The sequence below is a fragment of the Pseudopipra pipra genome, chromosome 16 (assembly GCF_036250125.1).
Source record: "Pseudopipra pipra isolate bDixPip1 chromosome 16, bDixPip1.hap1, whole genome shotgun sequence".
Lineage (NCBI taxonomy): Eukaryota > Metazoa > Chordata > Aves > Passeriformes > Pipridae > Pseudopipra > Pseudopipra pipra.
In genome coordinates this window covers 5,153,903-5,214,850 of record NC_087564.1, presented here as the reverse complement: position 1 = coordinate 5,214,850, position 60,948 = coordinate 5,153,903, and the positions used below count along the sequence as shown (strand labels likewise).

The window sequence follows — 60,948 nt, the reverse complement described above, 5'->3', positions numbered from 1 at the left end:
GTCAATGAACAGACAATCTCATGATAGTTATCCGCTATAAAACTTTGAGATCCAGTTTAAGTCCTGATCTTCTAATGAATGAAAAGTCCCTACCACGCACACAAAGTTACATCCATTTTTTCCTAGAATGTTTCCTGAATGTTCCAAACTGCTAGAGGCAGCCTCCTAAAGCTACTGTTAAAAAGTAGGTAATTAACACCACCTTTTTTTTCAGGATAATTTCCACCGTAACTTCATCTCCAGTACACACATCTGCAAGTCTAGGTGAGAAATGCAGAACCACTCATTCAACCTAAACTGTTACTCTGAAATACAATATTGTTAAACCAGAAAGGAACAGGGTGTTTAACAAACTGTAAAAATGTTTTGACTCAAAGTGTTGTACAGCAGATGGAGCTACAAGTATAGCCCAAGAATAGCCACCTACACTTGAGAACACTCAGTAATGATAAATATAAAGGATGTATCCCAAAAAGTATATTCAACAACTTTCCTTTCTACTGCAAAACGACACACAGACATTCACAACAAAGCAACTCTCAAAGTTTCACATCAACAGAGACTGAAAAGAAATAAAGGTAATTAGTTAATTCGGTAATTTTTACTTTGACTGTACTCACAGGGACTGTCCATCATCATCTAATAACCTTTCATCTCATTAAAGAACACAAAAAATACGTCTTCATACACACAAACAGGTTATGAAATAATTGACCTAAACCAAATGAACTAAACCAAACATAAAGCAGACTTTCAAGAAGTCAACCACATGCTTCTAATGAATGTTTGCACACTCCCACCAGTCCCAGGCTGGAACAGCTCCAGCTGGAACACTCTCCTAATGCTGAGGAATCCAGTGGGCACAAGGATTTCCGTGACACTGGACATATGGAAAGTGATATAAACATAACAGTACACATAAAATTTATTAAAGTACAAACAGATTTTTGGTTTCATTAATAACACAGGAGAGATTTCATCAAGTACAGATTTTTGGTTTAAATAATGACACGGGAGAGATTGAATCAACATGCTGTACTTTAATCCAAAAGCTAAGAAACTGAAGGCCCCATTTGTGTGGGCAAGACATTCTTGTTCACCTTCCTCCCCCCAGCCTCACATGTATATGCTGAGGGTAGAATTCCAAACATTTAAGGAGCTGTAGCACATCATTTCACATGGTACCTTCTCACCCTCAACCTGGCTAGACAGAATAGCTTGAAAATTCCTGCAGGACAACACAGATGCAAGACCTCTGTGGAAAATTTTCAGAGGCTCAAACAAAATGCATCTTGTCTCTTCTCAGTTCAGACTGTGGCCCTAAACTAGACTGATTTAGATAGGACCAACTGGAAATTAAGGAAGAAGTTTCATAAACAAATTGCTTCAAAAAATTCATCAAAACAAAATAAATCTTGCCCAGAACACTGTTTCACAAATGTCCATAAATACAAATAATGTGGGACTGGGATGAGACTGAGAACAGTGTCCATGTTCTGAAAACTAAAAAGGAAAATGCATGACATCTGCAAATCAGCCACATGGAAAAGGTTCAGTACTTCTTTGTCAGACTCTAAAACTGAAGTCATCAATCCCAAAGAGCAAGTCACTGTGTCACTGCCATTGTCTGGCATCCAGCACATACTGTGAAGATCCACATGAAACAGATTTGTAAAACAAACACCAAAGAAGCCACGTCCAAGTGCCCAAGTCCAAGAAAACAAGTGCCAAACCCCAAACTTGCTGAAGTAAAGCAACTCTGCAATACTTTCTGAGAACACAATTCCATCAGGAAGATATTTTTCTTGTGGTGAAAAATCTTTTTTTTAATAAAACATCGAAATCGCCTTTATAATTAGATAAAGATCTTCTCTTTCCTCATGTGCCTGTCACGTTAGGTGTTCAGCCATGACCTTCCACAATTCCTGTAGGAGCAGAAAAAATACATACAGGTATTTTCTCAGATCAGTAGGTTGCAATTATGAAAGTTCAACGTTCCCACTATAAGACAAGTTTTAAGACATATCCTACATTCCCATCCACAGACAGTATCCATCTATGGATGAATACTAAATCCATCTATGTAATCCCCTAGAATGACTACCAAATTATCTTTGAAACAGAGCAGTATCATTGATTTCTTCATTCTTATAGCATGATTTAAAAAAGTAATTTGTATTTAGTGTAAGATAATTTGTGTTAAAATAATTTCGTCGGTCTGCATGACCTTCTGCAGTATTTTGATTGATAATCTCGCTCTTTTTCTTAGCCTGTATTGACAAATGCTTTCAATAATGCTGGTAAAATACAGCTGAACAAATACCCAATTTACTGAGGAATCAAGGTGTCAGAAATGCAGGTTTTATACAAACACACAACCCCTTCTCAATCTGTTGGACAGTGAGGACAAAACCAGATCACTTTATTTCTTTAGAATAAATTAATATGCACTTTATCTGCTATACAAAAGACTATTAAGCAGAGTATAACATACCCTTCACTAGGACATCCTGAATTGTGACAATATACTTTATGATAAATAAAAACATAAGCATTTTAAAAATACATGTATTTCGAAGACCAGGAGCCTTCCTCAAATAGCCAGGGAATGAGTTTACACTTTTAGGTATAAGCCAGGTTACTTTTATATGCTTGTAAAACTTTTAAACAAGTTTTGCATGAATGTTTTATGCCTGAAGATATCAGCATTAAGCAAAATAAATCAATGTCATGAAGTAATTGTGGCCCCTGTAATCTTACTACATGCACACACAGCTATAGTATGTTGACTACATTATTTCTTGGTACCCGATTTGCCATCCTTGTACAAGATTGCAAGTTCCCTGAAAAGATCTGTTAGATTGGACTATTCTAGAAGCCAGCAAGCTGTTAGCCAGCCTGCATAATATTCCTAAGAGCAGATAATTTGAAAAAAAAATGGAGAAAAAGAACCATAAGTGCTTGTGAGCTAATTGGATAACCAGAAATAGTATATTTGACATGTTTCTGAGTAACAGAAGCTAACAGCTAATCGACTTCTTCAGAGGTATCAGAAAATTATTTCCTGAACCCTGAACTGGGAAAGGAGTTACTAAAACTATGAAATGAAAGCTCTTCTACAAGCAAATAAAGGAGATATTGGTCCAATTTTCTAGTCAATCACAAAAATTTTATTTTACAAAGTAAAAGCTCCTCATCCTTTGAGGGACTGAGTGCAGTCTCAGCCACTCTACTGCTGCTGATAGAAAATCAACTCTACCCCAGCCAAAACCAGGACTTGTGTCAACCTAGTTCAGATTGTGTAAGCACAAAGGAGAACCATTTTAAACCAACAAAAAGCTAAGTGGAAATAAAAGAAAAGTAATGTTTATTCTCCTGTTCTTACTTCACGTCAAGTCAACAGCTGAATACTAATTTGAGATGATTAGCCTGACACATTACATTTATTTTCATGAATGTCACTTACCAACTGCTCAATTCGTTCATAAACAAGAAACTGGCAGAAATCAGCCTTAATGGGCTCCACAGTATATTTAATTTTTCTATCTTGAAGGTTCTCCAAATCATTCAGATTATTTCTAAAGTGACTGTAGGCTTCACATGTAACGTCCATATGTCTTAAAGTGAAGTTCAGCCTGGCAAGAGAATATTTAATTTAAAACATCTCTCCCATACGGTCATCTTAAATGGGTGTGTAACTTTGCTCAGATAAGTGGGTCTTCCCAGCATAATTAACTCCCTTCAACAGCCAAAAAATGTACACCCCCCCAATTCCTGAAAAGCTGACAAGACTTATGTTAGCATCAATACACAATAACTCTTGCATGAATCCTTCCATGGATTTTAAGGCACTTTGCCAAACAGAATCATTGTCTTGGCTTCCTGGACAAACACTTGGCACCACATCATAGGACTAGCTATTGCTACATATCTCCAGAGATTTAAGCAAAGCCTATCTGTATATTAGTTTATGAATGGACTCCAACAAATGAAAGCATTCAATGATTCCTTCAAAGAAAGCAAGGGAAATCGTTCTAGAGGCACTAAAGCTGGGAAATATATATCCTTATTCCAAGCCCCTTCATTCCACTCCATGATCTCAAAAATATATAACAAATGTTGTCAGGTATTATAGAACACATCAACCTAGCCACCTATTTATCTTTATTTGCACAGAGATTATCCCATACAAGACAAAGGCAGGACAACAAAAGTCATACTCTTGTAAAACTCAGATTCTGAACTGATAAAAATTAAGCATGCATAAAAATAAGTGCTTGTCCTGAGCCTATACTGGCATCAACAGTGAAAATTAGAAGCCAACCTTCAACTAAAACAGATGTTTCTTCCAAATAAAGAAAGCATGCAACGTTTTTAGTGCTTTTTATTTTAAGTTCTTGGTAATACTTACCTCTTTTCTAATGCCAAGTAAACTGTGCAAGAATTTCTCAAGCTGTGTGTGATTCTATGCAACGTTCTGAACAAGGCATCTGTCAGGTCGTCATCATAGAACACTACAAGAAAAAAGATTAACAGCATAAAATATGTATATTGAAGTGTATTGTTTACTTAAGCTTCAGGTATGAAACAAAAACAGGCCTTAGTCTGACTATTCTAATCAAGCAAGTCACTATTTAACTAAGTGCTGAAGTATGTTTTTATTGGCAATAACTGACCCTGTAATAGTCACTGCTGCTCTTTATGTCAAGCTTTCTTTAAGTGTTCTCTTGTATGAGTGGGAATCACTTTCAGACAACTTACAAAACTTTAACAAGATTTTTCTCAGCCTGTAAATAATCTTACTGCAGAGCTAAAGAACACAAGATATCCCAGCACATAGGACCTCATTTCTTACAAAACAACCAAACCAAAGGCATAGACTCTATGGGGAAGTGCAGCATCTGAAACTGTTTTTCACATTACGGAAAATCTTGGTCTAACCACCTATTTATCATTATTTGCACAGAATTTATCTGACACTACATAATGGTAAGACAACACAGGACTTCTGAAAGTCAAATTCACTTGCCTGTGATTATGTTGAGTAATTTATTTAGTCACGAATAATTACCACACCAAAGGAAAGTAGTTTGCAACATCTGTTCTGCCATTGTTAATACAGAAAGTAAATACAATTTTATAGGAAAGAAAAATACAGGCAGGAACACTTAAGGTAGAGCTTTGACAAATTAGGTAAGGATCTGACCTATTAGATTTTAAAAGCAAATTAGGTATGTTTAAATCATTACTCATAAGGCCCAAGTGTTTGATTGAAAAGGTCACTGTTTATATTTTCCTACCATCAGCTGCCATTATCACAGAACAGTGATCATGCAAATCAGCAATCTCTTCTTCAGACCAGCTGTAAGGAACTTCAGGATCTGTAAGAAAGAATATGGCTTTGGTGCACGTGATTAAATGTCTCAGATGCTTGAGAAAAGAAACTTCTTAACTCCTGTGGGCATCTGCTACTTCAGAGCACAGCACTGAAAGAAAACCAAACCCTCCCTCTGGTCATTCTCTGAAGTTCCCTGCAGTGCTCTGCTTTCCCTGTGGATTCCAACCCTCCCAAGGCTGACTGGCAAGCACAGAATTTCCACTTCAGAATTTACAATCAATTACTACCCTGTAGCAAGGTCACAGATTTAACTACGTTGAAGTAAGTACACCTTTAAACAAAAACCCAAATGTATCTTTGGATAAGTTTTGACTAAGTTTACTACTTCATCATGCTTTTTAAAGTTTAGACTTTGTTAAAAAGAAACTTTATTTGAAAGTCTATAAAACATAAAGCCTTTTCAACTTGCAGTATCAGATACTTCCATTAACCAGAATTTTTTTTTTTTTTGAGGTCCAAGAGAGGCTTTTGAATGTGTAAAGGATGTTTCTACTTGCTTGAATAGTTGCTCTATTTTTTTAGATGCATTACATCAAATTCAGCTTGGTGTGTACTTTCAACTAGGTGTACTTTCAACTATTTTTCCAGAGGCCTGTGTGCTGGAGGACTCACTTTATAAACGCTGGAATGAGCTTTTCTTGATGGCTCTGAAGAGAAAAAAACCCACAAAAACAGAACACCCAGCCCTATCTGAAAGGACCCATTGTAACCACCTACCAGTGCAGAATTCATCTTTCAGCCAGTCCAGTTCTTTCACTTTAACTTCCCCTCCTGTGGGTGAAGAAAGACCACATCAGTCACAAATGGCCTTTGAGAGAGTACCTGAGCAAAAGTAAACAGTCAAAACCTGTACTGAAACAAATGATGAAGATCTGTTACGAGGACATATGAAACAAGTGAAGTTGAACTTCAAATCATCTACTTTAAATCAGAACCCAACCATTAAATCAAAACCAGTCACCCACTCTCGAGAGAACAGAATGCAAGATCAGAAAGGCAACCTCTGTTCTCTTTGACACGTCTCACCCACAAAATACTTCTTCCCAGAGTTCTGCCTCTGCCATTTACACCCTGTTTATGTGGCCCCTGGCACCTGCACTTCTGTGATGCTCCCAAGGACCTCAGAGCAACTCACACTGTGACTGTGCAGGAACCACAGCTGGTCTAAAATGATGCCCAGAGAAAGGGTAAGTATTTTGCTCTTCTCAAAAGGAAGCTGTCCCACTATGGGCCACACAGAGGTATCTTGCATCTTTCTTTATGTCACTTTAAACCACACAAAAAACAAAAACACACCTGCACATGTGGATGTGCTGGGTAGGCAGTGACTGTGCTGTTTAATCCCAAAGCAGTTCACATATAGGCAATTGCACAACCACTGACTATACAGCACTTACCTCCTGGCTCTATGAGGTGTTTGTTTAATGCAACATTTTGCTCACACATGGCCAGAAGATCTTCACCAACATCTGGAAAACAGTGATAATGCAATTAAAAATAAGAATATTCGGTATGGGGTGTGTATGCCCTTGACCTCTCAGACTAATACTTGAAGTTTCTCTCAAGCTGATGAGATTAAGGACAATTCAGAGCAACTCTATCCACTGAGGATTGCTTCCCTTGTATCCTTCCCTTCCTTCTGTATTTCAGTACTAAGCTCTGAGGCACCCTTGAAGAAAGAAGTTAGTGTGTCCAGATTAAAATAGGTAGGAGAGGGATCTATCTTGAGTTCACAGCAACATATCTTGCTTTTAAACCCTTGTGCTTAAAAGCAGTGCTGCTTTCTCAAACCTTGAGAAAGTTCCTGTTATTTTTTAGTAAATAACACAACTTGACACACATTAATAAAATTATTGACTAAAACTGTACATATGAGTATGAAAGCACTGCTTCATGAAGTTCTATGAAAATATTTAACTGAAAATAACTGCCTTACCTGTGCAATAAACTCTCTTGGCAACTGTTCCCATGATAATACTTGTAATTCCAGTGCCACCTCCAAGCTCAAGCACTGAGCAACATCTGAATGTGTCCCGTTTAAACAGGATGTAATCAGCAAGAAGAAAGGCTGCACGCCAGACCTGGGGAGAAGAGCAGCAGTTAAAACTCAGTAAATTCTGAAGCACCACCCATGAACAGCAAGATAGTCCAAGGCAGAACACATACTTGTTTACCAACATCTTCTAAGGGGGTTGCCATAGTATGTTCTGTGGAAATGAAAGCAGAGCAGAAATAATTATCTCAAAACGTTGTTCGAATCAAGTTCCATAGTGGCAAGTTTGAAACTCAAGTCATGCTTCTCTTTCAAATATAGAACTCAACACCCTTCACTCTACATAATAATGGCAGATAATGCCAAACCCCAAATCTACCCAAGGAGTACTGAGTTTCCCATGGTATGCATACAACTGCCCAAATCACTTCTAGAGGAATAAAACTAAATGTAAAAATATTTGCAGTATCATAGTATTATGATTACTATCTTTTTTCACTGAACAACTACTATTCCATTTCTAAGGAAAACCTATTTTTGTTTTACACAAACATATTTACCCCATTTCTCCTTGACTATTATTTACCTATTTTAACAACATCACTGCAGGTGCATTCTCGCTCTTCATCTTCAAAAGCATCTTCTCTCCCTTTCATCAGAATTACAGGGCACACTATATCCCTCAAAAGATCCTCTGCTTCTAAATCAGAGGCCCTTCGAGGCCTTCTGACCACTTCCAAGTCTCCATCATCATCCAGCAGAGCTTCTACTCCTTCACTATTTAATTCTCTTTCCTTTTTCAGGTTACTCCTGTCCTTGTCACACAGTTCATCTCCACCTCTGTACTGGTGTTCTCTTCCTGTTTTAACTTCTTCCATGTGTTTCTCAGATGCCAAATCTTCTGTGTTCCAAAGGAGTTTGAAATATGACAGGAATACTGTAAGAACACAGTGGGGCAGGGAGGGAAAGTTAACACCAGATAAGACAGAATCTATGCACAATTTCCACACAAATGAAATTCTGGTATGTGTTTCACATATTAAAAATCTAGGTGTTAAAAAACTACACACATTACTTGAAATACAGTTCTATTTGCAACGAAGAACTATTTCTGTTATTAAGTTCTGTCAGTAGAAATAAATGAGGCACTTCCACAGTCTACTGGCTGACTCAGCATCTCTGCAGTCACCAAAGACATTTTAATCTGATTTAGTAACACTTATTTTAACAACTGGCAGAAGAGATGGTTTCTTACGTCCTCCAAAAGTTCTTCTGTTCAGACAAGTTCAAATCAAGTTGAAAGCAGAATTAATAGAAGTTAGAATTTGGGTTTTTCTGGTTAAGATCCCTGCCTTGTAAGAAACAAGAGTGTTCTAGTAAAAAGCAAGCAGATTTTTTTTTTAACTGTTTTAAAAGTCTTTAGGAATTCAAGCAACTTGAAGCCTTGAAACTGGCTCAGTATGAGAGAGCAGAAGTAAGTGCACAGGAGACACTTGAGAAAGCCAGAACACGCTGACACCTTAATAACTGCTTTAAAAGTCTTCAAGCTGATGACTTAAGCCATTGTTCTCAAAGACCAAATAATCAAAAAATATTTTGCAACAATCACCCAGTGACATCATTGTCTATTAAAATTTTAAGTTATCAGAACATGGACCTTGCGATTTTAATTAAAGGAATCTGTACTGTCTGAATACCACACACAAGGAAGAACAAACATTCCATAGTCCTTCCATCTATGTTCATTCACAACAAAAGGGAAGAAATAAAGTGCTTGCCACCACTGCTTTTGACAATTTCCCAATTTGTGAAGTTCTGTTCCAGTTTCTTTAGGAAGCACGCAAGACATTCAGGGTTGGTCTGCTGTAATCTGACCAAAGTTTCTCTCTAGGGAAGACCATTTTCTCTAGATATAATAAAATCTTCATTGCCTGTCCCAGCACGAGAGATTTTTAAACTCATCTACTGTTTGCATGATGGCCAGATTAAAGTGTTTTGGGTATTTAGCAACTTAGAGGACGCAGTCAATGAAGGAAATGCTTTTGTTCTCCATGCCCATTCTGATCCCCTGCACGTTCTATGGCATTCAAAAATTTTAAGGGAAAACTGACACAAAGGAGAAGAGCCTAAACCCCATAAACTTCCCTAAAATACAGCAGAATGGCAGTGGCAGATTGTCCTTGCATTTGTTAGAGTAAAAGCTGTCACACCACAACCCAATTCTTGTCTCCATAACAAGAGGAATTTCCCAGACCAAGCTCATTCAGAGTAGGTAGAAGATGCTGTCATTTCATTCTGTTGAAAGGTTCTTTGCATCGAACAAAATCGCAGCAAACAAATGTCAAACAGCATGAAGACACACCACAGCATTGATTGCCTGGTTTTGACCTGATCAGGGTTAAAATTATTATTCACTTCTTTGTCAGGCTTTTGACAGGCCTACTTTTATCACTTTTAACCCTGTCATGTGCCAGAACAGCTGCAAAAGTTACTCTTTTTATGTCACAACTTGGTTTGAAGAAACAATTAACACTTCTGTCACAGCAGGACTTTTCCACAGAACATTTTACCAGGAGCTTTAAGGTCACTTTCCTTGACAACTTTATAGCAACCTACAAGCTGGCAATCAGCCAGGGGCATTTGCCAACTCATTCCACTACAGCCTTGACTCTTCAATTTCTGTGTCAGTCAAAGCCATTGCTATTCTGAGTTTTCCTGTTGACAATTTTTAAAAACAAACAAACAAAAAAACCCCCCAAACAAAGCTGTTAGGCTCCCCTGCAATAGACAGTAAATGATCAATAAATCGTCACATAAAGATTTTATTAAAATTAATAAATTAATTACTGATAATTTTTACTTTACACTTAAATTACCCCAGGGATAACCCCACGTTTATATATAAGAAACATCCCAACTTTTTATCATGATTCCCAAAGTGCTATATTGACATTATAGCTCAATGGACAAATAAATAAATAAAATTAAATCTGCAAGCAAGTTAATTCCGTTACTACTTCTCAGAAAGTATTTGTTAAGATAGGCTGTCTACAAATTCTACATTGTTTTCATTTCTGGAGTTAATTTCAGGAGGAGAATCCAGCCAGCCCTCTTCTTAAGGACTCAGTAGGAGGTGATTTGGCTTATAACTGCTTAAAATACGTAATTATTAATATCAACCACTCAAAGTAGGATTGAGCCATTACAAAGACATGAGTACAGTTAAAATACAGCTCCACCAGTCTAAGCATAACCCTACCTGGCTGTCCAACTGCATTCAGTCGTACCATGAGGTGTCTTTTGTTTGGGCAGTGCAGGTGAACATCAGACAGCACAGTGTCACTCCTGAACGTGGGGTTATCCATCTCCTTCTCTGGTACATCTACCATGATGTGCTGCTGAGAGGAACAACAACACAGCCCATACAGTCCCCTGTGTAGTGCTGTCCCAGAGGGATTGGACACTCTTCTGTTAACAGGCATCCAGGAACAGCTTTACTCAGCCAGGTAACCTCACAGCATTCCTGAGGAGACCCCAGGTGAGAGGTGACCGTGCCAGCTCCATGCTCCAGTAAGACAGCAAGTTGCTCATCAGGATATTCAAGCTAAAACAAAACACAGGCAGCTTTTAGCGATCTCCTGACACCGTTTGAACGTTGCTCCAGCAGTTTTTCAGAAGATAAAAATCAGATTACACTGCCCAACAAAGCTGCAATGCTCCAGTGCTCCCTTTACTGTGCTCCAAAGAATCATCAATACATAACTCTCAGTAGTGCAGTGGCAGACACTGCATATTTTAGGAAGAACTGCTAACTTGTGCTAAAAACAACTTCCCCCCGAAAAAAGCAAATGTTACCATGAGTGCTAAATCAAGGTATTCAAAGGAAATAAGGCCTTATGTGCACAACTTCACTGGTTTAAGGGATCTATCTTAAAGGTGTTCATAGAAATCTCTGAATTTTCTTAGAAACAGGCAGTATTATCAAATGTTGTATCACAGGTTAGTCTCCCAAACTTCCCAAAAGGAGTATGTGCTCTTCCTGGAGAAAATTCAGTTCCCTTTAGAAACCCCCACTAACTGGGCAGTTAATGTCTTCCATCTTTGACACTCTTTATTCTTCCATAGAAAAAAATCCAACACCTGAAACCATCCTCGCTACCTCACATCCAAGGCTCAGCTGTCTCTATCCCACACCATGAACAAGGGAATTACCTCTTATGAATGGAAAAATACAGAGGACATTGATTTCCCTATGTTCTACAAAACCTGGCATTTTGTGAAAGGGAACGTGAACTGTAGATCTGAAAGTGAAATTTGTGTCTTTAAAAACGTTAAAAAAAAGTTTTTTAAGTTTCTAAAAAAACTTAGAAAAAGCTTAGATCACACATGCAAATCATCAAGCACTACATGAATTATTCAGTCAGCAAAGACACTTGGGTCTCACCAGCTATGAGCACCCCTAACACTCCTCAAAAACCGCTGATGCCATTTCCTATGTTGGCATTAATGCCTTGGAAGATTATGCTAAATTTTCTGTTATCTGATTGTTCTTGAACAAGATCACAGAATGGGTCAGGTTGGAAGGGACCAGAGTGGGTCATCTGGTCCAACCTCCCTGCTCCAGCAGCGTCATCCCAGAGCACACGGCACAGGTTTGCATCCAGACGATTCTGAAGTATCCACAGGGAGGGAGACTGCACGCCCTCTCTGGGTGATCCGTTTCAGTGCTCGGTCACTGCACAGGAAAGAACTTCTTCCTTATGTTCAGGGGGAATTTCCTGGGCATCAGCTCCTGCCCGATGCCTGTTGTCCTATTGCTCGGCACCACCGAGCAGAGCCTGGTCCATCCTCTGACACCTCCCTTCACATTAGATACCTCATATTAGATACCTGGTCCATCCTCTGACACCCACCCTTTAGACACTGACAAACATTCATAAGGTCGCCTCTCAGGCACCCCTTCTCCAGGCTGAAGAGGCCCCGCTCCTAAGAGAGATGCTCCTGACCCTTGACCAACTTCGCTCTCTGCTGGACACACATACACACGCTTAAAACGCTCCGAGCTTTACAGGCAGCCCCTGTACCTGCAGTTATGCAGTTCTATCAACCTCTCCAAGACCTGCTCCCCCTCCCGAGCCGCCCTTTGCCCGCGGGACTGGGCGCAGGAGCTGCCGCGGGGCTCAGACCGCAGCGCTCCCGCCGCCGGGGACGCGCCGGGCGCGGGGCTCCCGCTCCTCCGGACCGGGACCGGGCGCTACGGGGGGACAGGTCCTGCCTGTCCCGTGTCCCTCCCAGGCAGATCCCGCCTGCCCCGGCCCCACCAGCACCTCCCTCGGTCGCTGCCGGGGCAGCGGCTCCGTCCGCCCCTTCCGCTGACGCCGCTGCCCGGCGGCCCCCGCGGGCCCGGGCGGTGCCTCCCGCGATGGGGGAGTTCTTAATCTGAGAGTCACCGGCTAAACCCGGGTGAAAAAAAAAATCAGCGCCAGCTGCCTTGCGCTAAAGGTTCCGCAGGAGTGGTTTCCGGGGTTTAAAACCCACGTTTCTTATCGCGTTCTTTTATTAATTGGTTTCAGCATCTCTCGCCGTGTTGCGTTTTCCGTGTGCGATTCCGTGCAAAAACATTCCAAACGGCTTGAAAGCGAAAATGGAAAAACACTGCGGAGGCAAATAGGCGTTTCTTCCTTAGTCCAGATAATGCCAGAATTCTACTATCGCCGTAAGATTAGCTGGAGCAACAGCAGTATGTGCTCACTTGTTTTGGGGTAGTTGCTTAATTCTGCAGTTTTTAATTAGTCACGAACCAGGTGAAAGGAACAGAAGACTGAGTTAGGTGTTGAGCAGAAGCACCATAACCAGAGTGCTTTGGAATGATTTAATAACAGAAATTTGTCTAACTCGCGGAGTTAGTATCTACATTTTGGACCTTTGCTACAGATGATGCTTGTATTTTTCTTGAATAGATGCTTGTGGGGAAGAAAGACTTAAAGAGTCAGTGTTCAAAAAACCCCATGGAATGTAATGCATATTCTGTGTCTGTTTCTGGGTATCTGCTTCTCATGATCTGCATCCTTCAACAAAGGCTAAGAATTATTAAAAGAATGAAGTAATCTTTCCCTGTTTTTACAGCCAAGAGTGTTGAGTGGCAATGGAATGGAAAACGCAGCAAGCCATTCAGTTCTCTGCTTGGAGTTTCTGTAGGGAATTCTGTTGGATGAACATCTGTCAAAAAATGCTTTGGAGATTTGTTCTCCTTTTATCTGGCTCCTGTGAAAGAGCAGAACATTATTTTACTTCCCATGGTGATACACTGCCACATAAATTATTACTGCAGTCTCTCTCTGCTGGCATGTTCCCACTGCTGTAAAGTGCTAACAATCTGCAGGAAAAGCAGTTTTTATTTGTTGGAAAATCCTGCCAGTTTGCAGCAGGAGACACTTACTGGCACACGGACTTAAGTATTGCTAGAGGAGCTAAAGGGTGAATGTTTCACTGCACTACACGGGAGCTTTTGAACACAAAGGTACATTATGTGAGAAATGGAGCTGCCATAATTTCTTTTCTACATAATGCTGCTACGTAGTTTCACAATATGCATAATTATTAGGCAAAGCAGGAACATCTTGTGGCTGCGGAAGGCCATAAAGGAGCCAGTCCGGCTGCTTTACCATTGTAATGTGGGTGATAATGATAGTTGTTTAGGGAGATGCAATTTCTGTACTACACACAAGGGGGCTTTGGCAGCAAATTCCCGACATCTACCTCTTTTTTTTTTTTAAGGATGCACCTCAGCTACATTTCCTATCTTCCCCACAGCCATGTGAGCTGTCAATTTGCTTAAAGAAAGAAACTCAAGAGTATCCCTTAGTCACATCATACCACATATTAGGGGAGTTAAATTACTCCTTTCCTCATGGTTTTCCCGCAGTCCTCTCATGGCCCAAAGGGTATTGTTAGACAGTTCTTTACAGAATGTCTTCTTGAATACCAGCACTGCTGCAAGAGGCTCAGAAAAGAAAACTATACAGACAATCCTGAAAAATATATATCACAGGGAAAAATCTAATTCCTTAATATTAGATAAGAGAACAGAGCTGATTCTAAGCAGACAGGAATAACAGATGAATTAATACACCACCACATCCTTGCTCTTGTACTGTGCAGTAGGGCATCCCTGAAAGCTCATGCTATCTTTCCAGCATGTAGTGTACTGTCTCTTTGCTTGTCTTCTTTTCTAGTAGACATTATATGTCTAAAAAAAACCCCAAAACAAACAAACAAAAACAAACCCAAAAAAGCAAACAAACAAACAAAACCCCCAAAACCCAAACAAACAAACAAAAAAGTAAACCAAAAAAGAAATTGAAGGCACTCAGGAAGAAAAAATATATCAGTCCTCATAATTTTAATCCTACTGTACTGGGGCTGTTGAAAGGAGATATGCTGAAATAGTTTTCACTTCATCTTGTTAACTGGTGTACTGGTATACAAAGTATGTGAGACAAGTTGCTTAAACCATCAAGCAGCACAGAAAAATGTCAGGTAACACAGTGAATAAAATGACTGTTGGTCTACATGATAAATCAGTGAAGAATCTTCCTAAATAACTGCTTGAGGTTGAAAAGTGCATGAGGGGAATAACTGAAAAGTTATTAAAAAGGACAACTGCAGCTGTCAGCTTTTTTGTTTCCACATTTCCTGAATATCCATTTCTCCTTCCCAGGGGAAGTTAAGAATCATACTGCCTTGCCAACAAGAAAACTGAATTAAAAAGCAGTAACATTAATTTCACAGAGCTAAAATCCACATTGATTTCTTTTTTGTTAACTATTTTGTGGTTGTTTATCAGCTACTTTCATAGCCTTTGACTATAACATTTATCTCCAGGGGCTTATTCAGAACAATAATTTGCATGTCTTTGACATCACCCAGTTATGAGTTCCCATGTCCAACACAAACTGATTTGTACACAAATTTTTCTAAGAAAGGCATGTATGTAACATATCAGGTGAATGTCTACCCAAGTGACTGTGGTTGCCAACACCAGAAATGAGTTTGCCTATGAGGATGTTGTGAGAGACAACATCAAAAGCCTTGCTAAAGTTAAGATAGACAATACCCACTGCAAATATAGTTGGAAAAAAGAGACAAGCTTGGGATCCTCGTTAGGACTCGTGCCCCAAGGCCTCTTCATTTTGTCTTACTGCACTACTTAGTCTAACTAAACATTTTCACTTTGCTTGATTAACTTTGTATCACCCAAACATCACAATTACAAGGAGGCAACGTCTGCTTAGTTAGTAGAACTACACAGGCACTTTCATCTGTTACAAATGCAACTTGGAGATGTGAGAAAGAGATGGCAAAAGCTCAGAATAATGCTGTATATCTGCTTAACAATGTATTCTTGAATGGAAAGACTATTATATTCCCAGCAGTATACACCTTTCAGTACTTTTGCAGAGCAAAATGTGGTCTGTAGTGGTGATGATTACAGTGTTTAAACAAACACTCTCTCTCAAGAAATATTTTGCTTTTAACTGATCCTACTGCTGAAGCCCTACTGGTTCCTGATAGCTTGTTGCCATGAATGGGTAATGATGTCACACATTCTGCCCAGTGTCCATGCCAGAAAATAAATGAGAATGACTTTTTTAATTTTTGGGAGCTACTTAGCAATTCTCTGGAAGGTCTGAAGTGAATTACAAGGAAGAAAACCCGATGCCCCATTGACCCTACCTGTATTATATCTTTATGCCAGTAAAGTGGCACAGTAAAACTCCAGAGCAAAGGGTCTGCAGATTTAAAATCAAGGTTCTGTTACTTCAATTTACCTTGTTATCCAACATTTCAGTGGGATAGGTGAAGTGTGGCTTAGGGGCTCACACATGAACACACCTGTGCCCTTGGAAACTACATAACTATAGTTTCTGGAAGAGGGTGTACTGCTTGTGTCCTTCCCTCCATCGGTGACTTTCTGACAGGAAAATGATCCCAAGCAGGGTACAGACATCCCCGCATCAGGTAGCAATTTCCATGCTGCTGCCTTCTCTCACACTGCCTTTCAAATTAGGTTAGATCTGTCCTTTTGAGCTCGGCATCTGGAAGGGAAAGAGCAAGAGGAAATCTCTTGTAAGTACATCGGAAAGGCTGCAGGAACACCAGCGCTGTCACTGCTCCTTCCTCCCCTCCAGGACCGCGGCGTTTGGAATAAGGGAGCGCTCAGGATCTCCATCCCCGTGTGTTCTCGCAGGTATCCCTTCCTGGGGAGGCAGAGCCCACCTGCTCAGCGCCGCCACTGATGCGCAGGCGGGTCGGGACAGGTACCCGGGGTCGGGGGCAGGGGGGACCCCTCTGTGCCGGGCGGGGTCCCCGCTCCGCCCGCGGGGCGCGCAGGGAGCGGGGCGGGGCTCGGGGCGCGCAACCTGCGCGGCCGTCGGGTCCGGCCGAGGCGGGGCGGCGGCGGCGACATCAGCATGAGGATGAACTTGGGCGCCCTCACCCTCTTCGTGGCCCTGGTGGGACTTTCCAGCTTCGTCTTCCTCGTGGTGGCCATCGCGACGGACTTCTGGTACATCATCGATGCCTCCAAGCTGGACGCGTCCCGGAACGGCTCGGACGCGCTCAGCTCGCACTCGGGGCTCTGGCGGACCTGCCGCGGTGAGTGGGGCGGGCGGAGCGGCCATCCAGCTGTGGATCCAGCTGTGGGGATCCAGCTGCGGGGATCCAGCTGCGGAGATCCAGCTGTGGATCCAGCTGCGGGGATCCAGCTCTGGATCCAGCTGCGGGGATCCAGCTCTGAGGGTCCAGTTGCGGGGATCCCGCTGTGAGGTTCCAGCTGCGGGGTCCGGATGTCCGGAGGGTCCTTGCCCCTACAAGGCATCCGTGGGCAGTGCCTTGTCGATACCCTCCTGTGTTACCTGCCGAGGGAGACATGGGGAGAGCGAATTTTCTGCTGCTGTAACCTGATTATGCATTAACTTTTAATCCGAGCTAATTTAATAAACGTTAACCATTTAGGAGGAAGGAGATGTCTTTTCATTTGGCTCGGGGAATTAAGGGGTGAAAGTTCTGTGTTAAAGCCATTAAAATAATAAATAATAATGTAAAGAACATAAACATAAAGAACTTAAATATAAACACTATACTTTATGTATACAAACAATACAATTATTGTTATTATTATTATGTATTATTAAATTAACATAGCAATATAAACATTGTTAGTTTGAAATGCGCAACATTCATGAAAATTTTTAACATTAAAATTTAAATTAGGTTATCTATAAATAAGTAAACTTAATCACATACTAGCTAAAGGTGACTAAAGACTCACCAAGTTCACCAGGTAGTTGTACTGTGTTTGGTTTTGCTTAGTGTTTCATAGTTCTAGATTTTAATGAAAGATCTATAAGTGCTATATGGATAGTATAGAATTTTCCCCATTGAGTTAATTTGTTACTTTTGGTTTTGATTCCACCATTAAAAGCAAGGAGTAAGTAATGTTCACCACAGTCAAGAAAGGATGTTGCTCCTAGTGGAGTGGGGAGAAGCAGCAGGTTTCAGGAATTCTCCCTGAGCTGTATCCCAAGCCCACTGCAACGAGCAGATGTTTCCCTGCTGACTCCAGCAGTCAGGCCCCATGGGAGCAGCCAATGCTGGGTACTGGAAATCCCCTCCTTTCCTTCCCTACCTAGGAATAACTGTTTTAAAAGCAGTTAATATTATATGAATTATACTTACATGCAAAAAAAAAAAAACATAGCAAAAAGATGTGATAGTGTAATTTTTCCCTCTTTGTTTTTCCCCTTCTCTGTTAGTGAGGAGTGAGTGTTACCCTTTGATAAACCCCTTCTGGCACAAGAATGCAAACATCACCGAGTCACACAGACAGCTTTTGTGTGAGTAGCATTTATATTATTTTTATATTTATATCCACCCTTCCCTCCCTCCTTTGCCACTTACAAGGACTCATTTCTGATTCAGAGGGGGAACTCTCTGAGATAGTGTTTTGTCTCTGCTTCTGTACAACATCTGTCACTGCCTGTGGTCTTTGAGTAGGTTTACTTTTGAAATAACCATCTATTTCATGTCAAGTTCAGCTAATTTCTTCCACAGGAGCAAGACCTTTCTGACTGGAATGGCACAGGAAGGTACACGATTGTTAAAAAATAAAAGGCAAAAATGGTCAAAAATCGCCTCAGAGGAGTCTGATCACTGAAAATGCTTAAACACACATATAAATGAATCTTTTAGGCAGTTACTTTTCTACCCTTTCAGTGGGATTCCTTGCACTGATAAAAGACTTAAGTTAGTGAGAACTTAAGAAAATTAATCCCTGATTAAAAGCAGTGTTCGAAGTCCTTGAAGAACAGTGTGTTCAAAACCACTAAGCTCCTAACTCTATTTACTTCCTTTTTTTTCCCTGATACATTAGTCAACGCCAGGATGTTCTCAGAAAGTCCAAACTGAACATTTTCAAATACTTACAGGCACCTCCCAAAAGATGATTTAGCTTCTTTGCATCATATTCTGCACAATCCTCTGCTCACCCATGCTCGTATATGGGCTTGATTTTTATAACCTTTTAATTTACTTACCTCTCCTCTCTGACTCTGGCTCTTCCCACCTTGCATGCAGGATATGTGCATTAGTCCTGTGTCTTAAAATGGGACTCTTTCCCTCAAAACCAGCCATTTCCTGAACAATCCTCCAGAGAGGCTTAGAGTGTCTTCAATCTCTTGGAGCAGCATCCCCATGATGAGCTAAGAGTGCAGCACATGTGGAAAGGAGGCCTGGGAGGTGCTGGTGGTGGTGGGGCTGTGTCCCAGCTGTAACTGGGAAGCTGAAGTAGGAATAAGATCCCAGTGGGCTTCTGAAAGAGCCATATAACATATCGACAGGTTCAAGACTAACAGCCCAGGTTGTCTCTCGGAACTTTCAAATAGAAAAGTGCCATTTCTTAAATTTTCCTTGCTCAAGACAGAGGGCCTTGCCTGCTTGATGTTGCTGAAAACTCTGAGGATCAGTGAAAATGATTGTCTGCTTGATCACTTAAACCTTTGAGGGGTCACTGTTAATTGAACCCAACCAGACTGATCACATTTTAGGTGTGGGCAGCTCAACTGTTACGTTGGGGATGGTCCAAAATCTCAGGATAAAGTTGTGTGCATATTTGCAAAAGGCACATCTGTTATTTCCCCCAGGTGAGGAGATTTTAGGTTGCAGCTCTTCAATGAAATAACAAAACAAAATCAGAGATGATACAGAGCTCTTTTGGTTATAAAAATGATGTTGGCTTGGAAACAAAGGTAGTCATGAAGTGTAAGAAAATAGTGGATATGAGTAAAAATTGGATTAATAACTATGTTTACAGGCTCTTCAGAGCTTAACAGAATTTTTTCTCTCACTTTCATATCAAGTACTATTTTTAGGTTCCTGGACAAAGACTTCAGGTCTGCAAAGACACTTGCAGATTTTACGATAAACAAGGCATAGTCTGCCTAAAAATGATGAGATAAGACATCAAAGATACTTTTATTGAAATAACCTGCTAGGCTTGATTAGAATGACCTACAGAGTGAACTTTTTGATTTTTTTGGCTGTTCAGCTTCAGTGCAGTTTCAGTGAGGTGAGGCTACAGGTCTGCAGCAACAGCAGCTGAACACAGGAACTGCCATGCCAGTCCTTCTTCCTTCAAGGAAATACAGATATTTCTGAGTGACATCTAAGTTCATTAAGTACTGAGATAGCACCTTCTGCTCTTTATTAAATATTTTCTGACTGTGGTCACTGAATCATATTTAGGCAAACCATTTTCATCTACGACACACTTTAACTAGAATTTTAGGGGAAAATTCCGAGGGCATGGATTGCAGTGTATTTACAGTAGTTTCTTCATCTGTTGCTGTATGGGGCAAACAAGCTAATTGCACAGCTTTAATTGGTTACTTCAAAAAAATCATATTTTTCTCATGTGTGCCTATGCAGGTGTCTGTGAGGAACGTTCACATGGGATTAATCTCATTCCATCTAGCTGTACACACATATTTCTAACTGATTATTCCTTAATGGACTGTCTCCTGTTGTAGGTACTTAACACATCGGTCACATCCCTCATTCTTCAGAGTTTGAATGCACTTCTTGGTGTGTCTTAACTAGACACAAGTGCCAAAAAGATGGGAGAAAGTCTGTATGTGAGTGCAAAGAGCTGGGTCGAAGTGGAAACAAAAGTCCTGGTCACTGCCAGAAGACAAACCCTTCATTAGAAAACGAAAAGCCTCCACATTCCCTTCCTCCACACTTCCAATCTCTCTCCTATTCACCCACAGCATATTCCTTTTAGGTTTATTGTGTACTTCAAATAGAGCTCCTGGTAAATTAAAATGATTCGGTGCACAAGTTAAGATCCTGTGCCAGCAGCAATATTACTCAGGCAATCAACACAGGTGCTGTTAAGCCTGGCAGTATGACGTGCTTGCACATCACAGGAGTACTCTTGGCTGATTCCTCTCATGGATTAGACACAAACATGCCTCCTCCTCTGCATCAGCCTTCCACTTCTTTTCTTACCACTCCCTCCAGCTGAACATACAGTGGATACCATCTCTCTCCCTCAAGCCCACAATGTATAAAATATTTTCCTACTACAGATTACATTATGACATGGCTATATATTTGGTTAAAACATCATCCACTGACTAAACAAAAATACCACTATAGACTTCCTGCCACTAGTTTTCCTGAAATTTCTGCATTTTAAAAATGCTTTTTTACTGGAGATGTACACTTTCCTCTGTCCTATACAGGATTAAAATTGTCACTTTTCACAATTTAGACAGTTATTAGGGTCTCTTGGTGACCAGTAGAATTAAAGATAGTCCTCTGAAAATCACCCTTAGGACTGAAATCTGTCATCAGACCCCCCACAGATATTTTGCCTTGCTGTGTGTTCTCCTGTGCAAGCTATGGAAGACAAGCAGGAAGAGCAACTTTTTTTCATGGTGAGCTGAATCCATCTCTCACTAAATGATAAAATAAGGGTGTCACTCTCACTTCAAAGGAAGCTGCATCAGGAGCTCTGAGCAGCTTTGCCATTTTCCAGTAGGAGAAACAGCATCCCCAATCACATCGAAGCGTTGAGGATCACATACAGAGAGAGGGAAGCTGGTGTGTAGCAGAAATGGCAGTATTTAATCACCTGAAAGATTTTCCCCAAGAGTTTCAGCTTTGTAAAAGAAGTTCTTGAAAGAAAAACCAAACCAAAACAAACAGAGCCAAAACTACAAAAAAAATACCACTACCAAAAAAAACCCAAACAGAAAAAACCCCAGCAAGTTACATGGGGCAAAGGTTGCTCTTAGGTATTTTTGTAATATAAATATTTTCCATTTACCACAGTCTGTATTGTTAATAATTAGTGAATACCAGTATGGATTTAGGTAAAGGCAGCACCAGTGTAATCCCTGCAAAATGAACAGTGTTGTAAATATTTTTAATCAAAACCAGACAATTTCTCTTGAGTCTTAGCTTTGCACCTGAGCTGGTGTGGGGTCCCACCTGCACTGCAGAGCTGGGGCTGGTGTTATGAAAAATAATGTGAGAGGAACTGCTGTTCTTTCTTACTGTCTGCATGACACACAAACCATCTGCATTAGGTACCTACAGGTACCTACAAGCCTCTCACAATCCTGATTTTTTTGTTATTGACATGAACATCATGGGCAGTGATTGATTTCCTTTTACAGGTCCATTTTTAGTGCTCTCCTGTATTCTTGAGCCATCTAGAGATGAGCAGTTAATGGATGTGGTTTCCACTTACATGTGGCTGGAAGAAAATCTTTTTCCTGATGTAAAATCAAGACTGGAGTGTGCAGCTGCCCAGTGCAACTGCTTAAAGTATTCTCCTTAGAGTATTTTTATTTTTTCTTTTTTTAAACTTCAGTGTGACTGGAACATGAGGCTGCAGACAAGTTAGTCCTTCCTGCAGGGAAACAATCTTTGCAGCAGAGGCAGTTACTGATGCCTCAGTTGTTTTAATGTAACAGCTGCCTTGGTTTCTTCCTCAACAAAATTAGTTTAATAGTACAGATAAACTTGTCTGGATTTCCTTACAACATGTGGGCCCTGTAACAGTCACTAACCAGCTGCTTTCACACTTTGCCCTGCTCTTCGTGGTCCTGCTTCAGTTTTACTGAGCTTATTTTATTTTTACAGTTTGTAATGTTATAAAGAATCCCCTATTATTTGGCTGCCATGACATTTTCCCTTGGGGATTTACAGTTCTTCACAATTTTTCTCGTGGTTTGAAGTTATCAGAAGGAAAACAGAGCTGGAATATCTAGCAAGAGCTGGTTCAGAGGCCAAGTGAAATAAGACCCAAATGATGTACACAGAAATTCTAATTTAATTGATCTGGTAGGTGTGTACATAAAGGGATCTGCTTTGTTTCTGAGCAACAGTGCACTGTTCCTTCAGAGAGGTCCCAGTGAACATCTGCTGGGTGCTTACAGTAGATATTACAGTAAATATATACAGAAATCTGAGATAACTCCAGCATCACTGCAGCTGGGACCAAATGAGTGACAACCTGTGATGAATGTTCTCGTTTTCAAAGTCATTGGTACCGTGGCAATAGAGTGTGAGCCACAGTGCACCGCTCACATCCATCATTCTACCCATTCCTGCTTGAGACTGTCCCCTGTTCCCTGTCCAGCATCATTTTATTTCTACTGTCTGCAATTCGTCTTCCAGTTGAGCTCAGAGACTTTCTGAGAAGAGCACCAAGCCAAAACATGTAACACAGAGACCAGAGCCTGGCTAATTGTCCTGGAGTTCCCTGACCCTGTGAGCAATCCTCCACCAGCATCTTTTCTCTGGTGATCTGGAGGGAAACCAGGCCTTTGTGTCCCTGGGGTCCGAGCCCAGAAGTCTCACATTTAGCCACTGACAGCAGTTCTTTTCAGTTGCTCGTTGTTTTTCCAAGTAGTTTCCTTCCTTTCTTCCCTACAAGCAGGTAGGTCTTTCTCCATACACTGATTCTTCCTGGCTTTGCCAAGTCTTTCCAGAGCAGCCCCACTGGTTTTAGCAGCTGCCAAGCGTTCGGTTTCAGCTCGAGCCTTTTGTCTTTCTAACTGGCTATTTAGTAACTGCTGGGTAAGATAAACAGGGCCTTAATTAAGCTCTTCTGAGCCGCTGCCATTTGGAGTATTTCTGATGAGGTGACTATTACAGTTTTCTAGAGACTATTTGCTATTATAAGCTGTGCAAACAAATCCGAAGTTGCTTTGAAGCAATTAAGCTCCAGCACGTTAACAGGAGATGATTAACAAAACTGCTCGGCTTGCAGTTGGTTACTTCTGACACCGCTCAATTTTTCTAGTTCGTTCCACAGATTTCTCTTTACAAACAACTCGACAACAACTGTGTTGGGTGGTAATTCAGAAGTGCCTGCCAAATCCTGAGATCTGGACACACACTGCAGATGTCATTCTTACAGATATTTGGTCCCATCTCTGCTAAAACAGCTTTGGCTAGCTAATGTAAAACTTCATTAGCTCAGATCAGGCAATTCAGTTCTTTTCTCTTCTGCAAAAACCAGGAGTGTTTTTTAAATGTTTGTGAGTTTGTTTCAGTATTTCCAAGACTAAACTGTTGGACCTTTTGTGACAGGGAACTCTAGCATTGAGCAATAGAGCAATTCTGTTTTACAAGAAAGTGCACATACCTCTTCTTGTGCAAAATGTTTAGGCTGGTGGTTTTTTTTTTCAATAGTAGATTAATTTCATCAATATGAAGAGTTATATGTACAATATATAATGCATCAATGTGTATTTCAACAGAAATTGAAAAAAATACTAAAATGACTGCAAAATTAATGTTTTAACTTCTTTCACAGATGATTATTGAGGACAGAAACACAGTAAAGATATTTTAAGTCATGTTCTTCTATAAACTAATTCTGTTCCTCTAATCAAGGAATATAATGGCATAATATCATATGCCAGATGGCATGAATTCAGATTCCTGAGTGGTTTCCATGGCAGCATTTTAGAATAAGTTTCCCAGGCAGTTGCAGATTTCACAGGACAAATGAGTATTAGATATTGAACTTGAACACTGGAGATGATAAAGTACTGTTTAACCAAATACAATCCATTAAATATTTGATTTTAAAAAAGCTGCAGGTGATTAATGGGAAATGTAGCTGTGTATAGGAAAAGTGAGGCTCTGTCACAGTGGGATTTGTGGGTTTCAGCTGAGATATCACTAAATCCTGTATTTTCACTCAAGAGGGCATAAAAATCAGAGTTATTCTGATGCTGCATGCAACTGCCACAGATCATTAATGTAATCTGTGACACTCCCCAGGATGTTCTGGTATGGATTTGCTTTCCCTTTCCTTCACAAGGTTCCATTCAGAGCCTGATCTACCTCACCCACTGTCCTGGCTCAGGTTGCAGTAGCTGAAATCACACCATGATAAGGAAAGTCAAAGAAATGGCAACTGTAGGTGCTACTGTCCTGAGGTGTAGCTTGTTAGCAGTCAGTGAGGGACACCTGGAAAATCACAAGGCATAGAGCCAGTGATGAGCTTATTTCTGTTTTTTCCCTCCCAGCAAAGCCAGGTCTGGGGACAGAGTTGTACCATTCTTACATTCACAATTTTAAAATGTTAATTATATCTGATTTTATCAGATTTGAGCATTGAGGCCTTTTCACCTTTTACGTGCAAGACCAAATCTAAGGGAGCACACGGATGTCAGAGTGGTGGGGAACCAAAATCAGGCCCAATAACCCTCAGCAAGCACAAATGTGGCTGAAGACCAGCCTGTTTCTGCTGCTTCTCTGGAATCTGAGAGCTGAATTGGGTTCCAAATCTCTGTTCTGTCACATCATGTTGCATAACATCCCCAACAACCACTTCTACCTATATAAAACTGCTGAACTGAGTTCCAGGGCTATTTCTTGTCTTGGTATTCAGCTAAGAATTGCAGACAGTTCTGACATACTGGTTTCTACCCAGTAAGCTGAAGATTGATTTGGCTGTTAGCATCTGAGAATTGCTATAGGTTTGTGTTTCTTAGGCAGCAACAGCAGCCGTGGCTACTTTTGCTGAAGGAAAACACAGGGAGTGTCCTCAGCTTTAGAATCAAAGAGAGAAAGTGCTCTCTTCAATGCAGAATGCTGAATTTGTCATTTCTGAGCATCAGCTGGTCCTGATGTGGGCATATGTGGGATTGAATATGAAAATATAATACCAGCATAAATAAACAGAAACAGAAGAACAGTAGGGTCACCTCCCAAAACTTTGTCATTTTCCCTTGTGATCATGTTCTGTGCTACACAAAACAATTATATCTTGAAACCACATTCTCCACAAGAAAAGACATTAACAGTGTCTGCCTTGATCCCATGCAGACCCTTCCTAACCTTCCAAGCTTCTAGAACTGAACAGAGATACACAGTTGTGTCTTATCTTTATAATGCTGTTGAAGGGGATAAGCTGGATCCTTAGCCAGTGACAGAGGGAGTGCTTCCAATTCAGTGGGCAGTTACAGTCACTTAAAAAAAATTGATCATTTGATCACACAAAACCTGTGATCTCTTAACTGATTCCTTTTCCTTGGGAACCAGCTAATGGTGTATTGTGATTCCTCTGTGAAATTAAATGAGTCACTGAAGCCTAGACCTCTTCAGAATATGGATTTTAAGGGATTTTTTTTGTCTCAGCACTTTGGTATTAAATAAATTGATGCTGGAATTACTTTTTCTTGGTTATTATTCTAGAAAAGGTTGGGTTGAAGGTTGTGGATAGATTACATGAGAAGGAACAATGACACAAAGATGGTTCATGATGAAAAAAACAGTGTGATATGAAAAAATACATAGCAACCCTCTGTTTACACAGCTATTAAAATGTTATAGGGATCAAGAAAGACTAATGTAAAACATTTAGCATGGGAGGAAGTGAGCAGGATAGGTTAATGTACTTAGTGAAGCTGCTGTAGAAAACAATGACAGACAGAATCAGAGCTGGATGGGAAAATTTACCTCTAGTTGATGGTCAGCTGCAACAAAGGAAAAGGTCACCAATTTGCTAGATCTGTTCAGCAGAGGACATGTGACAGAAGAGAAAGAATTTAATCAAAAGCATGGCTGGATCTCACCACCCAGACAACAATGCCACTCACTGTGATCTGTGTGATAACCAGGGCTACTTCTGATTTAGGTTGTCAGTGCCTACCTGTTATCCAGCTTGGCTTAATAGCTCAGTCAGTTTAACTGCTTAAATATATCTATGCAGACATATCCTTTATATTTCTGGTCTCTGTTTGAAACACAGGCTGTGATCCTGTGAGGGCTTGCTCTGTATGTGACCTTTTCCTCCATATCATATATTTGTCCTGCCAACTTAAACTGAAAACCCAAGAGGTTTTCCAATTTCTTGTTGATTCAGCACAGAATAAAGCTTTGATTCTGCTCAGGGGCTCTGCACTTAATAATTATTAGTACATCCATTGATACCATAATCAAATATTGAAATATTAACGTTCTTTATTTTTTTTCAGACATGCATGGAACATTTGTCATCCTGATGCCCCTCAGCCTGATACTGATGATTTTTGGAGGAATGACTGGGTTCATCAGTATCCTTGCCAGGGCCTACCTACTGCTTCTGATGACGGGACTGCTTTTTCTTTTTGGAGGTACAATATCAAACTCCCAACCTAACCAATTTAAATAATAAGGGATTATATCTCAGAAACATCACTTTGTTTTTCCAGAGAATAAGAGCTAAGCAGGAGTTTCATTTCAGAATAATGCTGGTGTTCATCCTGATGGGATTCTGGAACAGAGCAACTTGGAGTCAGGAAAGGCAAATAATCACACACAGCCAAACATCCTTGTGCAGTGAGTCACACTTTGAACACAGAGTGTTTGCTGTGCCCATTAACACAAAAGATTTAATACCTTCTAAGCACAGGGCACAAATTCTTTACAGACAGGGTAATGGGGTAATTGACTTTGGAACTAGTAAAGGATAGGGTTTGATAACCTTACACAGATCTTACACCCTTTAAGAAAACTGACAATTTTTTAAAGGCTTTTGTATTGGGTTCCTGAAAAGAGTCTTGCTGGGCAAGTCTGCTCCAAGGATGTCTTTGACTCAGTTATTTGGAAGTGATGAGTAGTCATGACTCCACAACACTTGGTGGGAGGTGGCAGCAAAGACCAACACATTTACATTAAACACTCAAAATTTACAATACTCAAAATTAGAAAGCAGCCTAAATTCAGGTCAGTGACCTGACATGCAAGAATCTGTGTCTCTGTGGGCTTTCTGGCATAGAGGTGGACATCTGCACATGGTGCTCAGCAGTGAGGAATCAGGATGCACTATAATACAGTACTGAAAACACAGATGTGTGTGCATTAGATATCTGTGAAATATATGACTGGATTTCTATTGTGGCAGGCTTGATGTTAGACATTTTGATTCAATATTTAACAGTGGGAACACATTATACTCAATGGACAGAAAATCAACCTCAAATAGACATCAAAGATAAACTGGGAATCTGGCCTGGGTGGGATAGGAAGGAGTGGGAAAGAAGCCCTAAGCCATATCTGATTGCTTGTTTTTGATTTAACCAGCTGAGTATGTCTCTCTCTCTCAGCTCTGGTCACACTTACTGGGATCAGTGTCTATATTGCATATTCAGCTGCTGCCTTTGAAGAAGCTGTCTGCCTCCTGAGGAGCAAGGACCTCCTGGTGGAAATCGATATCAGGTTTGGCTGGTCCCTGGCCCTGGTCTGGATCTCCTTTGTGGCAGAAGTGCTCACTGGGGCCGTGTTCCTCCTGGCAGCAAGAGTTGTGGGTCTGAAACGGCAGCGTGAGCAGACATTATGAACAACAGGTATCCTTGCAACAACAGAACCCTGGAGAGCCCGACAGTCTGGATTGCTCGGTCCAGCTGCTCACTGGGGGTATATAAAAGTGGAAGGCTGAGTGCCTTGTCCACTGCTGTAAACCTTTTCCCTCACAGTTGGCTATAAAACACAATGATTCTGATAAATCAGTAAAACATTGCAAGTGCTGTCAATAAGGACACCCTTGTGACTTTAGAAGAAAGTACATTGCAGTGCTAGTGCTTTCAGACTAATTTCAGCTGGCAGCTCGTGAGACATCTCCATTCACTGCTTGGAACAAGGCTGATTTCTTGCTTTCTTTTATCTTTTTTGCTGTCTAAGCAAAGTGCCTCAGAGTACCTTGCAGGTCAGCTTTTGGGTTCTCCTCTGAGGATCCTAAGAAGGACATGGACCTGCTGCAGTGAGTCCAGAGGAGGCCACAAAGATGCTCCAAGGGCTGGAGCCCCTCTGGTATGGAGGCAGACTGAGAGAGCTGGGGGTGTTCAGCCTGGAGCAGAGAAGGCTCTGGGGAGACCTTAGAGCCCCTTCCAGTACCTAAAGTGGGATACAAGAGGAAAGGGACTTTGGAGAAGAGCCTGGTGGTTGGAACTAGATGATGTTTGAACTCCTTTCCAACCCAAACTGTTTCATAATTCTGTAATCCAGCAGATGGTAGTGACTGTGATGGTAAAGTCCTTGCAGTGGTGAGTGTACTGCAAGAGAAAGATACAGCTGCTTTCCCAGATGTTTTAACTAACTACTGTAGCCAGCCCCAATCTACTTCAGATGCTCAGGCTACATACTTATCTTTTTCAGCCTGTCACTAGCTGCTTTTTCAATTCTGTAATGCCGAGGATGTATCTGATGCATTCCCCAGTTTTTATTTTGCATTTTTGATGATGCTTCCTTTTCATGAAGTTTGTGCACATGCTTTGTGCTAGAATATGTTTGTCTTGTGCTGGAAGCTGCTGAATAAAGTGAACACACAGGATACACGAATTTCATCCTTGGTGCCAAAGCAACCTAGTTTTTCCTCTGGGTAGTAGCACTTAAAAGAATTGAAGTTACTCAAGAAATTTCCCCCTGACTGCTGTGGCTTTGAATAAAGACATGAATGTGTTAACAGCTTCCCTCCTTTTCTGTGAGATCATGTATTTCTAGAGGGCCTCAGCACACTGCAGTTCAGGACTGTGACTCAGGAGCTGTGTCAGGCACACTCTGTCGTTGGGCAAGTCCCTTGTACATCCTCCAGTGGTGCAAAGGGCATTCACCTACCTCTGTTATATATCAGGACAACTTTACCAGTGTGTCCCACGTTAAGGATTGCACATTCACTCTCTCTGAGCTCAGCTTTTAGTCCCACAGTACCAATTCCTTCATGAAAAATAGTGGCAGGGAGCTTCTGGGAGCTTCCAGTCTTTGAAGACAGAAGGAAACATTATTATTACCATGCTGTGAATGGAGAGCTGAGCCAGAAGATCTGTCCAAGGTCACATGAAACCAGAGTTTCTGAATCCCAGCCTAAGACCTGAGTTGGCAGTTGCTTGTTATCAGACTGAAGTAAGACTAGAAATCCTGAACGGACTAAGAAGTAGAAATTCTGTGGTTAGCCAGTCCAATTTTGTAATTCTCACTTGTTCTGACATTGGTTTTCAGGTATTTTCCATGTTGCCTTATGTTAGGACCATGTAATTGAGTGATTTTACAAGTTAAAGCATACCAAATCAGCTCTAGAAAAAGAGTAAGAAAAACAAATCCTTTGTAGTAAAAATTCGATGTGCTTAAGTGAATTATGTAAAATGTGATTCTGTGTTTTGTTGCTGGTGAAGCTATTTATAATACAATTTGTATGATGTTACTCAGACATTACTGTAAGTGTAACAGTAAAATATAATCTGAGTTATTTTTTGAATATTTATTACAGATGTTATTTTAAAGTGGTTTTGAATGTTGTAAAATTAAATAAAATGACGTCTCAGAGCTGGGAGTTATTTACCAAGACATGGAAGAACTAGGTTTTATATTGTTCCCTAACTTTTTCTGCAGATCTACTGTTTTTATGATGCTTTTGAAGTGCCTGTGTCACATGTGGTAGGTATTTAAAAGGTACTGGCAGAGCTACAATATAAAATACTCAAGTGATCAAATCTAATTAGAAAGCCAATGAATCTGTTATTGAATTAGAGCAATTGTCATTTCCATGGCTCTCCTAAATTTCTCATTCTGGCTTCCTGCAATATCTGGCACAATGGTAATAAAGAGTATCTTCTGCTCCTGAATGTTTGCATAACCCCAGAATTTCTCTGAAATTCCTTCTGAATACAAAGAACAAAAGACTGTTTGGAACAGACAAATTAGCACTGAGCATGTTGAAAAATTATGCTAGGAAGAGAAAACATCCTAGAATGGATTTTTATGTATTTTGAGACAAATGACCTTATAAGCTTCTTCCTCTTACTGAAACTAATGTTTATTTAATACCCAGTTCTTTGCTGTGTTTTCCCCAAAATACATTACTGAGATGAGGACACTGAGTGTTCCCATTACTTTGTGGTGAATTGCAAACTCATTGGTAATTGGTCACATTTCAAGTGAAGAAAAACAGATGTACTGAGCAGAGCAGTACTGTTTGAGGGGTAAAGGCACAGAGCTACTGGCCAGTACCCATCAGTAATTTAAAGGCTTCCTCAGGAGGTGACAGACAAGGATAGGAGAGGTCAGAGGAATCCATGAGCATGAAAAAGGTGCAGATATACAAAACATTTAGAGGACATGCTGGTGAATATTATGTGGACATGAAGCCACAAGTCTGAAACTGTGCTGTTCCCCACCTTGGCTTGTGCAGAGCAGCTTGGATGTCTCTGTATACTCACCTCTGGTGACCAAGGAGACATCACTGGCAATTAAAGAAGCTCCATGAATTTGTTGACCACTGATCCAAAGCCAGTAGACCTGTGTGGTGGGTTGACCCTGGTTGGATGTCAAGTCAGTCTGTCACCTCTCTCCCTCAACATGGGGAGAAAAAATCTACCAAAAGGCACAAGATAAGGGCAGGGAGAGGTCACTCACCAATTGCTGTCACAGGCAAAACAGACTCAACTTGGGGAAATGAGTTTAATTTATAACCAGTTAGAGTAGGAGACTCAGAAATAAAACCGAGTCTTGAAAACACCTTACCCTCACCCCTCCCTTCTTCCCAGGCTTAACTTTACTCCTGAATTCTCTGCCTCCTGCCCTCTGAATGGCACAGGGGGACAGGGAAAGGAGGTTATTTCTGAAACATCTTCCTCCTCATGGAGTGGACTCCTCATACCCTTCCCCTGCTCCAGCGTGGGGTCCCTCCCACAGGAGCCAGTCCTCCATGAACTTCTGCAATACGAGTTGGGCTGCAGGTTCTACCCCAGAATTTTAGCTATCCCTGGTTACGGCTACAGGTATTTAATTACTGGATTGCGTTCTAGTTAAGTTACAAAAATTAGATTATTTTGCTTTTACTAAAACGTTATAGTGCTGTTTTACTGCAACAGCCCTCTCTTCTGTTTTGCACATCAGCTTTAACCCTAACTAGATCCTCAAACTTTTCCCTCCCTTTTTGCCAGGGCTTTCGGCAGCTGTCACCGTCACATCCGATCTTTTGATGCGTATTCACAGGAGCAGTACCTGCTGCTGGGTCACATCTCACTTGGGCGTTTGTGCTGGTAGCGATCTCAGTGTGAGCGCTCTCACTGGGGAGATGTTCGGCTTTGTGAGGGTTCGCACAGAAACCGTGGTCTGTACTGACACCTCATGGCTGCGCTGAGCACTTGGCTGTACTTGGGGAGAAACCATTTCTGTGCTCACAGCACGTACAGGACAACCGGGTGATCACGCCCAGCCACCCTGGCTTTAGGAAAGGCCGTTGAACTCGATTATCTTAAAGGTCTTTTCCAGCTTAAACCATTCTATACTATTTTTGTATGGTTTGAAGAGCAGAGGAGACTGTCATGCTCACTGTGCTCCAGCTCCTCTATTTTATAGCCCAGAGATTCTCATTTAGAAACTGCTGATTCCCAGTCTGTAACACCTCCCAGCTGCTGGGCATCTGAAGTTAAAATGTCAGGTGTTGGAAAACGTGCTGTTAATCGTGCCTGTGTTTGTTTTTCAAAAAGTAATCACAAAACATTCTTAAAGGTTTTTATGCTTCTGTTCATAGGAGATAGATGGTATAGCCATTCCATTGATGGTTATGTTTGGAGTAGATTGACCAATATTGTTTTTGATTACATTTGTGGGATAAATGTTGAAACTGCTAAGCAGAAACTAACCAAACTGAATATCTGAGGATGCAAACAATAAGAAAAAACAAATATATCATGGCTTATATGACAGACTGTCTAAGAATTGAACAGTTGAACAAGACAGACTTCAGTATTGGTCCAGAAAATGTTAGAGGGGTTCTGGAGGAAACAGCATGCTACATTTTTCTGTGGATATTAATTTTTTTTACCCTCTTTCAGTAACTTTTTTTTTTCCCAACAAAGTCAGGAAGTTCTGCTCTCAGTATGAGCTGAGCAACACCACAACACTGCTGAATTTTGAAACTATGCAACAGCTGTCAAAGTAGGAGAGACCAAATCTAACCTCTCGTATTTATAAGATTCAGTCTTCTTTCCTAGGAGCTGTGGCAGCATTATCCACTCCAGATCTATGAATATATCTCTGTGTAGACTCCTTAGACACAGCTGTAATTCTTTCAAGCCAAATTACTGGGGTAGAGCACCTCCTGTAAAAATTTTTAGCTGTGGTGCAGGATCAAGTTGTTGGACTTATGTGTTGGATAAACACTATTTGGAGATAGTTCCTTCATCCCTGAACTACAGTCCCCAAACAGATGAGCAGCAGTTTGTTAACAATCTGCAGGTATTAGAGGGAAAGGATGTGATGCCATGCCCTACCATACCCCATGGTAGCTGAAGTGGCATTGATAGACTGAAATCTCTTGTTATGTGTGACCTACTTTCTTACTCTATTACCTGAGAAAACCCATCTTTGTGACCTTACAGGACCCTTCCAGGTTCCATCATCATTGAGGACAAGGCACTAAAGTTAATACTTGTAAAACTACCAGAAAGAAAGGGAAAGTTATCATCAGTTAATGAGTTACTGTTTATCAGCTAAGCTGTAATAACTGAATGTATTTATACTCCCAAGTTATCTCCCACCACTCTTGAGTATTAAAATGCATTTATTCAGCACAGCATCTCTACAGCCTGGTCCTGTTCACACCATGCTTTAAGCTATTGGGTTTAATATTTCATTTAGAGCAGACCAGAGCAGATGAGCAGCGAAGTGTTAAGAAGTAGTACCTTAGTCCCCGTGGCACTCTGCTTGTATGACTCATTTCAAAGACAGTGGAAAGATGCCTTGGTTGGGGCTGGAGGGATGGAAGGCAGTTCCCCGAAGGGCTTTTGGCTCATAATTTTACTGTTTTCATTTTTTGCCAAGGACAAGGCAAACGCTTGTCATGGAAGGCTGTGATTGTCTCAGTGTAATACTCCCTAGGTGTCGAAAGGAATCTGTCTGCCAATAGCTGAATAGCATTTGCTAATGGCTTATGCTTCTGGACAACACATCTGGCTGCTGATGGGGCCAACATGCTTCTCCATCCAACCTGGCCTTCTCAAATATTTATAAGCCAACGCTGTGTGTAATGCCTGTAGCATACAGAGAGGCTGAACTGAACTGCACTGTGGAGGAGTCTCTGTTTCCACAGCCTTTTGGAACTGACTGTATCAGTGCTGTGGAAACCCTTTGACACCATACACCTTTCATTGCCACAGTTCTCACTTGACTAATATTATGCAGCAAAGCACTTAATTAGGGAAAAAAAACCTCCCCAAAAATCCAAACAAAAACACCTACCATAAAAAAGAATTTTAGAACTGTAAAGCATAATCCATAGAAGGAATAAACTTTGAAGGACTTATAATAACAAGTCTTTTGAGTTATCTGCCTTTCTATTAATAAACAGTACCTTACAGGAATGGCAACAGCTGTAGCCAGCAGACTTGGCAACTGTATCTCCTCCTCATCTGTGGTGATCTTTGTATATAACAGCACCTTTATTCAGTCTGAGGCACTTCTGATAAAATGGAGAAGTTCTACACAAGTAGCTGAGAAGCCGAGGTCTGTTTCATTCAGTGAACAGATAGATAAGAGACCTATTTAATACAATGTGCAGCAAGAAAGTGTAAATATTTATTTCTCAGAGCTGAGGAATAATGCAATATGTAATGAAAACAAAATAAGAAAGAAATGCCTACAGGGCACTTTCTCAGCCAACAGAAATCAAGACACTGACAGTCTTGTCTTTTAGATTCAGACCTGCAGGGTTGCCTCATGCTCAGGTGTTCATTGTTTAGCCTGGTACTAGAATTTGTGCAAGCACCCAGGTGACAGGACTTACTGCTGTGAGATTCGTTTTGCTGAACAGGTGGCAATTCCAAAATCCCTGTGTTTCCTTGAGCCACTCAGTCCCCTGACTGTGTGCACCAACAAGACCCACTGGTGCCAGTTTGAGGTACTCAGCACATGGCAGCAGGGAGGGTCTGAAGCAGCTGTAACTGTTTATCCTGGAGCATCAGTGCAGCAACAGGTGCAAACAGGTAGAAGCATCATCACTGGTGACCATGTCTTAAGAGAACAGTTCTGCCTGGCTCTTGTGGCTCAGCACAGATGAACCTGTAAGTGGAAGTTGCTGTTACTACTCCAGCCAAGCAGCAAAACCTTTGCTGGATGGGCTGATTAACAAAAAGGGACAGTGCAGTGTCTTTACTGTCATACTTTAGTGATCACCTGCTTGCTTGTCCCATTAGTGTCCAGGGACACAGGAGTGTAACTGGGAAGGGAGCCCTGCTGGGCTGCCTTCCTTGAAGAAAGGCTTGTTATTCCCCCTCAGGGGTCTCTGGCTCTCTGTGTGGGTAGGCAGGAGGCTGTTACATCAGCAAAATAAATGAGAAAAAAGTCCACTTCTCATACATATATCCAATAGGAATGCCACACTCCTGCTCCTAAGCCCCTCTTAGGCACAGACCTGCCCTTCAGAATCTGTCTTGGGCTCACTTTCCTGCTCTCCTGTTCACCATAGTCCTTTTACTCTGCCTTGGCAATGATAGCAGTGGATGGGGACCCTCTGTCAGGATAACAACTGGGCTATCTGCCTCATAATTCAAACTACCCTCTCCAGCTTCAAGGACCTCTTCCTACACACCATCTAGAGCTCATCAATCCTTCCCTGAGCCATTCTACATTCTTTATTGGAGAGTATCTCCCACACCCACTCTTTCTAAAGCTGCCTCTCTGTTGTTTTACCTCCAAAAGCCTGATGAACCATTTACTCACCCATTTGGGAAGAGAACTGAATTGGATACAGGTAAGCCTTAGTCTTTTCAAAGACGAGCTAACCCTCTGATTAACCCTATTGTCTTGGGTTTGCCTGTGGGAACAGAGGCCCCAAGGAGTTCAGAAAATAATCCCACAGGGAGCAAACAGCTCACACAGCAAATCCCCTTGTAACTTCTGAGTCCTTTGGAACGTAGATGGCCATGACAAGCATCAAAACACTAAAGGTTCGCAGAAAGCAGCATGTTTCTCCAAAATGCAACCCCAAAATCTTACTTAGCTACTGACTATGTGAGATGGGACTAAGAGATATCCCTTTCTGTACTTCACCTTTAATGGCAGTGTTCCTACTCAATTGCCTCAGCTGGAATAAACGACTTTACTAAACCTCCCCTATAGCTCATTTAGAGACTGAATAATTTTCATCACATTTTCTTTCATTATATGTAGAGATTTCAGCCTGCACTGTCAGCTGCAACCCATACATACACTGCAAGTCAATACAAATATTTTCTACTAATTTGGAAATTAGGTTAAAACGTGATTACCCTCTAAATAGCACTGCTACATGTGAGAGAAGCATGCAGTATAAATTAGGGCTTGAAATGGGGTTTGCAACACACATAATCATAACTTGGCATTTCACCAAACTCATTTATGAACTGTTATCACGACATGGGGACCCAACTTACTGGTAGCTCTTATGTGTGAACGTAATTTTCTGTAGAGAAGCAGCCCCTGAGATAACAGCGTTCCCAGCTCTGTGTTGCTGTGCTTTGCCTGAGCAGCCACGGCACGTCACTGTTGTTCCACACAAAAGAGTCAAAGGAGACTCATTTCTCTGAGCAGGAAGCAGGACTATTTGCCTTTTCAATCAAGGGAAGAAAATGTGCTACGAACCAAGGGATGAAGCCAAGGGGGATTTTTTTCCCCTCAGACTGAAGGGAGGCCATACCTGTTGCTCTTTCTCTATTTCATTTGTGTGTGCAGAAAGATTTTATCCACCTTTTTTTCCCTTAAAGATATAAAAAGACAATGGTCATTAGCCAGGGATTGCAAATAAAGACCTTGCAAATTTGGCATAATTTTTAAGCCTAAGAAGTCTTCTAGAACCAGAGGTCTGAATTATGTTTTTCTAGAAGCATAACACTCCTAAGAAAGCTTTGTCAACTGTTATGTCAAGTCACATAAGCTGACTAGCACTGAGCACCTCCTTCCAGTACCTGCCACTAAAAGTATAGAAATATTCCCAGTTCATCACATGACTTTTTTCCAAGTTTTCAGCAATTCCCACACTGAGTGCCATGGGGAAGCTTAATTCCTTTTTTGGCAAAGCTTCATACAAAACAATTCAAGAGGAATGACACTGCCAGTAAGGAGTGTCCTACCCCTACAGGGTACGAAAGAAGATGCTGAAGGATAAAATAAAAAATAAAACAAAAACATGAGAAGATGCCGAGGAGAATTAACAATAGAAGATACATATAAACTTAACAGAAAATTATGTAGCAAGTAGGGACTTCGTAGGATCTTCTGTAGCACTCAGTGCACTGAAAGCAATAGTTCCCCATCCCTGGGTTTTCATCCTGTGCTTGTGACCCATCAGTGATAGGTACATTTACCAGATCCTGCTGCTGCAGCCTGACTGGGCTGCTGTTTGCTCAGTAATTCATCACATGGCTGGCAGCCCATGGATCTGGGATCATAAGGAGGAAGCAACACTTCAGGTGCAGGTGACAGAGGTGCTGTGTTTACATTCTCAAGCCAGGTTTACTCACCTAGCTCCAGTTTCAGCAACTTAGCTGAGGGACAAATTCCAGTGTGGAGTAGCTGTGTCCATGCCAGGCTTGGGTGGTGTATGATGACTCCCATGCCACTGTGTTTTTCCTGATAGTACTACCCTGATTTGTAATGATTACAGTAATTTCACAGATGCTTTCCCACATCTCCAGTCTGCAGAAGAGATACGACCTGAGAAATGCATTCTTCTTTTCTTCCCTAGGATCCCACTAAAGGTAGCAGGAATCAGATGCCAACTTTGTGATGTTGAGCCCTGGCAATTCCCACACTGGGAACACCTGGACTGACACAGAAATACCTGCATCTCTCTGGGTGCATGACGAAGATGAGCCTCTGCATGCCCAACCTGAATGCTGCTGTAGATCCTATGTCACAGAAAGGAAGAAAATTCCCCAAAGAAATTATCCTGCAACCTACAGCCATAATCTTAATCCTTTGAGAGGCCTAAGATCAGGCCAGAATTCTTCATGCAGCACAAGAACAAGGAGTTTTGTTTCTGAGATTACAAAAAAATGTTTATTTCATAAGCCCAGTTCCACAAACATGAGAGGAGATCAAACTGCCAGAGGGAAGGAAACCTTTTCCTGAAGCAAATGACTGGGCTATAACACTGCATCCTACTGAGACAGGGATGGTTTATAAAAGAGAAAACATACATGGTTTGGTGATCAAAACAGTTGCCTCAAGATTGCTGAGCTGAGTGAAGAAGGGAAGGGACACAGGAGTGAATCAAAGTCTGGAATCGAGGGCAGAGGATTGAAAATGTCCATCCCTCTTCAGGCTTTGTGAGGAAATACCTTTCCTTTGCCTGCATCTTTTGTTCTCATTTGTTGTGTTAGTCCTCTGCTGCTGAGGGAGGTGTAATTTCAGATGTCCTGGTCTCTGCCTCACAGCAGCATCACTGGTCAGGATGATCCCTGCTGCTGCACTGCCCCAAGTACACTTGGCCTGCAGCTCTTTTCTTTCCCACAAATAACAGATGAAAGAAATCTGACAAAAAACCATGGGCCAGATTCTCCTCTCAAGCAAAAGCCTTGGCAGAGGAAGTGAGGCCTTGGGGAGCCACAGATGCTGTGTAGTGAAGTCCTGGTGCCCTCTGGCTCCTGAGCCTGACTGACTGCAAGTTCATCCCGCAGGCAGGGCTGGGGAAGAGCTGTGCTTTGCTTTGCCCATTGGCTGAGCTGAGAATTAGCATTTAAACCAGTAGTACCCGATTTTAGGGGACAAAAATCTTACCAGAGACTTTGCTGGTGCAGTTTTTAGCAAGGCAGTCCTGAACAGCTTCAAGGTCTTTGTGTGATCGACAAGCTGCTGGATGGCTGGAGCCGAGTCTGGTTCTGACCTGACACCTTAAATTGTCATTTTCTGTATAATTGCAAGATCTGCTTTTGTTTTGTTTGCTATATGAGCCCAAATGGAAGCTCGAGGATCTGTTTGCAGACCCAGTTATCTAAAGCTTTTCAGCATACATGCTTGCAGGTCCAGCTTTGTATTATTTAGAGCTTTTTCTTGTTATTTTATGTTTAATGTGTTTGCTCTCTTGATGGCTCCGTCAATAGACATTCTGTGCTGAAAAAGTTAAGTGTCAATATATAAAAAAAAAGATGGGGCAAAAAATACCAGTCCGGAGTTTGGAGATGGAAGGCAAATTGCAGGTTTGTCAATAGTGTGTTTGGGAGCATTTTAAGCAGTGAATCACTTGATGGTGGCTATTGTAAATATTGGTTTAAAGGTGCTATAAAATTGATGGTGCACAGTTAAACCTTCCTCCAAATACTGATCTATTTATGCTGCCTCACTTGGCATCAGATCCAAAGACCACTGAAGGTAACTGGAGTCTTTACCAAGCCATTCACAAGCACAGTGTAGTTTTAGCAAATGCACATAATCCTGCAGTGGGGAGCACAGCACATTTTCTTAAAATTTTTGTGAAATTAGGCAAACTACTCCAGAACATGTCTTTTTTTTTTTCTTCTTTTTTTTTAAATGTGACAGCAGAGAAAAATGGCTTAGAGTGACATTCACAGAAGAGTATCACTCTCTACCTCAGCTGCACAGCTTTTCCTGATGTAAGGTTACACACTGAAAACAGGGTTCAACTCCCAGCACAAATCATCGTGTGACTGAGCTCTGAATCCTGAGCAGACTTGGGCTGAATATTATTTTGAATAGCAATTGGGTGAGGTTTGCTGTGTCTGCAGAGTCCTTCATTGAATGCTGGATCTGATCAGAGTAAAACATTTGAGCAGTGATGCCAAAACAGCGAACCTGAAAAATGATTAATGCAACTTCTACCCAGTCCAAGCTCCACTCTGCAAAATTTGAAGGAATTCTTTGTCACATTGGCCCTAGTCTCTACAAAATCTTATTTTATCTTCTCAGAGGCATGTAACTGTCCCAATATCTGAACATTAGATTAAGTCCTAATTTAGAAATAATGAATTATCAGTGAGGCCTAGATTTCACAAAAGGCTTTACATCATAAGCACAGCCATATTTGCCGAGTATTTAATGTACTGGATGTATATGGAAGAGTCTGGCCAGCACTGTCCTAACACTAGCTGCTGGCTTTTATTTTTTTTTTTTTTTTTGCATGTAGAAACCTAAATGGAAGAAAACTTCTAATGTATGGTGAGCACCTTAAAATGTGGCTGAAAAGGTTCTGAAGAATAAATGGGAATTCAGGCTCCACAAAGGAAAATCAGTGTTTTGCTGTTGTTGACCTGAGTGGAACTGGCATACATGGGTTTGGGGGTCTTTGCATGAAAATCCATTTTTCAGTCTTGCAAAGTCAAGTACTTAGTTCAGCCCAAACCTTATGACACCAAGATCCTTGCCTGGAGTACGAGTACACCTGAACTGAACATGGAGAAAGGAATTAAGGAGGAAGAAAATCCAACAGAAGAGTTTTTCATGCTCCCTTGCTTTTGGTGTAGCTGTCTATTGTAGTACATCTGCATTTTCACCCTTGTCTCCCCACTTTTCCCCCATCCTTTTCCCAGAGAATAAAGTGAAAGAATTCTGCTGTGGGCAAGTCTGGAACCTGTCTGACTCTTCACCTGTGGTTTCCATCGCCGAGGAAACCGTGATTAAGGGTGACAGGGCCCTTAGGAGACTGGGAGGTGAGATGGCAGCTGGAGAAGGGAATGACAGGCCTCTAGAATTATCTGCTCCCATGGAACAGGTGTCAGCAATTGCAGATAAGGCAATGCCTGAAAGTTTCAGTGCTCCAGGCAGCACTGAGAGGGGAAGATGTGTTTGCAAAAGGGCATGTTCACTCAGTTATAGAGTGCATGTGTTGTGCTAAATGTCCTTAAATCCCTCCGGTAATGCAGCCGTCTGTAACAATAAATAGCAAATAACTATTGTCTCCTCTGGGACTACAGCTATCCTGCTTCCAAATAGGAGTCATCCTGCTCTGTGCTGAGGTGTAAGAGATCATATAGTTACTGTAAATTCTGGGGAAAAATACTGAAACACACATAATTTAACCTGAAATCTTAAATTGCGTCTGTTTACACAGTTCTGCATAAAAGCTGTAATAACACTTTAAAAATCCCAAGCAGCCCACTCCTCCCAATTATTCCAGGTTTAAACGCACCTGATAGGTAATAACTGTTTATGTGTTAGCACTGAAAAATGTAATTATTTGTCTGTCTTTCCATTCCCAGGGACATTCTCATTTAAAATTTTCCCCTGAGTAAAGAGAGAATTTAAAATCCATCATTGTACCATTTTTTGTGATTGGTAGTAGTATAAGGAAGTGGATAGATTACCTGAGAAGTGAGAAATCTAGCAGATTATGTACGTACTTAATCTTGTAAAAGTGAGTAGCAGCTTGCCCTCTTTGTTTTAAAATGTCCATGTATATTTCTGAAAAAGAAGAGAATAGAACTTCTAATAATAGCAAAGGAATTCATAAGCCAAGCCAAGACACTCAGTGTCTTTAAAGTATTTTACAAACATGAGCATAACTGTTCTTCCTGACTCATCTGTAAGGAGCTATCATTATTTCTCTTCTTCAGATGGGAGAAATGGCATCCAGAGAGCCCAAGAAACTCAAATAAGTAGCACATGTTAAAACACACAAAAAGATGAGTAAATTAGATTATTACTTCAGCTCACTGCCTGAAATTATTGGAATAATAACACCCCCTAAAATTCCAGGATCATATTTCACACCAACAAACACAGAGCCAGAGCATCCCAAGGAAAGATACAGGTAGTTCAGAGTCTGTGAAGAACACTGAGGTTTTTTCAGATGATCACAATTCTTGGATCAGGCTTAATTATAATAAGACATTTAGAAACCCTCCAAAAGTTAACATTCCCACTGCAATGCCACGCCCAGTTACATGACAGGTTCTTTACATGTAAACCAATATTTCTCTCCTAGATCTAGGAGAATCTAGGAGATTCTAGATCTAGGAACAGAATTCAGCGATGTAGATACCTGCTACCTGCTTACTGTTTCCATACATGCACTTATACCCTCAAAAAGCAGAAGTGATTTAAAGTTTGCATGGGAACATACCGATTTCCATGGTTTTGAAGCAGTCTTTTAGAAAGGCAAAATCTGTTAGATTGATTCCTAGTAAAGAATGAATTACTGATGACTGAACTATTGGATACTATGAAAGGTCCACGAGAAGGCTGTCACACAGTTAGAAGCTGAATCTTGCAATGAGTTGAAGGACAAAACTGGTTTTGCTGGAAGCTGGTAACACCTTCTAAAGCCTGGAGACACCTCAGATCAAGCTATTTATCTGCATCCTTCTTCTCAATAAAAATGATTTTACCCTTGGAGTTTTGAGTTCTAGAATCACATCCTAGATGTCAGTCCTAGATAACAGTCACGAACGAGGTCTTAGAACTGCAGTGCACATCATGCAATACATGCAGTGCTTACAAATCTGTAATCAGGACTTAACAGAACATCAGTAGAATGTATCTTTCCCCATTTTTCTATCAGAGAAGTGAAAAATTGTTTCCTTCTGGCAAGGCATGCCCACTGTCATGTTCCTCTCAGACAGACACATAACCCACAGTGGAACCTCCAAAAGGATCTCCTTTCCACTAACTGCCTCCAGAACTGGATTTCCCAAATGGTGCCTTTGCCCTTTATGAAAGTATTTTATCTGTAGTTGTATGGAAGCACTGAGCTTTTGTTTCTTCACCATATCCTCTAATAGCTCATGCTCAGCCAGCACGTCCCCCTCGTGCTGAAAGCCAGTCACAAAATCGTTCCATTCCAGAGAGTTCTGCCAAGAACTCCTTTTCTGTCTGCCTGTCCCCTTTCTGGATTTGTCAAGGTATCTGGAGCCAGGCTTTTGGCTTCTTATTTGCACCGCTGTGTCTCTGAGTCTTCCCTCTGCTGTACCACTCCACCTCTGACTGCTCTGCACTCCCCCAGGTGCAGCATCGTCCCTGCGCCGTGGACTCAGCTCCCAGCACACTGATGAGAATCACTTGCTGCATTCCCGTGGTTTCATCTGGGGTCTGTTTCTAATTTCAGTTGGTAGTTCAGCTCTTCATGTTCTTCCAAGTAAAAACACCTACACGATGCTTGGCCCTGCAGAAGTGTTGATGCTGCTCCAGCCTCAGCCAAGCTTACCACTCCATGCTATTTAATGGAGAAAGATGCTTCTGTTAGTCAAGTCCCTCCAAGTGCCAGCAATAATGTCTCTTCCTTTTCATAGCTACTGACTAGCAGCCTTTGTTTATTTACTGGGCTCAGCACTGTTCTGTAGCTTTCCAACATCTGGTTACATTTCTCTAACATAACACTGCTGTTTATCCCAGCTGTTTGAATTTTATTGAGCTGGAATTGAACTGGTCATTGTCTTACTAACACAGCTGAAAATATGGCAGTGGAATGACTGACAGACTTCTTTGGTAGTCCATGTATGCTGAAAATCTTCAGATTTCTTCCCAGGTCCCTATAGCTCCTCAGAAAAGACTTTTGAGAAGGACTGTGTTTTCTCCTAAGATTCAGGGAGCAGCAGGCAGCAGAGAGGGGCCACAGAATATACCCAGAGATTTTTTCCTGACCACAGAGGCTGTCAACTCTGTCTGACTCTTCTCAGGCTTCTGAAAACATCTCATTTACAAGGGGCGTGCTGAGAGGCTTCACAGGGGTATTAGCACAGTCAGTTCCATTACAAGAACATGACATCTGTCTTTCCCTCCCATGTCCTCCTTGTCTTTCTGCTGATCACTCAGACTCTGCAGAATCACTTTCTATTTTCAGCTTTTTCCATTATTTTTGCACATACCTTCCACCTCCTGTCCTGTTCTCATCCTAGTTTCTTGCCTTCGCACTTTCTGTGGCATCTTCCCCCACAAGAATAATTGTTCTTATTCTTTCCTTATAAAATTCTAATTCTCTCTGTGCTTTGCATTTGCTCTTCTTCACTTCTATTATAATTCATCAGGTTTTGAACTACATAGGTCTTAAAAATATTACAAAAGGGATTAAATTATATCCATATTATGATTAAACTCAGATGAAAACCGAACACGGTGATGTTTGAATGTAAATGGCTTGACAGTCGTGTTAAAGAAATCAGATATATCTCAAAGCACTTTAATCAGTGCTACAGTTTGGAAAGAGTAATCACACCAAAAGGCTTGGAGGTGCATGTGTGTATCAGTACACCTACAGGTGTGCATAGACACACTCAGAAATAAACCCCATGCAGCTGCCATAACTGAGTTCACTGTTGAACTGGTGAGTGTAAGATACTTTCCCAAAGGTTTACAGCACGCTGAAATATCCACACAGACAAGTATCCACATCCATGTGCTGGTTGGAAGCTGCACTTCTGCTCTGTGGGCCTCTGTAAGCAAGAGCTCTGTTATGTACAAGAGAGGAGACAAAGCCTTGGTGATTTTTTTTCTAGTTCTGCTTTGCTTTTCAGAGTTACTTCATTTAAAAATAGGCCCATTTACAACGTTTCAGAATATCATTTTAGAATTGAAACAGGCTTTATTTTCCAGTTAGCTGCAATTACTGGTAAAGGCAAGGCAGAATGCCTCAGAGAATGATCCTCATCAGGGTGTATAATTCTTCACAGGTGCCAAAACAAGTGGTCAAGTGCTAAACTCATGGAAAAGAGCACAAAGACAACGATTATCTAATGTCTTATTTTAATGGGTAAGAACTGTTTCTGTCCTTTAATACACAGTAACAACCACTCATTTTCCTTTCATTGTTCACTGAGCATTTGGTTTATTACAGGCTGCAGGGAGGATATGTTACTGTGTTCACAGGGCTGGTCAGATGTTTGCAGTATTGATGTTTTGAAGTGGTCAAGCCAGGTATTTAGAGCCTTATTCACTTCTGTTTCTCTCACGCAGCTTTCAGATTCCCCATTTTTTGATCCACCATGGGTAAGGCCAAAAGTAAAGAGAAGAATCCAATCAAGTTTCATAAAGTTTCCAAAATATGGAGACCAACAGCACTGGGATGAGATGTGTCCAGAAAGGGGTTCATTAGCCATGAACATAAGGGAAAAATAAACCCCACCACTCTTTGTTTAGTTAGGCCTGATGCTGGTTTCCAGAGTCAGTGGCAGGGACATAATAGGTCTAAATCCTCAAATATTTTCCTTCAAAGAGCTTTTCCAGATATTTCATGTTGATTTCCCCTTATGCATAAGCAGTTATACAGTTGACTTGCCTAATGTCTACAATAATTTTAGTGCATTTTTAATTAGCAGATAGCTAATTAATGTAGTATAAGGTTATCTTGTTAAATGTTAATTGAATATGTAAACATTCTTTACAAGTTAATATTCAGAGGAAAAAATATGTAATATGCATTTGTTGCCTGTGTCATTCTGAATTAATTACATGACAGCCAGATTTATCCCTTCCCAACTTGAGAACCCTCAATAAGTACTCTTTTAAGAATCAATTGATACTTAATTAATATGTACTGGCTGTCCTATTTAATTTAAATTAGTTCTTTCAACAAGTTACAGCGTTGCTGAAAGACGCAGCATTCCCCCTGTGACACGGAGCATTTTCTGCCGAGGGCACACGAGGGTGCTGTGAGAAAAGGCTTGGTGCTGCCGGCCCGCATTTCACGACCGGGCACGCAGCCTCCTCCTTCTCTCTTACCGAAAACAAAAACTACCCACACAGAAATCTTTATGAAAGTTGTATGTACGGTGCTGTATCTCATTCCACGGGGCTTCATATTGCTCGGGGCTCTGTGATAGCTCCCTACCTGGCTGGTGTTTATTACATTAGATGATGGGGTCAGTAACCTCCTCCCCCGACCAGGTGGGGAGCGAGGTCCACATTCCTTCACACTCCTTTTATGTTGCCTTCATAACATCCACTGATGAGATACGTGTAGATTTAGCTCATTGTTTCAGTGCATTGATATTCCTGGCTACAGGAGACCAGCATGATTGAGTCCCCCAGGGGCTGAATTCTGGGATGGATGCATGGCAACAACGCTCACGTATAATTTATTATGTGTATGAAATCCTTAACATCAGCAAAATGGTCGCAGAGTTTGCCTTTCCTTTCATCACACAATAAGGCTGTTAATGGATAAGAAACATCTCTCCACGCTGCAGTTTAACACATTCTGTGCCCAAGCAGCAGCCACTGGGATCTGAACAGCTTTTCTGTCTGCCCAGACACAGATTCCTTCTTTTGTACCTTCGCTGCAAAGGATTGTGGTTTCAATTTTTGGGTGATTGTAACTCCAGCGGTCCCTGAGCATTTTATAAATAACAATTAAGTGTGTCCACACTTGGGTGGTGTAAGTATTGCAGGTGGGTTAGCTGAAAGACAGAGGGAAAGCCTCTTCCCCAAAGCCACTATGTGATACAATAGCAGCTCCCAAGAGCTCTCTCTCTCAGCTTCTTCCTCAAAACAGAACATCCCACTTCCTTTCTGAGATTACTGCACTTACTGACCTCTTTCTGAACAGAGCATCTGTCATAATAAGAAAAATAAACCCCTGGAATTCAGACTGGACCCTGCCAGTGTGGGCCTGGTCTGGCTCTCTGAGGTCAATACAAAAGATCCCTTTTGCCCTTGTGCAGTATCAGAATGACAAATGGTGAAGATTAAAGGGTCTGATTTTCATAGGTGCTTAGACCCTGGGCCTGCTAGTAACTTCAGGAGGAGTTTTAAATCCTTAACCTTTCTGAAACCACATCTGAAGGCTTGCCCAAGGTCACATAGGCAGCCTTTTGCAGTGCTATGGCAGCAGTAAATTTGTCCAATTGTCTTGTCTCCCAGTTTGCTGGCACTACTAAATTTTCCTTTAAGGAGGTTTGCCCCATTTGTTGCGGCTGAAAGAGCTGTTCTTACAGCTTGAAGCAGCTGAAAGAATCTGAATACATTGTATTGTAATCGTTAAATACCAGTTTTCCACTGGATATAAGCAGAACACCTATTTTTAGTTAAAAAGCTGCTGTTAGGTTACACAATATCTTTTATGGCTGAAGTAATGCAGCAAGCTGGCACAAACCAAATGGTTCTTGACTGTTTGCAAATTGAGCATCAACACGAACAGCAGGTGGTCACTCAGCTCTAGATGCCGATTGTTACAACAATAGCTGCAGTAATAATGCTAAATAAATAACACCCAGAAACCTTTGTGCTTCATCATGAGGGGGTTTGAATAATGAAGGTCCACTTTCACAATTCACGCTCAGACAATCATTACTACAGCTTTATTTTTATCATCACTTTCTTCATTTTCCTATTGTTGAAAGTTAGGATTTGTATCCCTGTAGTCAAGCCCTTCAGATCAGAGAGGTCCTTTCCTGGAGCTCCAGGGGGCCTTTTTATTGTACACGACTGCTGCACCTAGTTTTGTCTAGAGTATTGTAAATGCTACAAGTAGGAATACATGACCCATTTTAAAACATCTAGGAATCATAACTAAAAATTTCTAAAATAGGCATGTATGAAGAAGTGTTCTTGCTGCCTTTCTCCCAGCTTCACTAAACATTATCTGTCTAGTTAGCTTCCCTATGTCCATCACTCTGAGCCTGGGAAGAGCTGAGTAGTCCTTCACTTTTGGAGCATTTTAGGACACTGTGAAGAACTGACAGTTCCCATGTGCCTGCCAGCCCCCCACCCTGGTTGATGCTGATGGGCACCAGCACAGGTTGGTGAAGGAGGATCCAGCAAGGTAACAGCATTAACTGCTTGGATAAGTCTCCCCATGGGGGGGGAGGACACTGGAGGACACTGGTGCAGAATGAAAGGTCTGAGATAAACGGCAACTTGGATATAGAACAAAAAAAAAGCTGACAGAGGGAAATTCTAAACGAGCCTTGTGGGTCTGGAAGAAGAAGGAAAGTGAACACTATAAAGACGAAACCAACAGGGGCTTTATCTCAACAAAATTTAGTTTCATGTATAGAGTGTTTAGTACTTAGTATTTATCTTGTGCATAAAAGCCCTCCCAGGGGTGCTACAAGACATACCCAAGAGTAATGCAACACCTAATTATGGTTATTAGAAGACAATGAAAGACAACGTTAATGCCGACCATATAAAGCAGATAGAAACTTTAATTTTTAATAATTTTCAGTGCATTCCCATGAAACTTCAGATCCCCAGAAGCAATCAGTTTACAAATGCAGCCTTAGAAGTATAACACAGCAGTTCAGTTCTGCTAGAAACAGGCTAATCTTCATCCAAATATCCCAGTTGCCCCAAATTCTAATTTGAGGGGACCTATGTCTAGGTACAAAATCATGAGAAATATTTTTGGCAGGGCAAAAAAGGACTATATTGAAACATGACAATATTATTTGAGCTGTTTGAAACTAGAACTGTCTGATCAATTGAAAATTAGGAGCAACATGAAATAGGTTAATAGGAGATTTCTAGTCTGAAACCCTGAAGTGTGAGCAATCTGAGATGAAGTTCCAGAGCCTGTGGGCAGACACATCCTCGTGTGACACACCTGCTGCATTTGCACACACCTGGCTGGTGTAATGAGCACTTGGCATCACTGAAAACTGGCTGCTACAAAGCAGGGGAAGCATGAAAAAGATTTAGCAGCCACTCTTGCACACAGACACCACGTGACTCCAGATTATCAGCAAGCCAGGCTGGAAAAGAAGCAGGCATTGTACTGTTACAGGTGTAACACGCAGGGAGATTGCCACAACAGCTCTCAAAGGACTGCAATTCCCAGAACTGACAACCCCAAAGATCATACAAATACTTAAAGTGAAGCATTAAACAGGGTCTTGTCGGCTGAGTGGCATGTCTGTTAAACCTTCTAAAGCAACACAATCAACTTCTGTCAGAAAATTCAGATTCATATTTGTGTCAACATTTGTGCTCTCCAGTGTCAGCTGAGATATCCTCTTCTGTGCTTGTCTCCTGAAATGATTAGTAGACCTTGGGAGAGTGAAAGCTATTTTTGTGAGCAGCTGGTTCTGATACTGTAAAACAAATCCACTCTGCATTCCTCTGAAATCTGGTGACAGGTGGGATTTTAATCACAAATGGCTGGCACTGCATGGAGAAGGGGAAAAAGTGGGGACTCTACACCCAAGGCTACATTTTTCAGTGCTGGTTTTGGCTGGGGTAGAGTCAGTTTTCTTCACAGTAGCTAGTGTGGGGCTATGTTTTGGACCTGCCCTGAAAGCAAGGTTGATACTGCAGAGATGCTTTAGCTATTGCTGAGCAGTGCTTACACAGCATCAAGGCCTTTTTTGCTTCTCACCCCACATCACCAGTGAGGAGGCTGAGGGTGTGCAAGAACCTGGGAGGAGACACAACCAGGATGGCTGATCCCAACGGACCCCAGGGATAATTCCAGACTACATGGCATCATGCTCAGTGCATAAAGTGGGGTAAGCAGGAGGAAAAGGGGGACATTTGGAGTGATGGTGTTTGTCTTCCCGAGTCACTGTTACATGTGATGGAGCTCTGCTTTCCTGGGATGGCTGAATACCTGCCCATGGGAAGTGGGGAATCAATTCCCTGTCTTGCTTTGCTTGCACAGGTGGCTTTTGATTTACTGTCTTTATCTGAACCCACCAACTTTTTCATGTTTACTCTTCAGTTCTCTGCCTGGTCCTGCTGCTGGGGGGGTGAGTGAGTTGCTGGGTGGTACTCTGCTGCTGGCTGGGGTGAAACCACCACACAAAGGCACCACAATCCCTGTGGCAGAGATGGATCCCCAGTGCCCACATAAACCTCTTATTCTAGTCTAGATGTTGCTCCAGGAGGTGGGAGCTGTGTTGGTCCTTGCCCCCAGAGGAGGATAACGTGGAGTGGGGTTAGCAGAAGGAGTGGGGGTGTGGGGATGTCTGTGTGTGCAGAGCTGGGGGAGCAGGTTTTGCTGTGCAGACCTTCCACCGCCCACCCAATGTGGTATTCACAGCACAACCCTGGTTTGGGGATGCTGCCAGGACTAAAGCAGGCAGAGAGCTGGAAAGAGTGAGCTGGGCACAGGCAGGGCCCAAAGCTGGAGCAGAGCAGCTGCCACACATCTGGGAAGGTGTGTGGCCCTGTGAGTGCAGCACAGCCTGGGCTGCTGCTAATGAGAGGAGAGCCGTGCTCCCTGTGCCTGCTTTACTGGCTGTGACAACACAGAAGCCCTTTAAGTGGAATTAAAAGCTCTTCCTGCCCTTAATATGTGTGAGAACAAAATGACTTTCTTCAGCAAGATACTCTCATTTTGTGAAACTTCAAAGAAAGCTCAAACTCCCTGTTTCTTCAAGAATAACCCAGTTTGAGTATTATAATATTAATAAATGCATTAGAACTATTTTTAAGTGAGCAAAGACTGGATGATAGTCGTCCAAATTAATGAAGGGTATGAACTTAAAATTGATTATGTAAACTGCACTAAATCCCTGCGCAGATTTAATGATTTAAATTCAAATTTAATTTAGATTTAACTCAAACAGTAACTTGAATTAAAGCCACTTTAATTCTGAATGAGAGTGCCCAGAATGGGCTTTGGTATAGGTTAACAAATCTGCTCTGTGCAAAGATTTTCTTAAATTGCATTATTTTTTCTTAATGCCATTAAGTCAGTAGTCAGTAGATTGAATACAGTGGGCTCTGAAAGAGAGCCTATGCTTGGAAGTAGAGCATGACTCACCAAAATGCATAAGCAGCCCCCAGCTATAAGTATAGAAGAAAATTCACATTTTTCAGGCTAATTAAATCCCTCAACAAAAGCTTAGGTTTGCACTTTTCCAAAGAAGAGGAATTCCTTTCTCTGATGTGCAGGACAGCAGGCCTTGAATCTCCACATTTTACCAGCACTCTCTCCCCTAGGGACAGAGCTGGAAAGGAAAGAAAGTTCCAGGTTACCAGCTACTGTTATTGGGGTTCATGAAAACCCAAAAAGCTAAAGGAAAACTTGGCAGTTGAAAACGAGACAGAAGCTCCACAGTTTCCTTGGGGCACAGCTGAGCTGATTTCAGAAACCATGCCCAGACAGCGAGGAGAGAGGAGATCAGGGTGAGGTGCTGGAGCAGGAGATGTGGGAGCAGCGATTCCCTGGCAGCTCCTGGGGAGACCATGGCAGAGCAGAGGAAAAATGTGAAGGGGAATGTATGTTAGTTTTTCTTCATTTCTTGCATTCAAGCTCTATTTTTAATTGGCAATAAATCAGATTAATCTTCTCCAAGTGAAGTCAGTTTTGCCCGTGATGGCAGCTGGCAAAGGATCTCCCTTCTTTATCTTGAGCTGGGAGCTTTTCCATTCTATCCCCCAAGCCTGTTGGAGAGGAGAGGGTGAGAGGGGCTGGGTGGGCAGCTGGCTTGAGCCCCACTTTGGCCAGATCAGTGCAGGGTTGAAGAAATGCTGTGGAAAAGTGGTATTTAGACACATACACACACACAGACTCTCCTCTGTCTTGTACCAAAGGCGTTGGGCAGTGCTCTGGTGGACATCTGGAATGTCTTGCTGAGGCAGCAGGAGGGTGGTTGTCTCTGTAGCTGTGTGCCCTGCCTTTCTACCAGGGACTGCCTGACCTGGGTGCCACCTGCCCGTGTTCCAGCACTTGTCCCCCTCAGCTCAGTCTAATCTAAATGGCAATGAGAGATGGAAAGGGTCCAGCTAAGTGACAAGTTCAGTCCTCCTGGGTGTCTGTGGATGGGACAGCTTCCCCTCTTCCATGCAGAGGATTTTGCTTGAGATAGGGCTGAAGTTTCCAGGGCCAGACCACAGGCTGGCTCGGGTGCCTTTGCAAGCTGCCTGCCCTGAGCAGGCTGGGTTTCTCTTTAAGAAAGCACACGGTGTGCTCTGGCTTAATGGTACGTGTTAAGTAAGAACATCTGCTTATGAAGAGATAGATATGCTGTAACATTTACTGATGTTTTGCTTCCTCCCCTTGTGTCACCTGAAATCTATCATCTCACTATGGCATCCCAGCACAGTCCTGCTTGCAAATCCAGGGAAGCAGGGCAGTGGTGCACAGCTTTTAGAAAATGATTAGTGGTCTGTCAGGCTTACGTCTAAACATGGGCACTGACTCAGATGTGTTACCTATAAATCTGTTCATCAGCAGCTGAGGAACATATGTGCCTCCTCTTCCTTAAACATAAAAGCATTAATTACATTATATTGTACCACAGTAATGGGCAACACAGTGACAGAAGCTTGCCAAAGCTTTAATTTTAACCGTAAATCTGGTGGGTCTGAAATGGCGATTCAAGCTGCTTTAAAAGATGAAGATAAAGCTGAAGTCAGGTGTGTAGGAGCAGGAGTTTGTGGGGGGTGGGGAGGGGGCATGGAAAATTAGCATAGACTGGCTGAAACACTTGGGAATAAAGTAGTAAAACTACAGTTTTCCCTGGAGAAGGGACAGGAGAGAAAAAAATTCAATTCACTAACAGATCCTCTTCTGACTTTCTGCAATAGCTGTGGGATAAAAAGGTTTCTTCTCTTCTACTATTGGATCATGGCTTCCTACTGTTTGGTTTTGCAGTCCTTCTTTTTGTGTTCCCTGGTGTAATCATCTAAGCACAGAGGGAATACTGAACAAGCAGCCCTTGGTGTCCTTTCTCTGCCTGGATTTTCATTTTAAATAGAGCCCATCAGGAGAAAAGATGAGGCACAGCATGTTGCTTGCACTGTCCTTTGTGTCTGGATAAAAGCAATGAGAAGGAGCATCCAGATTATTTATCAACAGAAGCAGGAGGAATATGGAAATCTGTGTGTACCATTAAACATGAAAGGCACCAGGAATAGGCTCTCCTGTTGCATTAGGTGCTGTACCATTGCCTGTTCAAAGGCTTTATCAGATGAAGGAGTCCTGCTGGGTTGGGCAAGACAGAGAGTCGAAGGCAGCAGCTGCCAGTGCCTGTCCCACGTGTGCTCCTCCCAGATCTGACCCAATCCTGCCTGGCTGCTGCCCTGAAACAGCTGATGCCCATGAAACTAGGGCAAAGATGGGCCCTTTGGCAGCCAGAGATCTCTGCTGCACTTGCCCCAGTCTGCCCCCTCATGCCACAGGCAAAAGGGCAATAACTTCTGCTGAAATTTATGTGGATTCCCTCTGAACTCTCTACCTTCGTTTTAGGATTCGACTTCAGAGTTTCAAAGCCATCTGGCCACGCACAGGTTACAAATCTAAAGCATTGCAGCAATCTGTATCAGATGGAGGGATGGTTTTGGTACTAGGTCTTGAAAAGGCTTATCTTCCCTGACTTGCTTGTGTCCACTTTTTAAAAAGGAGAAAATTATACTGGAGATGATGGGATTCTGCTGAAGGGAAACCTACACCTTTCTCTTCTCATTTACTTATTCTCTAATTCTTCTCTCTCTTACACCAAATTCATCTCCACAAGAGTAGTAACTCAATCTTTTTCACACTGCTTCTCCCTTCTAATGCAAGAAAGCTTTCAGAAATGCAGTATTTGAGCTACAGATGCATTTGCCCTGACTGAGGAGTGCTTTAATTCATCTAGGTCCTGGCCTAGCTTCAACTGGCCATGTTTTCACAGGTATTAAAAAGGCAAAAAGCTGCACTACCACGTACAAATAATCAGGCCTGGACTGAGTAGGTATAAAGATATGTAATTATTTAGAAATTCTGTAAGGTCCACGATTTTTTTTTTCTTCCCAAAGCAGGAACCCCAACATGAAAAATGCTTTCATTTGCCCCTTGGCTAAAGGAACTTAACGGGCTGCTGGATGCATTAGACTGGAGAAGAGGGTGTGGTGGCAGAAGATGGCAACCCATTTGACACAGAGTAGGGGCTGGTGTGCAGGGCAGAGCTTGCAGCTGCTGTGTGGGGCATTTCTGCCCTGTCACATCAGCACAGGATGTATCTATCATAGAGCAGAACACTGAATATTCACTGTGCACTGGACAGCAATATTTCATTTCATGCATCATTAAGAACCTGCATTGATTCCAACTAGTCATATAACCTCGTCCTGCACAGTCTTTAAAGCAAAAAGGGGGGGAAAAAAAGTCTCTCCTTCCCAAGTCATTAGATAACTTTAAAACTTGGATACTCGACAGAATTGTCTTTCTCAGTGTCATCTCTCTTGGGGCCCAAGATGCCCAGTGCAGTACCCTGTGACTTGGAAAACAGCAAGGACTCCATGGAGAGTCTTGGTTTCAGTGTAACAGAGGTTTGTTTAGCACAGGCCCACTTTGTGGGGTCCTTATCTCCCTGTCAGGGTTGGAGCTGGTTTGATTTGGAGTCATGTTCAGTTCAAGGGTAATACAAAGAGAGGAAAAATATCAGAAGAGAATAAACTGGCAGGGTAGGTGGTGTTGGTCTCTGCAGCCAGCTGAGCTGGCTGTGAAGCGCATGTTCCTGGGCAGACTTCTTTGGTACTCTGGTATGACCCTGGAACAGCACCACAGACAGGAGTAACAGAATATCAGCTTAAAAAAAGAACATTGTACATGTTTCTGTTTGAAGTTATTTGGTGGATTTCACTCAATTTGCTGTTGGTGTCTAGAGCTATATCTGAATTAGGGCCTGGATCTAGATTAAGAACCATAAAAGTATTCAGTGATACTGAGGCTGAGTTGTCCAATGCTAACACTGCTGTGCTTGGGAAGGCAGAGTGCCCTTTTGCAAGAACTGTAGGGATGTTGGAGAGTGGTACCTCTTTCTCCAGGCTGTAGTACATCAGTTGAGAGGCTTTCCTGAGGGTCTTGTCTGGACTTTGATAGACTGTGAACTCAGTTTAGGGCGAAAAGATCCCAAGCAGAGTGATCTGGAAAGACCCAGTCAGCTCTTACAGTAACTTTTCAATGGACATTGTTCATTTCCAGTCATGGTCTTTGGCATGTTACTGTTACTATCTGAATTTTCCCAGAATCACACACGTCTGTCACTCTCAAAGGGAACCTGCAAATGTTTATCAGCTAAAGCAAGGAGCCCTTAAGACTGAGAGTTTGCTAAATTTACTGTGTTTAAGAGGAATGTTATTGCTTGTTCATATTACAGTCCCTCCTCCTCAGCTTGAGGGAAGGGGCAAAGAGATGAAAGTTTAACTGGCATCAGTACCAGCTGCTCTTACTGACATCCATCTTCCCAGAAAGAAACACTCTTTGAGGGCTTTGAGGGAGAAACTGCCTCTTTGCCACTGGTCTGTACATCACCCTGTCCCAGCACGTGGGGCAATGCACTACAAAATGTAGTATCATGTTAATATATTATTTACTGTTTGAATGAGACACAATATCCTTCATAAGGTGTATGATAAAACTGTCAGGGGCTCTCACTCTCCATGAATAAGCAACGTTTGTTGTACGTGACATAGTCCAGAGTAGAATAAGAGCTTTGCATTCATTTTTGACTACAATTTCACAAAAAAACCCCTGCCTTTTTTCTTGTATTTTAGTATCTCATTGCCATTGTTTGACTTTTTTTTTATTCTCCCTGTATCTTTAGATCCCACAGCATCTGGTGGCAAATCAAACATGGTAAAATGTTGGTTTTGAGCTTAATAATATTTTCCAAGTCATTTATTTACCAAATGCTCTTGGTGGGAGTGTTTTGTTCTGTATGTTAACAGGTGGTACCTACTCAATCTGAATGTATGGGTAATCAAATTATAGCAAGTCTCTCAGGGTGCTCTGTTGAAGTTGGACAAGTTCTCAACAATTCAGAGCCAGCATGTTTTGACTGAGTTTCCTGACCACTCCCCTCCAACACGGATATGGATTTTGCCATCACATTACTTTAACTGTTATGGTTTGTTTTTCTGCACCTGTTCTATTTATATTGCAGGGCAGTGATGGCCCCTACGAGGGAGAATAGTAAATGGGCTTATCCAGTACAAAACTTCAGCTAAAACCTCAGGATTCAGGTAGAAAGTTGCCTTCTCATCTTCAGACCCAAGCCAGACCTCAGCACTCTGTGCTCTGTCCTTGGCAGGCTGAGCTTGTCTTCAGAGCTTGCCAGATGTGTCTCATTCTTCAGGGGGTTTACTCATATTCCCCCAAACAGAACAGAACTGGCAGTAAAAATGTGTAATTGCTGTTCTATACATTGCCTTTGGATGAGGTCACAGCCCAGTTTAACATTAGTCACCTAAATTCTATAAGACAAAGAAAATGAATAGAGAAACATTATAAACAAAGTAGCCTCTTTCTTTTTTTGTTTTGTTTTCCCATTGGAAAACCACATCTTTCTTCCAAAGAATGTTAATTTTTATCAGATTTCCTTTTCTTGGAGTACCTAGAGAAATGTGATGTTACCCTTCATCACCTCTGTGACACCAAAACATAAGGGGCCTTTGCAATATGGTACTATTTATTAAAAAAAAACCAGAAAAGTTGTATGTCTCTGTTATTCAACAGAAGAGAAATTAATTATAATGGTATCAGACTGTCTAAAATCATGACCCTTCCAACTTAAGAGCATTGGATAAATTCAAACTGTAAACTTAGAAGTTGTTTGTTTGTTTTGGTTTTTTTTTTTCAATCCACCAAACAACAGGAGCAGATGTAGATTATTTTTTGGATAAGACATCCCTCTTTTGGAATGATTTCACATGCTAACTTTGCTTGGGAACTGCTCCTGTTGGTGACCATGTGTTCAGCACATCTGCTTTGGCTTGTTGTTTTCTCAGAGACTGACAATATTGTGGCAAGGCGTCAGAGTGAATTGAGGTGAAGAAAAAGGAAAAGGAAAATTAACATGAAAGAGCTGCACTGCAAGCCCAAATGAACCCTGAGAGACTCTCCATCCCTTGATCCTCCATGTGTATATTAGGATAGGTGTAGAGGGATTTGAAGAGGTGGGAGGAACTGACAGGCTTGAAGTAATACCTGGGCTTGTCTTGTCACAGTCAAAAACTGAGCTGGAGCAGACATGCTGGGAGGACATTTCTGACTTTTAGCCCATAGGACAGGATGCCTTAAAAAAGTTGGGAAAATCCTGCCAATGACTCATCAAGGCTAGTTTCACTGTTCAGTGCATAATGCACTCATTCATCAAATTGAAAAGATTTCAATCAATACTGTCAAACTAAAAAGTTATGTATTATATACACATGCACACACAAGTGCACTCAGTTATGCATAATGTATGTGATGGCCATCATCAAATAAATCACAGAGCTGGGTTCCAAACTGAATTTACTAAAAATTCTTGTCTCTACCTGTCCCTTATTTTCACCAAGGTTCCCACATAAAATTCAGTGTTTTTCATCTGCTTCAAGCAATCATCAATTAATGAAAATGTGAAAAATAAAAGATCGGGAACCCTTCCTTTCTTTCTCAGCCTAAGGCTCCTCCACCAAAATCACACTTCTGAAGATGCTGAAGAGGCAGCATTCAAGCCAGCAGAAGGTCAGTTCAGTAACAATGTTGTGCTTTGAATGAGGTAGAGACATTTTCACAAGAGTCAACTGTAACCCAGAAATCATTTCACTGTGCAACCAACGTGCATGTTATGTGATCCTTATGTATGGAAGTGTGGGTGCACACTGGGTGATAAGGCTGGGGGCTCTCTGGGTTCTGAAGCTCATTGAGTCTCTAACTTGATGTGTGCAAAGAGAGAAATGATAAGAATAAATATTAATTATCTTAATGTTCCACTCCTTTGAACTACAGATAAAGCTGGTTAGAGTGAGAAAAGGAGGTAAAAATAAGGATTTTCTGTGGCCATTAGCCTATTCAATAAAATTCAAGCACTTCCTGAAAGGAATATGACTTTCTAAATAGAGGCCAGAGTTGTAGATCTCTGCCTTGATTCCTGACACCTCAGTAACTCTGATTCATGGCAACCTGCCTGGTAAGTGAGAACCTGGAGAGACCTTGTTTTTACCATCCGTGGCTCCTCAGCCACCAGGATGTGTCAGCCCTGGGGGTGGAAATGGTCCTTAATAGCCCTGAGCATCCTCATCTCTGCCCATGGCTCATCTCTACCCCGGGTCTGGGAGCTCATGGACTGTTGTCAGCCCTCAGCTCTGCCTGCCCTGTGCAGGCTGTGCCCACTGCTGTAGGTACATCCTGGCTGTGCTGCCTTGCCTTCTGATTCTTCTTCCCATGTGGAGCTGTCCTGCTCCTCCTGGTCTCTTGCACTACAGTCTGTGGTCTCTTAGGTTGCCATTCAGGGTTTCATGCAAGACGTTAGGAACTGGGAGTGCTAATTGTGAATTGAATCAGATTGTGCTATATTGCTGCTGTTCATGGACTGGAATTGCTGCCCTTCTGTGAGCTAATCAAATATCAGTCTAGATAACAATGTGTCTTCCCTTGCAATTATCCAGTATCTGTGAAAAATTGTAAGAGCAGGTTGGTTTAACAGCAGTTCTGCTGAATTTTGCCTGCATTCCAGCTCCCAGAGCTCCAACAGGGAGCTCCTTGCTGGCTTCCCACAGTGCCAGTTGGTATGTCCTGCCCCATGGGCTGTACAGTCATGCCCAGGAGGCATCATTCTCTAGAGATACAGAAGAGTGGGCTAATGGCTGGCTTTTAAGGCAGACCACTGGTGCAGATGAGGATTGAGTAAAGAATTTGCCTGTCAGGTTGAAACCTCACTCACACGAAGCATTTTATATGGGAATCTCAAAGAGTCTTGTAAGGTAAATGTATAAAAATATAAAAAGACATGAGAGTTGAAGGGATTTTTTTTTAAATATGCACAAAATGGAGCAGTAAATCATGTAGTAAAGATTTAATTTGACATGGGATGTGCACTCTAGCGCTCAGTCTAGGGAAGTACTTATATATAGATTTTAAATAGGGGTGTGAATAGGCTCACTGGAGTTAATGTTAAGTATGTAAGAATTGTATTGGTTTGGGGATGGATGCACCAAGCATCCTTCAGCAAAAATATCTTCCATTTCCTTAGGGCTTGGACTGCACAAGGCAGGCTAAACTCAGCTGCCTTGTGCTTTCTGTGGAGGTGACTCCTCTGATGTCACTGTCTCAGTTTTCTGAACTGCCAGCCCAGGCATCTCAACCAGTAACAACAAATCCTGGCACCATCAAAGGAGCGGCAGAGTATCACAAGCCATGTGAAATTAGAGTTGGGCAGGGTTACCAATCTTCCCTGTGGTGGTCACCATAGAATAAACACTGTTTTAACTGGGTAATTATTTTAATTGTTCTTATTAAGTGTAGGGAGGGAAAAAGAGTTCCTCTTTCCTGCAGCTCTGGCCTAATCCTCGCTTTTGATAATTTAGATGTCTCTGTAGGGACAGTTTCTCTCACCTTTTCTCCTACAGCTTGTCTTCCTTTTCAGACCTTGTTCCCCCTACCCATTCAGTAATCAAGTACCAATTACTGAGACAGCATTTTTTAAGCATTTTTACAGGCTAGGCACTTTGGTAGCCTTTTAGCAAAACCAAAGTGCATTAACACCCACAGGAGGGTCTATTTTCTGGAGTATTTGGTTACTAAAAAACCTAATCCTAGCCTGATCGTTATACTTTTGAGAGACAGAGTCAACATTTTTCTGCTAAACGGATTGAGTACTTGATAATATCAAAGAATTTGTGCCAGGGTCAACCTTACTGTGACTGGAGTTCCCTCCTTGGTGAAGGTTGAAAGCTGTATGGGCAGGCACAGATGGGAGAGGTTTATTGCAGGTTTGGGAACCCATCTGATGAACTGCAGTGCTAGGTGAGGTATTTTATTTAGCATTTAGCTTTGCCTCACATGTCTGCAGCCTATTAATTCATTCCCAGGAGGCCTATTGTAATTTTCCAGACACTTGAAAATTTTCAAGCAGATGTCACTTTAAACAAAACCAAAAAACTTGGAGACGTATCTGCTGATTCTTACTGGTGTCTGCAGGCAGTAATTTCTGCACTAAAATTGTTCATTCTTAGGATAAGAAAGGGACAGTCTGAAATATCTGTCTTGTAGCAATATTTTTTACATTTAAAAATGAAAATATGGAAAAGGGATGCCTGTTATATTGGAGGAGGAAAAGTTGGGAGTGAGCACTTGGTTTTAATCCTGAAAAGGTCTGGAATAGTCAGCTTCAAACTGAGATGTGTCTAGACTGAAAAAAGCTTTACATAAGTCTTTCTTTGAGCCTCACTCAGGCAGATAATGAAATAATCTGGAAGATGAATAGGGAAATACACTTAGGAAAACGCCAATGCCAAAAATATTGTTAAATGACATTTAAGTAGGGAGCTTGTCAGCAGGTGGCTAACACCTGAAAAATTTGAAAGCTTTGCTGTCATAGTGTGGCTATAACTTCCCCTTGCCCAATACAATAAATTCTGAAACTGGATAATCAGTGTATCCAGCTCCTTTGCAATCTAACAGACTTCCACCACACCCCCAGTTTTCTACACCATTTCAGGATAACTGCAGAGGTAACAGCATCAAGGTGAGTTTTGTTACCTACATGTGCAGGTGACAGATGAATACACTCATCTTTCCAGTTACCTCACCTGCAGCTCTTTCTGCAGATTGCTTGGTGTGGTGAGAGCTGCTGGGAAGCTGAGGTGGTGCTGTCCAGCAGCTTTCCTTGTCCTTCTGTAGACTGGGAGGACTGGACAAAACCACAGCAAACCTGCCAGCTTTAGCTCTGCCACCTTCAGACTGTGTGCCATTACCATGTGTGCCATGTTCCTTCATCTCTTGCATCACAAGAGAAGAAGAGCGTAAGTACAACTTGTTTTCTTTCACTAAACAGTTAAGAAAACAGAAAGATTCAAAAGCTGGATGCCTGAGTGGTTCCCTGGCTGCCAAGGTGGTGAAGTATTAAGAACTTTGCTGGCTCAGTCAGGTCACTTCATGGGCATCAGAAAATCAGGCAGTGGACTGTGTCACCCATCTGTCAGGAAAGTTACCAAGCAGCTTTCAATTAATTATTTTTAGGAGGAATGCAAATCGTCTTCACTTGGGACAGATCTACTGCAGGCCAGAGTCTGTGCCCCATAAAGTGGTGTTGTTCCAGTGAAATCCATGTGACTTTGTTGGCTTTTAACAGCTGAGGGTGTGGCCCGTGCTAATTTTTGCTTAAGCCTTGTACAACAAAATGCTTTAACACACAATGAGTGTTAGGTTTCT

General features: G+C 41.7%; 2 protein-coding genes across 3 annotated transcripts; one reads left to right on the top strand and one right to left on the bottom strand.

Moving 5' to 3' along the window:
* Positions 1-1,020: 1,020 nt before the first annotated feature.
* METTL22 (methyltransferase 22, Kin17 lysine) lies at positions 1,021-12,820 on the bottom strand. 2 transcript variants are annotated; one of them, XM_064672778.1, is made up of 11 exons: positions 12,719-12,820; positions 10,651-10,995; positions 7,978-8,328; positions 7,565-7,605; positions 7,335-7,479; positions 6,796-6,867; positions 6,116-6,169; positions 5,301-5,381; positions 4,412-4,514; positions 3,467-3,635; positions 1,021-1,925 (listed from the first exon to the last, which is right to left on the bottom strand). In XM_064672778.1, exons 2-11 carry the CDS (start codon positions 10,871-10,873, stop codon positions 1,890-1,892), a joined length of 1,275 nt encoding a protein of 424 aa, XP_064528848.1. In that variant the 5' UTR covers positions 10,874-10,995; positions 12,719-12,820; the 3' UTR covers positions 1,021-1,889. The 2 variants fall into 2 exon arrangements, with proteins under 2 accessions (XP_064528848.1, XP_064528847.1); XM_064672777.1 differs by lacking the exon at positions 12,719-12,820 and adding an exon at positions 12,476-12,711.
* Positions 12,821-16,680: 3,860 nt separating this feature from the next.
* TMEM114 (transmembrane protein 114) lies at positions 16,681-30,300 on the top strand. Its single transcript, XM_064672780.1, has 4 exons — positions 16,681-17,048; positions 18,209-18,289; positions 26,960-27,097; positions 28,070-30,300. Exons 1-4 carry the CDS (start codon positions 16,865-16,867, stop codon positions 28,300-28,302), a joined length of 636 nt encoding a protein of 211 aa, XP_064528850.1. The 5' UTR covers positions 16,681-16,864; the 3' UTR covers positions 28,303-30,300.
* Positions 30,301-60,948: the final 30,648 nt, after the last annotated feature.

What these genes read in the sequence shown, in the direction of transcription:
- METTL22 (XM_064672778.1), bottom strand. Translation starts at nt 10,873, where the DNA reads ATGCCTGTTAACAGAAGAGTGTCCAATCCCTCTGGGACAGCACTACAC. An exon ending in TAGAAGATGTTGGTAAACAA is followed by an intron (nt 7,480 to 7,564) that starts GTATGTGTTCTG and finishes TCTTCTCCCCAG; the next exon opens with GTCTGGCGTGCAGCCTTTCT. An exon ending in GAAAGATGAATTCTGCACTG is followed by an intron (nt 5,382 to 6,115) that starts GTAGGTGGTTAC and finishes TCTTTCTTACAG; the next exon opens with ATCCTGAAGTTCCTTACAGC.
- TMEM114 (XM_064672780.1), top strand. Translation starts at nt 16,865, where the DNA reads ATGAGGATGAACTTGGGCGCCCTCACCCTCTTCGTGGCCCTGGTGGGA. An exon ending in GCTCTGGCGGACCTGCCGCG is followed by an intron (nt 17,049 to 18,208) that starts GTGAGTGGGGCG and finishes CTTCTCTGTTAG; the next exon opens with TGAGGAGTGAGTGTTACCCT. An exon ending in ACTGCTTTTTCTTTTTGGAG is followed by an intron (nt 27,098 to 28,069) that starts GTACAATATCAA and finishes TCTCTCTCTCAG; the next exon opens with CTCTGGTCACACTTACTGGG.